At 38.5% G+C, this 65,472-nt stretch overlaps 4 protein-coding genes across 4 annotated transcripts; 2 read left to right on the top strand and 2 right to left on the bottom strand.

Annotated features, from left to right (window-relative positions):
* The first annotated feature begins 6,463 nt into the window (after window positions 1-6,463).
* Window positions 6,464-22,085, top strand: slc35a3b (solute carrier family 35 member A3b). Its single transcript, XM_041804107.1, has 7 exons — window positions 6,464-6,668; window positions 6,801-6,955; window positions 9,932-10,054; window positions 10,207-10,381; window positions 20,313-20,431; window positions 21,289-21,422; window positions 21,765-22,085. Exons 1-7 carry the CDS (start codon window positions 6,464-6,466, stop codon window positions 21,856-21,858), a joined length of 1,005 nt encoding a protein of 334 aa, XP_041660041.1. The 3' UTR covers window positions 21,859-22,085.
* A 6,547-nt stretch (window positions 22,086-28,632) lies between these two features.
* On the bottom strand, window positions 28,633-34,963 carry fam78ba (family with sequence similarity 78 member Ba). Its single transcript, XM_041802310.1, has 3 exons — window positions 33,873-34,963; window positions 33,430-33,709; window positions 28,633-29,418 (listed from the first exon to the last, which is right to left on the bottom strand). Exons 1-3 carry the CDS (start codon window positions 34,202-34,204, stop codon window positions 29,176-29,178), a joined length of 855 nt encoding a protein of 284 aa, XP_041658244.1. The 5' UTR covers window positions 34,205-34,963; the 3' UTR covers window positions 28,633-29,175.
* A 252-nt stretch (window positions 34,964-35,215) lies between these two features.
* cmpk (cytidylate kinase) lies at window positions 35,216-44,622 on the top strand. Its single transcript, XM_041802311.1, has 6 exons — window positions 35,216-35,464; window positions 37,878-38,024; window positions 39,489-39,641; window positions 39,762-39,838; window positions 40,975-41,071; window positions 43,853-44,622. Exons 1-6 carry the CDS (start codon window positions 35,321-35,323, stop codon window positions 43,892-43,894), a joined length of 660 nt encoding a protein of 219 aa, XP_041658245.1. The 5' UTR covers window positions 35,216-35,320; the 3' UTR covers window positions 43,895-44,622.
* A 5,363-nt stretch (window positions 44,623-49,985) lies between these two features.
* bcl6ab (BCL6A transcription repressor b) lies at window positions 49,986-57,938 on the bottom strand. The gene is made up of 9 exons (XM_041803849.1): window positions 57,887-57,938; window positions 54,531-54,702; window positions 54,086-54,307; window positions 53,149-53,967; window positions 52,933-53,060; window positions 51,773-51,940; window positions 51,545-51,675; window positions 51,321-51,458; window positions 49,986-51,149 (listed from the first exon to the last, which is right to left on the bottom strand). The coding sequence occupies exons 1-9, from the start codon at window positions 57,915-57,917 to the stop codon at window positions 51,006-51,008; spliced, it is 1,953 nt and encodes a 650-aa protein (XP_041659783.1). The 5' UTR covers window positions 57,918-57,938; the 3' UTR covers window positions 49,986-51,005.
* Window positions 57,939-65,472: the final 7,534 nt, after the last annotated feature.

The following is a 65,472-nucleotide window of genomic DNA, read 5'->3' as shown; positions in this document are numbered from 1 at the left end:
CAAGGGGTGAGGGAAATGACAAGGCATCAGGAGTGTCAAACAGGAGTATTTTAAGGGATGCACAACTTTTTCAAATATCCAATATGCCTACATTTTTAAATTAATTTTAACCACTTCTATTATTGATACTGGTATGTAAATGTATTTCAAAACTTCAGCCATCAAAGCTCAAGGAAGAGGGATGAATAAAGAATAAAAAAATAAAAGAAAATACTTGAGCTGATGTAGGTCTGTTGGTCTGGCTGCAGACTGTACATTTCTGACGTCCCCTTTTATGCAGACCATTCATCTGAGATGCCATCTCTTTCAGAACGGAAATACAGTGCTTAACAAATTTATAAGCCCACCACCCAAAGTAAGGTTTATGCCACAGCTGCCCTAAATTAACAGCATTGGTAATTACCAAAATCATTTTTTATGGTCCTGCAATGGTTAATAGACCAATATGTAGAAGCTCTTTATTCGAAATGATGTTTTTTAATGCTAAAATATGATTTTTTATTGTTATCCATGAATTTTTTTTTCACTGATTTACAAAAACAACTGAAAAATAGTAAAGGACAATAATATTTCTTGATTAATATGTCAAATTATAGTTATTTACTTGCATTCCTGAACAGAAAAATGAGTTTTAGTGGTTGAATGTTATGCTTGATTCATTTCTGACTTCTCAGAGAAGCCTAGTGAGCCGGCTAAAAATTGGGTATAAAAAGGTGAATTCAGTTTGAAATTCCTCATTCCTGGTTAAAATGGTAAAACGTGGAGAGCTGACTGAAAATGGAAGAGTCTGCATTAAAGCACTTGATGATGCTGGATGGTCTCTGAGACAAATATTACAGGTGGTTTAATAAATTTGTTAAGTACTGTACATGCTAAAACTTGCAAAATAGAATTGGGAACGGAAAGAGCCAGGATTCCAAAAGTTAAAAGTTGACAATCTGACCTGAAAAACCTGATTACAAAACATTTAATAAAGCTGAGTGAACAGTCTGCTTAGAGGGAAAAGCTTGTCCTCTATGAAAACATTCTAACACAGCAGGTGTAACTTATGTAGACCTGTTAGCTGCTTATTCTATGTAGATAACGTAGCTACATAGCTAACATAGCTAAAGCTAAACTCACAAAGCAGCTATGATAGCTACATAGCTACATTATGTTGCTATGTAGCTCTGTTAGCTTAAGCTATGTTTGGTAAAGCTAACACAATTTTTTTTATTTAATTTAATTGAACTGTATTTTGTTTTGTTATGAATACATTTATTTTTTGCGTATTTTATTCACTTTTGTCTGATTTTATTTCATTTTATTGTTTGTTTAATTGTGTTAAATTTTGTTTTTTGTGTATTTTGTTTATTTTGTTTTGTATAGTTTCATTTTGTGCTGTTTTTAAAATTTTACTTTGTTTGATTTAGTTTTGTTTGGTTTTATTTCCTTTTACAAAGCACGCTTGCCAAGTTTATTCTTTTGTATTTAATGTTATTTTGTTTGTTTTGTTTTTTTAATTTGTTTTGTTAATTTTTTGTTTTGTTTTATTTTAGTTTTTACTTCTCTTATTTGGTATTGTTTTATATATTTTGTTTTATTGTATTTTATCTTGCTTTTGAGTGTGTAGTTTGGCAATTACAGATGCATATGGTTGAAAGTTTTAAACCCTGCTTTAATTAAAGGTCACACATTTTAAGACAAGTTTATATTGTTCTCAGAGGGATCCAAAACATGTCTGTGAAGTTTGTTGCTGAAAAAACACTCCAGTATAGGGTTTTTGACTGTCTAAAGGCCCCTCTGCTCCAGCCCTGCTCAGAACAAGCTGTTTCTGTGTCTGTGGCTTTAATTGTTAAGAGCTGTCTGACTCCGCCTCTGACCACGCCCCTCTCAGGAATTGGATGAGGCTTAATGGGTGTGGCTCTCCAAATCCTCCTCTCAGCTGGCAGCTGGATTTTTCTGATTCTTGTGGGGATTGTGGACAGACCAGGGGCACATATTTTTGCTAGAAAAGCCTGAAAAAGTGTATTTTGCGTAATATGTGACCTTTAAAGCTCTTGTGAGTAATTTTGTGTTGACTTTGGCGCCTCCTGTGGACAAATTAGTACTATATAACTCTTTTCAGATGTTGTCCTTCACATGCATGTTGAGGTTTTTTTCTGACGAAATGAAACAAAATTCGGTTATCTTTTTGCACTTTTAGCACTTACTGTAAATATCGGCTGCATGGAGAAACTGTGAAAAAGGCAGATTTTTTTTCTGTGTAATATTAACTTTTCTTTTAATTTCAAGATGACAAAATGATACTTCAGAAAAACAGGGAATGTTTTATTTTCTCAAGTGAATGTGGTAAGCTTCCATTGACCTTATTTCACATATTTTATTTCTACTTTTGCAGCATGTTTTTTTCATTGTCACAATATATAACTGTATTTGTTTTGGCCATTAATATTTATTATCATTTTTGAATGTCCTTCATTTAAAGTTTATCTTAGACTATGGCTTTGTGCTTGCCTCTGTTGGTCACTGTACAATGTAGGCTGTCTTCAATGGAACGAACCAACAGTTATACACTCTTTGCAGCTCAGATATTAAAAACACATTGACATAGATAAATGGACAATCTCCCACAGACAACATTATTTGGATAATCTTTGTCATAGCAGGACCGGTTTGTAATGACTGAGTCAACAGGATGCTGCTTTTAAAACAGATGAGTTCTCTGGCATAGGCTTTTACAAGCATTAAGCAAGCATGAGGATCTCTGCATAGCAACTGAAAATCAAAACCAACGGTTTTATTCAAAAGTGTGCTTTAGTAGAGAAAAAGAGAGTTTGTTTGGCCTCACACACATACACAGAGGGGGATTGTGCAGCCGTGCCCCTCTGCATAAGGAGGTGAGTGTGTTGAGCTCACCACACCCCCTGTTCTGACAGCACTGGGTGGCTCGACATACATCCTGTATTTACCAGAATTACTTACACACTAGAGTAAAGATTTTCATGGCATGGCTCAGTGAAAACAGATTTACACATCCTCTTATTCATACCTGAAGAAAAAAGTTTGAGTGCTTACAACGAGTTAAAAATAGAGCAAGGGTAGCACAGGCATCGGGATCCAAATACATGATTGTTCGAAGTGGCAGTGATTTAATTCACAGTGCATTCAGAAAGTACTCAGACCCCCTTCATTTTTCAGTTTTGTTATGTTGCAGCCTGATGCTGCATACAGAGCAAAATCCAAGCCATGAGGTCAAAGGAACTGCCTGTAGATTTCAGAGACAAGACTGCTGCAAGGCACAGATCTGGGGAAGGCTACAAAAATATCTGCTGCACTGAAGGTTACCAAGAGCTCAGTGGACTCCATAATTCTCAAATGGAAAATGTTTGGCACAACCAGAACTCTTCTAAGAGCTGACTGTCTGGCTAAACTGAGCAATCAGGAGAGATAGGCCTTATTAGAGGGGTGACCAAGAACCTGAAGGTCACTGACTGAGCACCAGAGATCCTGTGTGGAGATGGGGCAAAGTTCTCGAAGGACAGCCATCACTGCAGCCCTCCACTGATCTGGGAATCCACTTCTTTAGGCCTTCATTACACTCCTTTGATGCGGATATTCTCAAACTGCTTAAAGCAGCAGCTTGTAATGTAAACCTTGATATTTCCTGTCACCACTAGGAGGTGCTATGATGTATGATAAAATTGACTGTATGAATGTGTGCAGGCATGGACCCTTCATAAACAGAAAAGTTGAGTCAGATCTGACTATGCACAGCTGAGTTACAAACAATTTCTTGTTTTTCTAAAAATATGCTAATTTGTGAGTTTGTCACAGCTTTAGACTAATGAAAACAACTTTGAACACTTTTCATCATTGTCTCATCTATCTGCAAACTAAAGTACAAGTCAGTCAGATGAAATCCCAAAGAGGAGTTTGTCTAAGGAATTACCCCAGGAAATGGCCAAAAATAGCTACATTATGGCTAATTCATTAAAATTGGAGATTTCCTGTTGCAGTGTGGGCCAGAAAGCTTTTTGTAGGTCTACCCAAGTTGCATGTATTTTTTTTGTTTGTTTGTTTGTTTAAATTCTATATTTTAAGAATTTCACAAGTTTCAGAAAAGTCAAAGAAGGGATACTATTGAGGCAATTCTGAATTAGCAGAGACCCAAAAGTATCACATTTTTGAGGGGGGTCTGACTGCAGAGTACATTCATGTAAGATGCCTTCTCTGTCAGAATGCTAAGATGAATACTAAGACTTTCAAAATGAAATCAGATTCAACTACCATTAACTGTTAGGGTAAGGGGTAAGGCTAATAGGATACCAAAAGTTAAAAGTTCAAAACCTGAAATTTTAACCTAACTACAAAGCATTGAATGAGACTAAGTAAACAGTCTGTTGACAGGGAAAAAGCTCCTCTGTGAAAACATTTTAGCACAGCAAATGTAGCATACATGACTGCTTAAGCTGCATAAATTTTGTAGATTACATAGCTCAAAAAGCAGCTACACTAATTATGTCAATATATTCTCAGCATAGCCTCGTTAGCTTTAGCAATATTTGCTGAAAGCTCACATTGCTTAAGCTAATTAGCTACCCTCATGAAGCTAAAGTGAGCAACAGTTCATGTAACTACTTCTAAAACAAGTTGATACATAATTTAATCCTCTGACCTTTCTTTTTCAGTTTCAGTCATGAAATGTTGCTTAGTCTATAATGTTTGCAATATGTTATTCCATGAATGTAAATGCCAGACTTTGTTTATGAACAAAGCTGAATTATTTTTTTTTTTAATGGAAATTGTGTCCCAGTAAATTATGGGTCGTTTGTTCTGACAGAGACAGTGTCTCACATGAATGCTCTGCTGCGCGGGGGGGGGGGCAGGCATCTGAAATGTGCGGTCTGCAGCCAGACTGTCTTGAAAGTTTTAGCAAAACCAGAATTTCTGAGAATGTTAGGGCCCTTAAAAGTCCATCTGAAATGAAATAAATAAAAATAATAGGGCTGGGTTCATAACAATCCAAAAATTTGGAACATTTATTTAAAATTGTCAATGAAACTTAACTTGCAGAGCGTTACAAATGCTGGCATCCACAGGCCTGTTGTTGGACAACTGGAATATAGTCAGATGTATCTATGTTTTAGAAATGTTTCTACTGCCGTCACATGCATGCCAAACAAGCAAAAAGATTTTTAATAAACTTCAAACGGAAAAGTATCTATTTCTTTCACAGCCCTGTGTTGCACTTGTATTATAAATACACAAATAAGACAAATAACTGTACAACTGATGAATATGCGTCATGGTGGTGAGGGATGGGCAGCAGATGAGTGTCATATTTCATGTCATCAACCCCAGCAGAAGTCAGTATACTAATGTCAAATGCCCCTGAACTTCTATTACATGTGGCTGGCTTTCAGCACATCACTGCTCTGCAAGTAGCATGCCACATGACGCTGCTGCAAAATACAGCAAGGCTTAAAGCTCCTACAGCATGTTCTACTCCTCTTATTGACATGAATCTGTAATAGCAGGTATTTTAAAAGTGTACAAATAAACATAAATATGTGGCGTTTAACATTTAAGGGTGTTGAAAACAAATAGCTGTCTACCAGAACAGCTACGCAATTGTGCAATTCTTGTCCAGTAGATCACTGTGTGCTGCTCTGCCCTGTGGTGTAAAAGCGTATGGCCAGGTGACAAAGAAACAGTAATTGTCTGTGGAGCAAGTCCTCTGCCTGGAGGTGTGGTGCAGAGGTGAATGGGTGTTGTCTAGGATGAAAACCAGTTTTGTTCAGGGTTTATTTAAAATGTTGCAGTGGTTTTAGAAATTAAAAACTACATCAAAATAGTCTTTCATCTTGCTGGTGTTTTTTTTTTTTTTTGCTTTTTGCTTTTGCTTATAAGGAGGCATCAGTATAAATTTCAATCATTTCCAGTTAAAAATCCTCAGGATTCAGAACAAGCATGTACAATGTTATATGGCAGTTGTAAATTGAAGTTGTAGATGAAGAGACAACTGTGGTTATGCTGACAAACTGCTTCTCACAAGGGTCACCAATGATTCACCAAAGCCTCCTTCCTGAATCAGCGGTTTGTGTGTGATGGTGGAGAGCTGACATCCAAACTGAATCAAAAGAAAACGTGACAGTTGTTTTTTTCTGTGTGTGGAAGTCTTCTTTGAAATACATGTCCACCTTACTCCTAATGTTGCTGCAGGAATGCCCATCACTCATTCCACTGCCTCAGGCTGCAGCTTTCTCTTTAACCACCCTTTAATAACCAAACAGTATTCCTCTTCTCTAAAACTCTCTCTGAAGCTAACTCCCCTCTATTTCTTATATTTCTGACTGTTTTAAAAATCTTTTTTATATCAATATTCCTAAAATTCACTCCAGCTCTGTGTCTTTTTGTCTTTTCTCTCTCTTTTGTCCACCTTGAAGACTCATTTTTTGAATCAGCCTGAGCTTTCATCACAATGATCTTGTCCTCTTCACACAACTTGAGACTGAAGTATCTGTCTCTGGGGGTGCTGGTGTTGCAGACCACCTCGCTGGTGCTCACCATGCGCTATTCTCGCACCTTAAAGCAAGACGGCCCCCGCTACCTGGCCTCATCTGCTGTGGTGTCAGCCGAGGTGCTCAAGATCCTGACCTGCACCCTCCTTGTCCTTGTGGAGAACAGTGAGTAACATGGCCGGCTAAGAGGAAGAGTGGGGATACAAGTTCTCATTTAACTGTTAAATTCTTCATCTCTTTACTTCGTGGGTGGTCTCTAGGTTAAATGACTGACAACACACCCTCTGTCTCTGCCAGAATTCAGCGTGCGGGCAATGAACCAGCTATTGAAGGAGGAGATTGTGAACAAGCCAACACAGACCCTGAAGCTGGCCATTCCTGCAGGGATCTACACGCTGCAGAACAATCTGCTCTATGTGGCTCTATCCAACCTGGACGCTGCAACGTATCAGGTGACACATGACTGTGCAGGTCCACCTTGTGTGTGTAATCAAAATGACTGCTTTATAGGCTGCCGTAGTTAAATATGTAAAGGTATTAATCATTTCTACATTGAAATAATAAAATACACTTACGTAGCCTTTATAATTCCCTAAATGTTTAACTTACAGTGACAGTGAAAAATGGAAATGCCAGCATTATATGATGGAAAATAATGTTATTCTATAGTCAAAACTCCCCCTGTAACTCAGAACTTCATTTCCTATCCCTTGAACCCTGTTGCTTTATCATTGTTGCCCAGCCAGACATTTCCAGATTGAGTGAAGACCAGCTCTATCCACCTTAGTGGTACTTCTTGTTTTGAACTGATGACTCTTTTCCATAAAAATCTGAACTCTGTAAGGTTTATTAACTAAACGGTAAACCACTGTTTTCATTTCATTGACAAATTTCACTTAAATAAGGGAAAAAGCTGCTTATTGGGGCTTTCTTGGTTAACACTGCAACCTCTTGCAAATAATTCTGAGATTGCTTGTAACATTCAGGCTTTTCTCACTCTTTATTGTTTAGTAAATACCCATAATGGAAGTGAGTGGAGCAATGGTTCCCACTAGTGAGCTGGTGTGCCTTAAGGCAAGACAAGGTGTGCTGTGGGAATTTGTACAACAATAGGTTACTACAACAACTGTTTAAAACGTGTTAAAGAGGCTGTATTGTATGGATATAATTATGGTGTGCCTTGAGATTTTGACTTGATCAAAGGTGTGCCTTAACCTTGCAAAGCAGATGGACATACCCATTTCCTTGTTTTTCACTGGCAAATCCATCTTGCAAAGCTCCCATCTGAACCGTTTGGGCCCGGTTAGAAAGTGACAGGACCAATCAGCAAAGAGGGGCAGTACTTTCAGGCACAGCAGAGTCGAGACGTAAACAAGCAGCAGCAAGAGCTGGTGCAATTATGGAGGGAGAAGCCGTTTTTACACAGAGATTCCGAAATAAAGGCAAAAAGGAATGCCCGCCTCCGTTCCGCAATGAGCAATTCACACAAAGGTGTAACAGAGCTGTGCACACCTGAGCTTACACACAAACCCCGGCGTCCCGTAATCAGATGGCAGCTGCTGCCCGAGCTGCTGCTTTCAATGAAACTCAAAACTCTGGATTTCTTGGTTCAACGCTTTGTATTTTCTACAGGGAAAATAACATGAACAGTCATTTTGATCGACTAGATCCAATAGACTTTTTTCCTCCATGTTTCTGAGTTGGAGGTCCAACTTTAAGCAGTGTCACAGCGCACATATTAACGTCGGAGGTCGGAAACTTAAGAGTACCGAGCTCACTTGAACACATCATGCACCTTTTCAGACGCTGCTGTGAGCAAAGATGTGTCTGCTCTCTCCTCTCCTGTACAGAGTGTGATCAGCTCTCTAACCTCGCAGTCTCTCCAGTTAATCCACATTATTCTTTGTTTTATCCTGCTGTTGTTTTCTCAGATGAAATGCTGCTCGATTAAACCGCGCTGGTTTTTTAAATCTCCCATTTAATGGAGACAGCAGGGCACACTCGCCGTTGCGAAATGCCGTGACGTCCTTTCACACTCGTTGCGGAAAAGTCTGTTACGGCTCTGATACTACCTCTTGATCCGGATCAGAGGTGGGGCGAGATCGACCCCCCATTGCGGAACGGTCACTTTCATACAGAATGGCGTTGCGGAACGAAGGCGTAGCAGACACGGAAAAGAGAGGCAGTGTGAAAGTAGCTAGTGATTAGCGTGGAAGCTGCTAAAGCGCCAGTTTATCAGAACTTGACAACATTTCTTCGTTAGAGAAGAAAAAAGAACAGCAGTGAGTTGTTTACTTTTCAAAAACGACAAAAGTCGACTACTTACTTGTCTATAGTCGCCATGTTTCACGTTATTCCTCAGTAGCTGCGCATGTGCAGCTCAATAGCGGCTACGTCACGTGTTTTGTTGCTCTGATTGGCCCGTAGAGATGTGACAGACAGAACCTTCACCCAATCACCCTCCGAGTTTTTTCAAAGCCTCTGCCTTTTCTCAAACGTTTCCTATTGAAGCTTTCCCTAACCTGACGCACCAGATGGATGTGTTTCACGCATCCATCTGGCGCGTCAGGTTAGGTGTGCCTTGGATGAAAAATAAAGTAAAGTTTTATAAAACTGAGAATTAAAAAACCATTAGAATGGAGTCCCCAACTTAAAATGGCAAATATGCAGTGGAGGTGGGGTGCGGAGCAGCTAATTTTCATCTTTTGTTATTGTTTTAATTGAGAGCCAACTAGAAATGTAGGGCCCCGTCCAAATGGAGACGAAATCAGGAGTATACGCAGAAGTATTTTGTCGTATCTGCGTTTCGTCCACACGAAAATGGCGTTTTGGGAGGCGCTACTTTTTGAAACTGAGTCCCAGAGTAAACAAATCTTTAAACCCTTTCCATTTCGTCTCTTTGTGGACAGGCAACCGTGTCTTTCTTGAAACAATTACGTCATACATAGAGTAGCCCACTTAAGCTGCCAAAACAACAATGGTGGATTACAGGGTTGTGCTCATGCTGCTGAAGCTACTGAGCTTATTATGGCTTTTACAGTTCCACTTATAGGCATGGCATGGATACTACAGCGTTTTCAGTCATTTCAGTATATTTCCTGAAATGATCTCATGTTTATGGAAAAAATTTTCAAAATGAAATGGAAGTATATAGTTTTGTCTCTGTGTGCAAGGCCTAATTTACATACTGTGCATTTAAATTTTTCAGGTGGCCCTACAGGAGGAACAGGACTTGGTCTTTAGAGACTTTGTAGATAACATTTAGCACAAAGTCAGAACCCTTTGACAATCCTTGTCATTGTGTCTGTCATTGTCTGAAGACAATATAGTACACCTCTGGAAACATTTGTCAATTTCTCAAAAATATTTCATCAAAGGCCAAACAAATAAAGTTATTAGTATTTTTTACCATATTATTTCTCACACAGGTCACATACCAGCTCAAGATCCTCACCACAGCACTGTTTTCTGTTTCCATGCTGGGAAAGAAGTTGGGCCTCAATCAGTGGCTCTCTCTGCTCTTCCTCATGGCTGGAGTCACTCTAGTGCAGGTAAAAAAAATACCCAGACACAACGGCAGCATGATTTTGTGTTTTTCCTGTGGGATTGATTTGATGCTTAGGTATATTACTCTAATTCTAAGGATTTTAAAGGGTTCCACCTGTCCCTTTCCATGTGATTGTCAGTGTTTTAAACTCCACAGTGGCCCACAGACTCTGCAGGAGACAGCGAGCAGAAGATCCTGTCAGCAGGTTCTCAGTTTGTGGGGCTAATGGCTGTGCTGATGGCATGTGTGTCCAGCGGCTTTGCCGGGGTTTACTTTGAAAAAATTCTTAAGGAGACTAAACAGAGTGTGTGGGTCCGAAACATTCAGCTGGGTGAGTAACTGAAGCAAATACCTGTATAAAACAGGTCATCTTAAAGATGTGTATAAGTGCTTTTTACTCTACGATGTCCCTCTTACAACAAAAGACATTTATTTACTGAGATACAAACATGGGCTGATGGTTTTGTTCCTCTACAAATTATGACATATAGTTTCTGAAAATTTAACCCAAATCACATTTTAAAATTCCACCATTTTGCATTTAAATCTGTATTTGTATCATTTGGATTTAATGCTGTCTTAAACTAATGGTAGTTTTGCTTTTCAGGATAGATTGATGATAATGGCATGAACTTGAATACAGAAAAATGAACTTGTTATGGATCTTTAAGGAAATAAGGGAATAGTTAAAAGGTTAATGTTTGATAACACCCCGTTCAGATGACGTTTGACTTGTTCACTAAACTGTCTGTGAGTTATTTAAAGTGAAATGAGACGTTAAAGAGCAGTGGTGGACTTATTTTACATCGATGTGGCCTCAGAGAGACACTGCAGGGGCTTAGCCAAAGTGTGCTGACAGTGCATGCGATTAATTGTGACTTTAGAAAAATGAATGCACTGAATGTGGGTTTTTTAGTCATGATTTATGTGATTAATCTTGACACCCCTGCCTATAACACATCATTCTTCAAACTTGCACTACTGCCTGGTCATTATATACTGTAACTCTATGAGGTATATGTCCCTGGGCAGCAAAAGAACAACTGTAGCCCTAGATTAAGAGGGGATGGGTTGTTATCTGTGGTAATGTGATTCAACATAAACTTATAAGTGAAGGACTAACAGGGCTTAGTGACCTTGACCTTTGACCTCCAAAGTCTAATCAGTTAATCCGTGAGTCAGAATTGATACACTGGTACATCTCAAAAATTAGAATATCATGAAAAAGTTCCTTTTTTTACTTCAAAAAGGGAAACTTCCATATATTCTAGACTTTTTGGTTTTAATGTTGCTGATTACAGCTCATGAAAATCAAAAATCCACTATCCCAAAATATTAGAATATCACAAAAAACCTTTCAAAAAAGTATTAATAATACAGAAATGTTTACCTTCTGGAAAGTCTTGCTCATTTATGCTCTCAGTAATTGGTTAGAGCTCCTTTTGCACAAATTACTACATCTGTGAAATCTGGCATGGAACCAATCAGTCCGTGGCACTGCTGGGGTGTTATGAAGCCCAGCTTGCTTTGATAGCAGCCTTCAGCTAGTCTGTATTGTTGAGTCTGGTGTCTCTTATCTTCCTCTTGACATTTCACCAGAGATTTACTCAGTCAGGCCAGTTGGCTGGCAATCAAAAACAGTAATACCATGGTCAGCAAACCGGTTTCTGGTGGTTTTGTCTTCACTGTGGGAAGGTGCCACAACTGGTAGAAAAGGAAATCAGGATATGGAAGTGCAAAGTTGTTAAAAATCTGCTGGTAGATGGCTGACAGTGTGACTCAAGACTTGATGAAGCACAGTGGACCAGCAGCAGCAGCAGATGATATGGCACCTCAAACCATCGCTGACTGTAGAAACTGAAAACACTGGACTTCAAGCACCTTGGATTCTGTGCCTCTCCGATCTTCCTCCAGACTCGGGAATCTTAATTTCAAAATGAAATTCAAAAGCTAATGTCTTCATGTCCTCTCACTGTATGTGGTGTGAATTTTTTTGTACCACAATCATTTCGATTACATTCTGGAAAAATCTCATTGTGCACTGATTGGCACATCTCATTTGATTGACAGATAGCTCGACAGGCAGAAGCTCCCTTTCTGTAAACCAGTGGGTGGGCTATTGTCTGCCATTAGGTTGATCCACAGTTCGGTTGAGACAGCGATTTCAATATGGAAGCTGCCGCGGATTGGCTTCAAAAGCTGTTTGAGTCCGCCTGTAAGCAGACGGCTGACGTCACACAGGCTTTGTCCATTTCTTTTTACAGTCTATACTTGTAGCCCAATCTCCTCGACCCGTCTGTGTGGTGGCTGCAGTTTCCTACCACACTTTTCCCCTCCAGTCAACTTTCTTTAATATACTGTGATACAGCTTCTGAGAACAACTTGCCCTTTCAGCAGTGACCATGTATGGCTTATCCTCTTTGTGGAGGATGACAATTGTCTAGACGACTGTCAAGTCAGCAGTATTCCCCATGATTGGGGTTGTGTGTACTGAACCAGAGTGAGAGAATGAAGGCTCAGAAAACTTTTGCAAACTGGATTTTTCCACAATATTCTGATATTTTACAATAGTGGATTTTTTAAAAATAATTTTCATGTTCCTCAAAGATATGTGCTCACAAGCAAGGGATGAACATGAGGCTCAATGGCCTTGACCTTTTACCTAAACATCCCAACTATAATAAGTTCATCCTTAAGTCAGAACAGTCTTTTCTGAAAAGTTTGAAGAAAAAAAACAAAAATTGTTCTTTAGATATTGCATTCACGAGCAAGGTGTGACTGTGAGGTCCAATGAACTAATGAGTTTTTAAGTCAAAGTGGTCATTTGTGCAAATTTTGTGCAAAGTCCTTCATAGCGTTTTTGAGTTGTTACGTTCAACAGTAAGGGATGAGACCTTTTAACCTTGATCTGTTGACCTTTGACCTATGACAGCCTCAAACTGATCAGTCATTCTCTGTGTCAGAGTGGACATTTGTACAAAGTCTAAAGAAATTTCCAGATGGATGGACAGCCTGAAAATATTATGCCTCTTATTTCAGCTATTGCTGGAATTGAAGCTAAGAACATTTTCGCAACCTTTTTAACCCAGAACTTGACCTTTCTTTGTGTCAAGAGTCATAAGATAAATTTTGTTATGATTTTGTTTTTGATAAATGAAATAAAATTAAATAAGTCAAATGATAGCTTCAATTCCTAAAACTTCATAAAAGGCAAGAGGATATAGATATTTATATGTCTAGTTTTCAACCCTAAAGATTTAAAGTCTAAACTGTTCCACCTGTAGTGGTTAGCTAGCCTGTCAATTGGAGCACTACTGAGCCTGTAAAACAGGTCTTGATGTTGGATTAAATGACTGTGACAGTGACATCACTGTTTGATCCAATATTTGTAGAGCTGGACTTGAATCGGTCACTACAAATCCACCTATCTTAGCCTCTGTTTTGTTATTTTTGCAGCACTTTTATGAATCCTTCTCTCATGAGCCAGTGATTCTACTGGTATGCATTAATCATTTGTTGGAGTATTGCTTCAAATTCATAGCAGAAAAAAAGTGATAACACTGTCTGCACACAAAAAGGATAAATGTACTTCACCTCTGCTGATAACTGAGGCTAAAACTTAAAGGTTGGAGTCATAAAATGTTTGCTCTTGTGTTTGGAGGTGAAGCAATGCAAACTTTAATGAAGGTCTGACTTTTATACTTAACCACAATCTATTGACAGAGAAAATATGTCATGTTTGTATTAAGTTTTCTCACCCCATGTTGACTCATTCAACTGCTACAAGGTGTCATTAATCACTCATTTAAAGGCAGCAGCTATTGCTGCATAGAAACAAAGATTAACCAATCATAGTTTTCTCAGGAGAGGAACCAACTGTACCTATGTGCATTAATGCACTGTTTGCATAAATAGTAAGGAATTTCCGAGACTTTAAAGGACCAGTAAGCGAATTTTCATGTTGGTCAAATTCATTAACCTGCTAACTTGTCATTTCTACCCTCTGTTATACTTAATCTGCTGTGAGTGATTAACTGCAGCAATATACTAGAGTAGTTCAGCCTCTTATCTGCCAGTGGCAGAAGCAACAGAGGTGTAACGGGTGAAATTGATGCAATCTGTAATGTTGCCAACATAGTGGAACAACCTTCCATAACACAATCTGAAATCGCACACTGGGACACAAGTAGTATGCTGCTGTGGATGTAGTGTGTAAACAGAATAGGTGTTGTGATGGTGGAACTTCATTATAATGCTTTAAAATAACAAATGGGTAACCAACTCCTAGTTAACTCCTAACCAATGATTAACTTGCTACTAGTTACCCATTAACTAAATGAGTACCTAACTACTAGTAAACCATTAATGAATGTTTAACTTACTACTATTTAACCCTTAACAAATCATTAACTAACTCTTAGTTAACCATTAGTTAATCATTACTCAATGTATGGATAAGGTAAACAAGTTTTGCAGTTAGAAGGTAACAAATGTTTTACTCCTCTCTGGTTAATGTTTAACTAAATAAGTTACTAGTTAACAATTACCTAATGAGTAACTACTAGTTAACATTAACTAACTACTATTTAACCCTTGACAAGTAAACAACTAACTACTAGTTAACCATTAAGCAATGTATGAATAACTGTTATTTAACCCTTAATGAATACTTAATGAACTACTAGTCAACGTTAACAAATTATAACTACTATTTTACCCTTGAAGAATGATTAACTTACTATTAGTTAGCTATTAATAAATGAGTAACTAACAACATTTACTTACTCATAATGCAGAATTTTAGGACATTATCTATTTTTTTAATTATTGTTGACAAAGGGTTAACTAGTAGTTAAACATTAATTTATTTTTAACTAGTATTGAGTTACTCATTCAGTTTTGTTAAGTAGTTGCTAGATATACATTCATCAATGGTTAACAAGTAGTTCATTATACATGCTTTAAATGTTTACAAGTAAGTTTCTCCTTTCTCAATTGTTAACTAGTAGTTAGTTACTCATTTGTTAATTGGTAAATAGTTATACATTTGTAAATGGTTGGCTTGTAATTAGTTACTCAGTTGTGAATGATTAACTAGTAGTAAGTTGTACATCTGTTAATTAAAGTGTGCTTATCATGTACTATCTCTGAAGTTGATATACATCTTTAGGGCTTTTCCAATACATGGAGTGGCTTGGCTCTACTTGGTCTGGCTCTACATGGCAGCCAAGCATGGCAGGGGATTTCCTTTTCTACCACAACTGAGCTACCTGTTTGAGGGCAAGTCTGAAATTGATGACACAGCTGCTTGAGCCCTCCTCAATCTCATCCACAGTCACTGCGCCTGAGCAGGGGCAGGGATAAAACGTACCCAGCTTTAATAACAGTAAGATGCACATTATAGTCTTCAACCCCCTATAGGGACAAAGGAGGTCCCCAGTCTTTGGCATTGTTATTATGGAGGTTGTGAGCTAAAAAGTTTGGGAAACCTCAATACCACTTATCCCCTTAAGGGTCACAGGTAGACTGGAGCAAATCCCAGCAGCCCTGGACTCATCACAAGCCAAATACAGGACAGATTATTAAAAAAAATTCATGCTGGCATTCAGACTATAATGACATTTATTGGCTTTATATCATGGCTACTGTATTTGTATTCTGCAAAGTGGAGTGGTCATTAATGTTGGTGCCTCACAACCAGAATATTCCTGATTTGAATCCCCGTCAGAAAGGACCTCTCTTTGTAGAGTTCGCATGTTCTCCCCATGCATGAGTTGGCTCTCTCCAGATGAAGGCATGCTTGTTAGGTTCACCGCTCAAACGGATTACATTTTCCTGAATATTTCCAGCTTTTTTGAATTATCAGTTCACTCTGACGTTTGTGTTCACTCATGCAGCCCATCTACCACGTACACTTTGTAGTAAAATCCTGTTTCTTGCTTACCAAAAAACTCTTTCTTCACATTCAGTTACTTGTAAAACCAATGATCTACCTTTCACTTGCTTCCAATACACTTAAAGGTTGATTTATAATGTTACACAGTTAAAATCTTGAATGGTATGGCTCCATAGAGCAGACCTCCTGACCTACAAACCACCTGAAGCCCGTCAGTTTAGGACCTTGCATTCAAGACCCCCCATCTAGTGACTTTTCTAACCCAGAACTTACAGGATTTTGACATGCTAGTGTTTGATTCCTTCTGTCCTGAATAATCTGTCTTCTGTCTTTGTCTGTTTGTTTGTTTCTTTTGTCTTTTCCTTTTGGTCAAATGAGATGCTTGAATGACTCTTGTAAATAAGTTTGATTGACTGAAATGTGTTGGTATGATTAGTCAGATTAGTGCAGAAGGGTTTTTGAGGAAAAAAGTTGTTTTAAGAATCATACAGCAGGGGCAAATTAACACACATTGGTTATAAGAACATATGTACGCAAAAATATACTGTTCTGAGCAACAACAAAGGGGATCAAATTTTAGCACAGATTAGTCATGCCTATGATTTTTCTTCTGTATAAAATGACAAAATTCATCATTAATTCCCCTTTTATTTTGGTGTCATTGTCTTAGTGCTTGCTGCCTTACAAGCCAGATTAGCAAGTTTTCATTCCAAGAAAGGCCTGGCCATCCTCCCACTGCAACAAAACATGAAATGTTAAGTTACAAAGGTGACCCTGTCAGGCTGTTACAGGACAGCAAATCTAGCGGGGTGCTGCCTGCTTTTCATGCTGGCATATCAGGTTTAGAGGTTGTTTCATGAAACTGGATATTTTTTTTCTGTTACCCTGAATTTGAATGCATGATATGAGAATTATTTCAATAATCATAACACAACACAAATTTATATTTGACAGTTAATATGTAAAGTAGAGAAATATCAAAGATTTTGAATGTCCAGTAGTCCACCATTAACATTTCAGCCTCATTTAGTTTCTTTTGTAAAAACTAAATGTACTTTTTGTCAGTTTTTATTATCAGATCTAGTTTTACTTTGTCACAGTCACATCTTCCTCATGAAAAAAGGTTGTCTATGGACATTGTTAGTCATATTATAATTGGTAAAATTATCACTGTTTCAGTAATAAAAACAATGCAATTATCTGATAAGGGTCTCAAAACTATAAAAGCAGATATGGGCCCCTTTTTTGTAATACAGTATATGCCTTTAATGAATTTAGGATGGCTTTAGATGAAAGTCTGAACAAATCTTAATCCTGAGTTTAAAGGCAGACTTCCTAAAAAAGGTTAAACTATTTCAGAATCCTAAGAATAAAGTTGTTATTCTGGAGAAAAGAAATTTGGCTCAGTTTTAGGGCTGCAACCTTTGAAAAACCCAGCTTCAATAGCCTGGGTAGACTGCAAAGATTGAAAAGAAATGACACAGCATACAGAGGATCCCAGCTTGCATCGCTAGATGCTTCAACAATTACTGTTACATTTCTAAGTTCATCCTCTGTCACATATCGACTGTGCCACGCTATTTGATACTTTTTGTATTGTATTCAAATGCACGCACTTTATTAAAGTGTTAGTCCCCCTTTTATAGCTATAGCAGCCTCCACTCTTCCTGGAAGGCTTTCCACAAGATATTGGAGTGTTTCTGTGGGAATGTGGGCCCATTCTTTCTGGACAAGAAGGCCTGGCCAGCAGTCTTCGTTCCAGATCATCCCAAAGGCTTTACACAGTTGGGGTTAGGGCTCTGTGCTGGTCGGTCAAGTTCTTCCACACTGAAATCATCAAACCATGTCTTTATAGTCTTTGCTTTGTGCACTGGGGCACAGTCATGTTGGAATAGAAAAGGGTCCTTCCACAACTGTTGCCAGCAAAACAAGCAAAGCATTGTCTATAATGGCTTAGTGTGCTGAAGCATTGAGATGGAGGCATTCTCCCAGCATCTGCCAAACCCAGATTTGCCCATCTGACGAAGAAATGTAATTCATCCAGAGTCCAGTGTCGGTGTGCTTTACACAACTCTGTCTGACACCTGGCATTGGTCTTGGTGATATGAGGCTTGCATGCAACTGGTCAGCCATGGTAACTCATTTCATGAAGGCTCCTGCCACACAGTTTTTGTGCTTACATTAATGCCAGTAGAAGTTCAGAACTCTTCAGCAAGGGAATCATTAGAGCGTTGGTGACTTTTACACACCATGCACGTTAGCAGTCACTGACTTCTGCTTTGTGGCTGTTATTCACAAATGCTTCCACTTTCTAATAATATCACTTACAGGTGGCTGTCAAATCCTATCCTGCAGGGATGAAACTTCAACAGGTTGCATCAATCACAGTATCACCCTTAAGGTCTCTGAGCTCTTCAGAATGATCAATTTTGTATCACAAATGTTTGCAAAAAGAGACTGCATGGTTAGTTGCTTGATTTTATACACCTGTGTCAACAGGTATGAAACACTTGAATTCAATAATTAACAGGTGTGGCCAAATACTTTTGTCCATGTGGTGTTAATTACCCTGATAGTCATCACCTAATAATTCATGCACATATATAGATTCATGAAGATTCTCTATTCTTCATGAAAGAGCCTAACTTATAAAAAACTAAAATGTGTTCAAACTAAAGTCTATCTGACTTACAAAGCAATAGACAAATTATCATGATTAGACTTTTTACTCCTTATTTTACTCTTTGATAAGTCATCATATGTCCATGTCATTGTGTTTTTTTCTCTTATTAACTCATGTTTATTCACAGGTGTAATGTCAGATGTATAATTATAATTAAATGTTTACAAAAAAGAAAAATAATCCCGTGCAGTTAATCTTGGTGTATGTTGGGCTATGGAGGATTCCCTGGTTAAATCCTCTGTTGGAAAGGGGAAGAAGATGTGCTGCTGTGACACAATCAGCCTTTAAATGTGCACTGTGTTATCTGCAGCCCCTTGGTTGGTGTAAACCCATCATTAACTTAAAATTGTTAGTTTACAGCCAGATTTGTGACATTAGTCATAGAATTGAAAAAAGTCAGTAATGTCAGCACGGAAAAGAGCCCTTGTTCTCCTCTATAAAAAACAGAGAAGTCAAAGTTAAAGCAGCATTTTCAAGTCAGGAAGCAGATATGATGAAATTACAAGTTTCACAAGTGTATCCCAGAGTATCTTCAGATGTACAATACATGTGTCACTCTCAGTAAGGACAGGAATCTGGTTCTAGTAAACATCTGGTTCTGGTCTGATTCTAGTAAACATCCATTTTCCCTTTCCCTCTTCCTGCTAACCTTTCTCTTTAGATGACCTGCAGTTTGGTCCATCTGGTTTAATAATTTACAACACTCTCCACTGAGTTTTAAAGGAGAACTGTGATGAGAAGATGAAGCGGCAGAAGAAGAGAAGTGAATAGTCTCACTCACTAATGAGAGGGCTGTCTGAATGAGATTGTCTTTTTTACGATGGGGCAGAGGTCAAAGGCCAGAGGGGTTTAAGTGTTAACTTCAGCCCTGACACTAACAACCATAAACACTACAACCATTTTAAACTAAGCAATGTGGTGTACAGTCATGGACGAACGTATTGGCACCCCTGGAATTTTTCCAGAAAATGCACTATTTCTCCTAGAAATTGTTGCAATTACAAATGTTTTTGGTATACATGTTTTTATTGCCTTTATGTGCATTGCAACAACACAAAATAATTGGAAGGAAAAAGACAAAATTGACATAATTTTGCACAAAACTCAAAAAATGGGCCAGACAAAATTATTGACACCCTCAACTTAATATTTGGTTGCACACCCTCGGAAAAAAATAACTGAAACCAATCACTTCCTACAACTATCAACAAGCCTCTTACACCTCTCAACTGGATTTTTGGACCACTCTTTTTTTGCAAACTGCTTCAGGTCTCTCAGATTTGAAGGGTGCTTCTCGCAACAGCAGTTTTAAGATCTCTTCATAGGTGTTCAATGGTATTTAGATCCAGGGGTGCCAATACTTTTGTCCATGACTGTAGGTTGACCGTGTGTATCATAGAGTGGGTTTTTATGTGCATGTTATATGTGCAAAAACATGAGTGATTAGTTTACATCACTTTAGGATTATCTTTGACATCTCCTCAGTATATGCCATCTTATTCCAAACTTTAGACTGATAAACTTTATTTGAAGAGGCTCAAACCATAACTTATATTAAAGGGACCTCTAGTGGCAGGAGGGTGAAGCTGCTCTTTTCTTTCACCAAACACAATTGAAAAAAAAGTCATTATACTAGCCTGTATTAATACACTCTACTGCTCTGTTTCTTTTTGTCTCCTTCAGGTTTGTTCGGCTTTGTGTTCAGCTTTGGAGGAATGATGGTGTATGATGGCCAGAGAGTGAGAGAGTCAGGAATATTTCAGGGCTACAATACCATCACCAACATCGTTGTTGTCTTACAGGTTTGAAGATTGTCATGCGGTTATTCCAATAATATCTTAGAGGCCTGTTTGTTAAAGTATGGGTCTGTATTGACCAAGAGGCAAAGAGCAGGTTTGTGTGGGACAGTTAGATCGGTAGGTATGCTGAGTATCATCAGTGTTATCATCGGGTATCAGCAGACGATGGCTAAAAAAGTTTATTATCAGTATTATTAGCATAAGGAGAATTCATTTGAATTTGAAGGAACAGGTGCATCTAAAAAAATAGAATATTATCTAAAAGTCCATTTTTTCCAGTGAATTACTTCAGAAAGTTACATTTCCATAGATTCTAGATTCATCACATGCAAAGTGAAACATTTCAAGACTTTTTTGTTTTAATCTGATTTATTATGGTTTACAGCTCATGAAAATCAAAAATCCACTATCTCAAAATATCAGAATATTTTGAAAAAGTCCAGTTTGCAAAGATTTCCTGAGCTGTCATTCTCTCGCTCTGGTTTGGTACACATAGGAAGATGACATTTTACCCTGATGGTGTTAAAGGGCATTTAATGTGTAGACTGTGTGTTCAAGACGCATTAAAAAAAATCTGAATTTTAAATTCCATGTGGTAGTTTTGTTTTGCTTTCTGCACAGCCATTTGATAAAAGCCAGGTTTTAAAAAGTTTACTTTCATGCAATTAGGAAAAAGAAAACCAATCAAAGGCAGGACAAGTGATACAAATCCCCATAGAGAGCATGACACCTGTTCAGCCTAGGTGTCAAGCATACAATAGAGTATATTTGTTTGGAGATGCTCATTTTTGTGCACCCTTTTATCCTTTGTGTGTGTTTGTGTCTGTGAGATTCTATAACACGTTATTCTCTGTCTGCAGGCTCTGGGCGGACTGGTGGTAGCAGTGGTCATTAAATATGCGGACAACATCCTCAAAGGATTTGCCACCTCTCTTTCCATCATTTTGTCTGCAGTCATTTCATATCTCATGTTAGAGGACTTTAGTCCTACTAGGTAAGCACATAAATGCTCATGAACACTACATACAGCTTAGTTTTTAAAATATATCAGGAAAAATCAAACTAGTAAATCAAATTCAAGAGGACTCACATGTTAAACTGATAAAATTTAAACATTAAATTATCACATGCTGGCATTGTGAGCTTTTAGCATTGCTGATGTTAGCGATAAGCTCAAAGCACCGCTGTGGTCAAACACAGCCACATGTTACTAGCATGACTGCAGAGTGTTATCTTTTTGACATGGCATTAGCTAAGAACTAAATTGTTTGTTTACTAAATAAATGTATCTCTCATTTTTCTTTTTTTCTGTTTCTTCCATCCTTCCCTCTCTCAGTTTATTTTTCTCAGGGGCGGTGCTGGTCATTGCTGCCACTTTTCTTTATGGCTATGAGCAAAAGCCTGTAAGCAGCACAACCATCAAAGTGTAAACTGAGACTTCTGTGAATGGTGCTACCTGACTGAAGCGATGACAGCAGGACTTTATGAACTGTGACAAGTAGTTTGCTAAACAGAAATTACCATATCGGGAGAAGTTACTGCCAAACTTTCACTGGAGACTGTTGAGCCTGTGTGTGCCCTAGATTCTCCTCAGAAAACATGCTGCTTTGCACCAAAGATGGAGGACAAGATTGTGAAATAAAATTGCTTTCAGTGATTTTTTTTCTTAAAATGTACTGTCAGGAGTGCATTGAAGTGACCTTGGTATGCAGACAGACATACCATTAAATTATATGTTGACTATTGTTAATAGTAGTTGTGGAGCTGTTACAGATTAGAAGTTATAGGTGTTTGAAATGATATAATACTTTGTAACAGATGATATATTGCCAAAAATAATGCTTTGATTGATGAAGAAACTATTTCATTACCTTGTTTAATGTGCAGAGTAGTCCTTGATGAAGCACTCAGAATGTTTACATGATGTAAAAAATTGTCATTTTATTATCAGTTCATCTAAAACTGGGCCTTTTGAATACAGTGTCCATAAAAGTATTCACCCTTGGATCTTTTACACTTTTATTGATTTTATAAATCAATCACGGTTAATTTGCTTTTTTGAAAAAATAATCAAAACTTTTTCATGTCAACATGAAAGCAGATTTCTACAAAGTTATGCAAATCAAATAAAAGAATGTGAAAAGCTCTTTTCAAGTCCAGCCACAAATTCTCTGTTGGACTGAGGCCTGGGCTTTGACTTGACCCCCACAGAACATTCACCTTGTTGTCTTGTCTGCCCTGTTGTCTGTGTAGCTGTCGCTGTATCCTTTGGTCATGGTCTTGCTGGAAAATAACTCTTCTCCCAGGCTGTGGTTTAGACTGAATAAGATGCAAACTGAAAAAGATTGCCATCCAGAATTTTCCTGTAATTTGCCGCATTAAATTTACCCTCTACCTTGACAATCCTTTAGGGCCAAAAAGCATCCCCACAGCATGATGCTGCCATTTATTCACAGTGGGGATGGTATGTTAGTGAGGATGTTCAGTGTTTGGTATCTTGTGTGACTGCCAAAAAGCACCATTTTGGTTTCATCAGACCACAGACCTTTCTTCCATTTACCATGGAGTGTCCGGCGTGCCTTTTGACAAACTCTAGTTGAAATTTAATCTGAGTTTCCTTCAACAGTGGTTTTCTCTTTGCCACTCTCCTTTAAAGCTTTGACTGATGAAAAACCTCGGCAACACTTGTATGCAGAGTCTCTCCCATCTCAACTGCTGAAGCTTGTAACTCTTCAGAGTAGTTAAAGGTGTCTTCATGGCCTCTCTCACTAGTCTCCTTCTTGCACGGCCACTCCATTTTTGAGGATGTCCATATTCCCTCTATCTCTTGATCTCTTGGATGGACATTTTTTGTATCTGTCCCCTGACTCAATATCATTTTAATAACCTTTCTCTGTGTTGCTTGGGGCATTCTTTTGTCTTCATGATGTAATGGTAGCCAGGAATACTGATTAACCAGTAACTGGACCTTCCAGGCATAGGTGTCTTTGTAATACAATCACTTGGAAGTAGTCCCTCATTAATTGTGAGACTACTTGCACCAATTGGCTGTACCTCTATTTAATTAGGTTAGTCGTTTAAAGGGTGTGGATATTTATGCAGCTACTTATTTTACCTTACATATTTTATTTAATTGGCATTACTTTGTAGAAATCTGTTTTCACGTTGACATTAAAGAGCTGTTTAGATTTTTTAAGAGCCAAATTATATGAACTGTGATTGATTTATAAAAAAACAAAGGGTAAAACACTCAAGGTGATGAATCCTTTATATAGACGCTGTATATGCAAACATGTTTGTCTGACTTAAATCATACATGGCTGAAACACTTGTATAATGGGAGTAGTTGGGAGTACATTTACTCTTGAACACATCAATCAGCCTCAAACTGGCCAAAGCATTCTGCACATGCTCCAGTTTCTCTTTCTGGCTTTTACCTCAATGTTTACGAGAAATAGGAGGTGCCAACAATATAGTGTGCATCTCGTTTGTACCAAAACTATGTGGTAGAGAATTGTCCAGAGCTTTAAGGTTGTTCATAATTTCACAACCAGCTTGCTGTGTGCTACCCTGTTAGTTGATTGTTTGGTGTGTGACATTAAAGGTCAATTCAATAGTAACTAGCTGAAAGGGGGCACATTGCCACCTACTGTAGCAGAGTCAGACAACGGTCAATACATTGATTTTCCCCTGGTGCTTTCATAATGTTTTCAACATGTATGCTTCGTGTATCTGCAAAAATGAGAAAGCATAACCAGTATGCTTTTGTGAGAGTTCAAAGATTTACCACATTAGAGAGTTTTCCTTTTAGTTCAGCTGCTTAATTTTCCAATTGGTCAGTCAACTTTATTATACTAATTTCATTTGAAGAAACCTGAAGATCACACTGATAATGTCACTCTAGATGTTTACAGTCTTGAATTTTGTACTTAGGTGTTTCAGACCTGTATTTATTTTTAATATGATATGGGAAACGGGTGTATTTATAAAATATAAAGGGTATTAAATTTGCTGGGATCTCCTGCCTCAAAAGAAAGGAAAATCCTTTCCAGAGCTCCCATCTAGCATTGAAATCAGGAGCAAAGATGCTGCAAAGAGGAGGGGTTACCTCTGTTCAAATATGCTGAATGTCCTTTTTTTTATATGAGCTGAGATCAGATGGGATATGACTGCTTTGACCTTGCAGCTCACAATCTGTGTGTATATATGAAAGAGCTCATTCCTCTGTTATTTAAATACAAAACTAAGGTTTTTATGTAAGAACAAATGAATAAATTATGGCATCTTTTATGCTGAAACAACCAGCTCTGCCTTGATCTTTTTTCTTACTTCAAAGTGAATTGAATGGCTAAATTGGAGCTGAATGTGTGTATGTGCACACTCTCTTTTACACACTAACACAGACACACAGAGCAAGGCACACCCATGAATATTTTGAACTGTTTTTTTCAGCTCCAGTTGCAGTGCACTCAGTAAAACCAAAGCAGTCTCTATAGCAACAGATGGCTGAGTGAGCTGCTGTGCAGCGACGACAGTAGACACACTGAATAAATATAACCTATTTTAACCTCTTTGAGTGTTTTTCGCGATAGAAACAGACGTTTTTAGTCTACACGGACCCTGACTCATAAAATCAGAATTGAGGTTTATCTGTTGTATTTATTTTCTTTCCACAGCCGCGTTAAGTGGTTGCATAGATTTCGGTGTGTTTGGATTGAGACATGTGTTTGATGAGGTGGACAGACATGGGAGAGAAGAAGCAGGCAGATGGGAAGGTGAGGCATGAACCTGGGGAGAAGCACAGATGGAAGATGAGTCATGTGACTCGTGCGTGGAGTGGCAGGCAGGGACTTGGACGGAGTCACTGGACAGACCACAGGAATGACACAGGAAGGCCTCCATGTGTGATAATCCTGCAGAAATCTAGAGCTATATAATATAGGCTAATTTAGGAATGTATCAATTTACTGAGCTCATGATACTGGGTACATGAAATTATATTATTGTGACATGTTAAAGACTGTTCAAAATATCTGTAGTTTGGGATATAATTCCCATCAGCCAGCATTTGGGAAGGACAAGACCTTCCAAACCAAAACTCTGAGGGTGACTGAACGATGCTCTGCAGAGTAAACTTCATAACCCAAGCTCGACAGGCAGCTGTTGTCATGTCAAAACACAATTCTTCACAGTTTACTGTAAGAGGAGCCTGGTGGTAAGTTGTTAATATGTTTGGGGAATTTGTTGTATGTTGAAAATGTATTTTTATTATTTATTTTTCAGGGAATTTTATTAAAAATTTTGTGTAGGAGTTTTCATTGAAATTTTGGGGTATTTGCTTAAAAAGTTTTAGGAATTTTGTGGTAAAGTTTTATGTAAATCTTTAAGCTTTCTCAGAAAAGTTTACTGACACATTTGGGGAATATATGAAGACATTTTGGACTTACTTTAAGAGATTTTTAAAAATTTTCAAGAAATTTCATAGATACATTTGGAAATGTCTTGGGAATTTTAGGGAATTTATTTGGAAATACAAAAATTTGAAAGGAAATTTTCAAAACCTCCAAAACTTTTAGTTGAAATTTAATTAGTACTTTTTGTATGTTGTACTGTAAGATATGCCTATCCTTTTTCGGGGAAAACAACTTCACGTTCAAAAAGAAGGCTTTGGTTTTATACCTATTCTGTCTCATTTATCCCAAATAAGTGGGAGAAACTAAAAATGAATTCTAAACACTATCTCAGGTCTCAGGAGGTTAAACTCCTGCTGAAGTTGGTTTTCCACCAAGAAAGCTTTCAGTGATTTTTTTTTTTCTCTCGTTAAGAAAAAATGTTGATCAATTCTGATTAAGCTGTCACTATAGCAGCATCCATGCCATCGCTTTGCTGGCCGCCATTGTTTACACACTTTTGGCTGCTTCAACTAAACCACGCCCAGAGCTACCGTCTCTTCTCTTCAAATGACGCTGACTTTTCTGTTCATTACCTGATCGGGAAAACGTGAATCAGCTTGAAACTTTGTAAGTTGGGTCTGCCTGACATGGAATCTGGCCGGTCCATGTCCTTTGCAAGGTCAGTGATGGGCCACAATGCAATCCAAATTCTGTGCTCAAACTGTAACACAGTCAGCTGACATTAGTCGGTGCTGTGGCCTTTTTCGTCACTCTACTGCCTAAGTGTAAACAAGAACAATGGACAGAATAAAGGATAGAGTTACACATGTGGCAGGATTTTGTCAAAGAAAGTGAGATAAAATTGTACATAGGTCGTATCGGGATAAACAGGCAGAGCAATGCTTACCCATTTAACACAGGAATGTGAATGCCAACCAGCAAGGTATAGCAGATGTAGCATGATGGCTTATGGGCATAAGAAATTACATCACTTATCTTCTGATAATCTGAGGGGGTCTGGCTGCAGACTGTAGCTCTCAGATGCCCCCTCTTGTAGACCCTTACTGCGAGGTGCAGTATGGGGTAGCAAACCAAAAGTTGAAAGTTAACCACCTAATTACAAAATGTGAGTCTGCTTACAGGAAAAAAGCTTGGCCTTTCATGAAAACACTGTAACGTAGCATATGTAGTTGCGTTAGCTACATATTCAACATAGTTATGTAGCTAAAGTCAAGCTGGTATTAGGTATATTAGCTACTAGCTATGTAACAATGCTATCTACATAGCTTATGTGGCTATGTTAGCTTTAGCTCAAGTTGCTAAAGCTCCTGTTGCTAAAGCTAACTTAGATACATTGGCTTATGTAGTAAGATGAACTCTGTAGCTAGCATAGCTATGTTAGCTTTAGCAAAAGCTAACGTAGTTAAAGCGAGCCACCGTAAGCGTATCTACGTCTAAGATGGGTCTTTACATAATTTACCTCTGACCTATTTCCTCTGTTTTATTTAGGAAATGTTGTTCAGTCTGTAATGTCTGCATTGTGGTTATTGCATGAATGTGACTGCCAGACTTCTTATATGAATACATTTGCATTAAAAAAATCTAAAATTGGAATTACCCTGTGTTGGCAAATTAAGACTCTTCCAAATTTCTGTTCTGACAGAATTTGCATCTCACATGAACCGCCTGCAAGGGGTTTGCTTTAGACAATCTGAAAATAAAGTGCTCAGTTTTGATTGTTTCCTCATTTTTTTCTTATACTAAGACTAGTCTGTCAGTTATGCAAGTTGACCGAAAAAAATATTTGGTGAGGAACATCCCTATTTCAAATGTGCTTCTCAGATTATGGTTTCATGAAGTTTTGCTGACCTGAGCCTTGCAGAATGGCACCGTTTTACAGGCTGCGTCATGTTGGATGTGCTATTTGTGTCACTCACCACTCTCCTCAAACACTGTCCCTGCTTTTGTCCGTTTTCTGTTCATTTAACACTCTTTAACACTCTTGCAACAAGATGTATCATAAACCTCAAAATTTTCCCTCTTTTCTTCAGCTACAGAGTAAGAGAGGTCAAGCAGAGAGTACCCTCCACTGGTGACAAAGGATTACTATCAATTTTTATCAAATCATTATCAGTTGTCAATATTTGTTCAAAGATGTTCAATTGCATTGTGAGGCATAATTAAATCCCTGCTTATAAAATGCTATGCACCTTACCTCATGTAGCCCATGATGATTATGTGTGGCACTAATTCAGTTAGATCCTTTCTTAAATGCAGCTTTATTTAATACCATGTGAAGGATAGTGTAAAGAGTGCATCCAGCAGCTCTGATTGTTGTTATATTTGTGTAACAGGGTAGTACAGCATGGCCTGATTACTGCCAAATCGACCTTGTGTCTGAGTACAGTTCGGCCCCATTCCAGCACTGATCAATTGCCTGCGATCACACTCTTGTTTTAAATCTGTTGTATGGCACTATTCCAAGTCATTTACACTGCACTTATGTAGAGTATAGCTCACATTATTCATTCACTGTGGTGGCACGTTCAGCTTATCTCTGATAGTTTGTACCCCATCTGAATACAATATCAACTTCACCAGTGAGTGGAAAATGTCAGTGCAAAATTATGGCGTTTTACTAAAGGAAAACTCCAGCAAATTTTTCTTTTCCAGACTTTTATGCAAGGTGGGTGCTCGTAATACAATCTGACTGATGCATGAGTTCATCTTAAACTAAAAAGGTTCATATAATACTTTGTCTCTTTAAAATGTTCAGAATAAATCCTTAAATAATTACTGAGTGTGCTGAGGAAGGCCTTTGTTGGCACTGATGAGGTTTAACCAGCCTGCTTTTTTTTCTTTTGGTGGTTTTTGTTGGCTGGTTTTCAATCAAAATTTCTTCAGGTATCAAGTTATACAAAAAATGCTATTCTTAAACTTCTCAAGGGCAGTTTGTTGTGTCTCTCTCACTGGCTCATGCAATAACTTCTACATAAGGATGCAGGATGCAGTTCTTGTTGGGGTCTGATACCTCTGTGGTTCGTCCCAAAAACATTGTTCCTTCTTCACTAAAAATCAGGCAGAACTCTTTGAAGTCGTCAAGAACTGATCACAAGCCAAACAAGCCTTAATGAAACCCCGGCCCTGACACTACGTCGTGCCAAATCCAAGATTTAATATCCACTCCAGCTCTTTATAATGGTTCTCTTAAATCTTCCAGGACTAATGAGCCACCGGCATCCTGGTCTCAGGGAAACCATCAGTCCTCTCCTCCCTGGCGGCATCATGACTTTATCACCCTCATGACGCAAGAGGGAACGATTATACTTTTGTCTGTGCCAGCATTTCAGTCTCTTATTTTGGCGGTATGACCACAAGTGGTGCCCCCCTCCTCGGCCTCCACATGAGCACTTGGGCATCGTTGGCGTTGGGCCTCCCAAGTGCATTGGGAGGGATGGGCTCCTGGTAGTTGAGGATGTGCGGCTGCTCCTGATAGGGTCGACCCATCAATGAAGCTCGGGATCCTAGAGGCATGTCAGGGTCCACGGCGATGTCCACACGCATCCGCCACCGCACCGTCTGCAAGACGATACGCTCCTAGAGGAGAGCAGTCAACATTTATATATATAAATGCATGGTGTGGTCGATTCTAAGTACACTAGGGTATTTGTTTGCTAATGTGCAATCTAACTGATAGTATATTACAAAGGCTTGGTTTATCTTATCTGACAAAATTAAAGACAAGATGCAGAGCTTAGACCCCACTGTTCCCACTGTCTGCTGTGTCTGAACTACAAACTAATCATAAAGAAAATCAGCCTGATAAAACCTTAAAGAATAACATACTTACAAAGACAATCAATCAATCAGTTTGATTTAATCAAAACAGAAGTCCCCCCATGTCACTTTACATTTAGAGTAAAGCTACAAGGTCTGTCTCATTATTCATACTTTCACCACAGCTGTGAAATAAGAATTCACAATTAACACATCACAAATGTTTGAATTTATGGAATGAATTGTGAAAAATTATTATATATGAACAAGTTCGACGCTCTTACTAGGCAGGGATACATTTATTTGTTCAATGCAATACCGTTGCTATAAGCTGAGACCTTTTCAGTTGTGAAAAGAACTTATTTTGTGTATATTTTATCTACAGGTTTAACATGTTAAAATATAAATCTTTCTTAAATCATGAAGAACAAGAGATAGACGTAAAAACTGCATTAGTTTTGTTTATTAATTGCACATCATACTTTTATCACAACCCAAATGGAATCACACGTTGCAAAATATTCTAATTTCCTACAGATTCAGCCTACCTTAGATCATGCTTAATATTATGTTGTACTATTTTATTTTCTTATATTATTAACAAAGAAAGGCTGTCACAATATCCGTTCTTTAAACTTCCATACAACTCTATAAAAAATCTAACATCTACACCTGTTCTGATACCACAGCATTAAAAAAGACGTCCTATAGGCACCTAATATTGAGTAATCTCTACTGCACACTGTCTAAATTGCACAAATACACTGGCATTATTTTGGTACCACTGTTTTTTTTTATTTCTTTTCGTTCCACTGCTAATGTTGCATATAAAAAATGTTGAATAGTCTCAGTAATGGGACTATTCTAAATATACAGTCCCATTACTGAGATTATATATCAGATATATTGTGGAAAAGCTTGTGCTTTGCTCTTAATCCTGCAGGGTAAAAAGGTAAAATACATTTTTAAATACCATACCTATTAAAAAAAGTATTCCCCCCTGAATGTTTTACACTTTTGTTGCTTTTATAAATCAATCATGGTCAATATAATTTTGCTTTTTTGCCAAAAAATGTTCAAAAAATATTTTTAATGTCCAAGTTTAAACAGATTTCTACAAAGTAATGTCAATTAAATAAAAATAAGTAAAAAAAAATGATTGCATAAATATTGACCTCCTTTAAAGTGACAGACCTAATTCAACAGAGGTCCCGCCACTTGGTGCTACTAGTCTCACAATAATTGTAATGAGGATCACCTGAGCGCAGTGAATTTGTCTCAAGTAGAAACAACAGTATAAAGAAACCTGTGTCTGGAAGGTCCAGTCACTGCTAATTCAGTAGCCCTGGCTACCATTACACCATGAGGACAAAAGAACACCCTAAAAAACTTAGAAAAACAATTATTGGAAAGTACAAGTTAGGGGATGATACAAAAAATGTCTGAGGCACTGAACATGTCTGAGGCACTCCCCCGGAGTTCAGTTAAATCTGTCACTGAGAAATGAAGGAATATGCCCATCCTCAGGATAAGGCCGTCCTCACAAACCTAGTGACTGTGTAAGAAGGAGACTAGTGAGGGAGGCACCTAAGACACCTATGACTACTCTGAAGGAGTTAAAAACTTCAGAAGCTACGATGAGAGAGACTCTGTATACAAAAATTGTTCCCCGGGTTCTTCACCAGTCAAAACTTTATGGGAGAGTGGCAAAGAGAAAGACACTGTTAAAGAAAACTCAGATTTAATCTGGACTACAGTTCACCAAAAGGCATTTGCGTGACATGGTCAATGGAAGAAAGTCCTTTGGTCAAATGATGCCAAAATGGTGCTTGTTGGCCATCAGACCAGACGCTGTTTGATAGACACCAAACGCTGCACATCACCACAAACACACCATCCCCACTGTGAAGCACAGTGGTGGCAGCATCATGCTGTGGGAATGCTTCTCAGTAGCTGGCCCTGGAAGGCTTGTAAAGATAGAGGGTAAAACTAATGTTGCAAAATATAGAATAATCCTGAAGCAAAACCTTTTTCAGTCTGCAAGAGAACTGTGGCTTGGGAGAATATTTATTTTTCAACAGGAAAATGACCTGAAGCATACAGAAAAAGCTACAAAGAAATTGTTAAGACACAACAACGTGAATGTTCTGGAGTGGCCGCGTCAAAGCCCAGACCTCAATCCAATAGAGAATTTGTGGCTGGACTTGAAAAAATTAATCCTCATGCCCAATCCTGCGCATCATGACAGAGCTTGAGTAGTTTTGAAATACAATGGAGTAAAATTGCAGTGTCTGATATGCAAGCCTGATTGAGACCTATCCACACAGACTCAGCGCTGTGATTGCAGCAGGTGCATAATACTATACTGACTTGAAAGGGTTGAATATTCAAGAAGTCACTTATTTTACTTTACATATTTTTGTTTAATTGTCATTACTTTGTAGAAATGTGTTTTCATTTTATATTGACCATGACTGATTTCTAAAATCAATGAAAAGGTAAAACATCCAAGGGGGTGAATACTTTTTTATAGGCACTGTATATATGAAAGACATTGAATATGTTATAGAATTCTGCTAATGCTGTTGTTGAATATTGATGAATGTCAGTCTGTGATGAATTTGTAACAAAACTTTTCATGCACATTTAAAATTGAGTACCTAATGTCTCACGTCCATCAGGTACTGATGGTAGCTGCTGTAACAGTTAGGCAGCTCAGCTGATTTCATTGAGATTTCAAGTGAAGACTTCCTCTCAAACTTATGTTTATATGCCATGCCTTTAACAATTATCATAAAAGAGATCACCCCATGAGTATCACAAGACTTTGATGAAGCAGTCATAAAAATTTATTTTAAATTGAGCCAGAATTATGGCCAGGGCAGCAATATAAAAAGTCCTCTCTTCTGGTGTCTGCTAACATTTAACATTGGAGTAAATGAGCGACTTGGTGATTTTTCTGTGACAGTTGACCGTCAACCAGAAACATGTTTAGATGATTTTGCTTTGACAGCTGTTTTAACACAAGCAGCACAAGATTACCTACATCTTGATGCCTTTTTTATTTTCTCTATTATGTATGTCAAGTGCAGTATGTGCTTTTGGTAGCAGAAATCCATGCCATTGAAATAAGTGTCAGATACCTTGAAGGGCTGAGAAAGCGAGTTGACTTTGAAAGTTCAAAAAAAGAATGGTACAAAAAGCTGCATCATACTTAAATAGCTTAATGTGTTGGGACTATTTCAAAGGTTGAATTGACTTTTTAAGTGAATGTATGAATGAGTTTTAAGGGTTTGAGGTGGGCAGAAGAAAAGTAGAACATATAGTGATTGCTGAGTAAACATTCACAGCAATAATGGAGACGCTAACAGGTTAAGATGTGGAATCCAAACGTTTTAGAGTATTAGAATTTTGAACAGCCTTATTGTTGCTTACATTTTATTCACCGATGAGTAAGAAATAGTTGACATTAGCCTTTTAAAAGGCAGAAACTTTGAGAAAAACAGCCATTTGCCAAGAAAGTGTAAAGAACACAGACATGCTGATGCTGATTTTGAGCTGGTCTATCTCCTCATGGACATTGCAGATTTTTTTCCCTGCAGAAGGCAATGATGAGGTACTTTGTAACTTTACACCAGGAAGGAAAAGAGCAGGGGGGAGATGATTACATCACAGTCAGTCTGTGTGCAGTGTGTGTGTTTCTAGATGTAAAGCCAGCAGTTTAACTAGATAAACAGTGAATACAAAACACAGACTATTTTTAAGATATGGATTCAAAAACTGTTTACTTTTCAGTGTAAGACCCCCTTCTATTTGTGTTTTTGTCCTCACCTTTGTGACGGAGTTCATCGCCACCAGCCAGGTGATGAAGCTCTGGTCCCGGGTGATGTGGGTGAGCATGGGTGTGTTGCTGTTGCTGATGGGCACTGCCCAGGTCACACTGGGGTAGAAGTTGTCGTTCATGCTGACTGTCAGACGGGACGGTTTGGATGTGGGCCCAGTCAGGGTGACTGTCTCTGTGGTGTTGCCATACCAGGGATAGCTGACGCCGTCTGAGTCGCTGATAGCCTTGACCCTACCCTCTCGAAGCTCTGGTAGCTCCCAGCTGGACCTGCAGATGAAGGGTGAAGAGGACAGAGTCAGAGGGGGACAGGCTGTTCTTATTTGCAGCGTCTAGATGTTTGTTAGTACTTTGCAGAAGTAGAACACACAACACAAGCTGAGCTCATTTGGAGACTGGAAGTTCATATATCATGGTACTACTGTTTACTTACATTCCAATATCCCCATATGTGTTGTAGAACTCCATCTGAGTGCAAGCCTGGATCCAGCCCACCACCCAGGTCTCGTTGCGGGGCACGGGTGGCATCACAACCCCCGCTGAGGCCCTGAAGTAAGGCGTCTTGTAGCGGAGCACAATCGGTGAGTTCTCCTCGATGATGGTGGGACACTGGTCAATGGAGGCTGACACCTCATACACCACTATGTTCTCCCGTCTGATGCGGGGCTTGCATGCGATGCTCTGAATACAGCCCATAGTGCAGGCGGCGAGCAAAATAAGCAAAACCAGAGGAGGGAGCAAATGTTTCCTGGCCAGTATGCACATCAGTCCCCTCCTGATTCCACCCTTGCTGGAAGAGCAGATCTATTCCTTTAATTGCCCATCATCAATGATTGGTTTGGGTGGAAAACAGAGGAGGATAAAAAAGATGGGGAGTGTCCCAGTCACCATTGATGAAACATAAGAACATCCACAAGCATATTTTCAGGATGGTATGGAGGTGAGAGAGAGAAAGTGGGGCCTGGGGGGGAAGTATCACAGATCTCTGGTGCCTCCTCCCCCCGGTCTGCCTGCTGACTGCCGCACTGCCCTTGGCGCTCGTCCCCAGAAACTGCAATCCGGCCTCCCCTGGGCTGCTGCTGCTGCTCCTCCGCCGTGCGTCCGGAGGCTCCTCTGCTCCTCGTCGAGTCCACACGTCCGGCTGCACGTCGGTGCCCCTTGATCCTGCTGATGCTCTGCGCCTGGCTCTGCGCTGTCATGTCAAGCAGCGACAGGGCAGCCAGGTGCGTCAGAGGAGGGGGTGCTGGATGCCTTTGTTTGCTTGGCTTTTTCCTGTATTAGCCCTACATTCGCGCGGTGCCCTAAAAAGAATAAATCGGGCTCTTCATCACCTTGACCTACATGAAAAGAAGCTACATCAAATGAGCGCCAATGTGTCAAATAAAGGCCAGCCAGCAGGGCTAATGCAGGCTATTATAATGTTTTCCTCGCTGTGTGCTTCCATTCTTAGGGATGCATGAATGGTGCATCATGAATGGAGGCAGCGAGGCAGCATAAACGTGCCGAAAACAGAGACTAAACCGAGCCACTCGAGCGCCTCTCAGTTCTCACCGTACAGCGTCCTCGCGCTGTTGAGCATCACGGACCGGGGAGCATCCTCTCCACGCCGCGGGATCTTCTCGTTCGGTTTGGAGGTGCTGATGCTGGAGAGGCAGGGGAGGGGCGTCACCCGACCTCTGCATTGAAAAAAATAACAAGTGCAACGAGGTGTGGCTACACGGACTGCGTCGCTCCTACGTGGAACGCCATTGGTCAGTGAAGTCAACAGCGGAAGTGGTGTCGTTTGACTCATCGACTTCCTACTCTGGTACTGACACGCATTCAGCCCGACTTATTATATTTGTCCACACCCCGCAGGTCCACTCCTATAGCTGCTGGTTTATGATCGGCGGTTTGTTCGGTTACGTGTCACAAAGGGTGCCGAGCTTGTTGTACCGGGTATCCGCGATCATGAAGCCGCAGGTTGTGTTCGTGCTGGGCGGGCCCGGCGCCGGCAAAGGGACCCAGTGCTCCAAGATTGTGGAGGTACGAGAGGAAGGACAATAAGAAGTACTGTCATTGTATGAGGATGTAGCCTGTAGTGATGGAAATTGTGTTAAGTTTTTGTTCATAACCCCTCTTTTATCAGCAGGACTTCGCTTTAAGCTAATGCTTTGATGATAATGACTTCTGGTTGTCCTCTAAAATGAACCTGTGTGGGTTAGCCGGTCAGCTAGCTAGCTAATTAGCCGCACAGGATATTCAGTTTATATGCTAACATGAATAGACACTGTGGCATTAAGGAGTTGAGAGGCATGCTTCACATATTCTACATTGTTTAGAATCTCGTCAGTAGCTGTTTCTGACATTTATGTCCTTTATTCTATATATTTTAGCCCTGTGATGAATGTTATTCAGTCAAACGCCTGCATGCATACAATAAATGAACGCCTGCTAATTATCTTTACATGGAGCAAACAAAGCTAACAGGAGATACACTATTGCCATTTACTCTACTTTGTAACCTTATCATTGGCTTATCTAAAGGTGAGGTTATGCAATTGTAATTCTGGAGTGCACTTGTCCATTCAACAGTCGGCAAACAGTGACTGTGTAAGGGTTATAACTAGGGCTGTCAAAAGATTAAAACTTTAAATCGCTATTAATCTCAGGATTTCTGTAGTTAATCGTGATTAATTGCATCCATTATGCCCCCTTCTTAAAAACAATGATACTTTTTGGAACCAAAACTGCTTTTGTGTCACTTTGGATGTAGAGTAATTGACTTAATGTTTGGATACAGACCTACTTTTACAGGTTGATCTAAGATTTTAACATGAGCTCAACTACAGAAAAAGTATGGATTGTAAAGGAAATATGAAGTCCAGATGACTGTTGACTTGTCCACTGAGGTGTGCAAGTTTTTTTTTAAAGTAAAATGGGACAATAAGGGGCAGTGATTGTCTTATTTTGCATCTCTGTTGTTTCAGGGAGGCAATGTCATGGCTGAACAAAGTGTGCTAAATGGCCCAATAAAGCAAGGGATTAATCGTGATTAAAATAATATAGTGCCCGTATTGTGGACATTAATTAATCTTCACAACACAAAGAATCTTGACAGCCCTAGTTTTAACAATACCATTAGCATTAAACCTAGCTATGATACTAGCACAAATTGGTCAATGCTGACTAGGAGTCTTCAGCACGCTCTATTAGAGAATTTCTTGTATCCACGTCAAAAAACTGCAGGCAATCTTATTATATAGTTTGTCAATGTTTCGTTATGGAAAAAGTTTTGTGCAATTCTGACAGTGTTTGCCTGCAATACCCAATGGATTCATTCCTCTCTGAAGTACCTGCTGTATAAGATGTAGTTTTTAAAAATGCCAGTACTTCTTGAAACAGTCCATCATTAAAGTAAAACAGAATTTGTAATGTTTTAAAACATGATGTAGAAAAAGTATTGCAAATTTACATCATTGAATATTCAGTTATTCTCTTTAGTAACACATCTTAAATCTTTTCTACCTTGAAAAATGAAAATATGTCTACAAAATGATGGACATCAAAGTGAGGCTGGTGCAAAGAAGTTAGCTTTAAAAATGTGTGTATTGTTGAGTTCAGTTTTAAATTCATATTCTGCGCTTAGTAGCTTTATTTTTGGATTAAATATTAAAGTAAAACAAAGCTGTTGCACTATTCTGAGTAGAAATTTGATTATAAGTGTTTTGCAGCAATGCCACCTGCACTAAGTTACGTGGAATAAGCACATCTAGTAGTTAATCTGTTTACTGAAGTTATTTTTGTCAACAAAAACATTGAAACTTTAATCTTGGTAAATACGAGTGTCGGACTGGGTAGATATTCAATATTAAAAAATCGTATCAGAAGTCAAAAGTGCTGATTGGGACATCCCTAATTGTAACAATCCTTTTCTCACACTTAAGTCATATACCGGTTGGAGAATCGGTATGGATTTGGAAAGACCTTATCTCTAATAAGCCACCCAAAAAGTTTGAAAAGCAAGAAGTCTTCTTGAGGATTCTGCTTTGAAGTTTTTCTGAAAGTCAGATTCATGAAAGCTCATGAAGCTGCAGCTCCGCTGGGCGCCCCTGTGGATTCTTTGAAGTGTAAGTTTGTCTGAGAAAGAGCTTCTTTAAGAAAGACTTTAAAACTTCATCTGCTCACGGATGTTACGGGGTGTTGGCTGCGTTGCCTCACATGCTGGTTTAGCTTGAATGACAGCTATGCATAGAGGCTCCTTTCATTCAGAGCATAAAGACTGACCTTTCCCTGGACTATGAATGAAATGTCCTCAACCTTTAAGGGCTGTTTTAAAATGTAGATTTACAGCTTGAGAAGGAATCTGCAAACTGGTAAAAGTGTCTGACTGTCACAGAAAATTTCTATCCCAAAAGATCACCTTTTCACATAAAATCTAAATGTTTCTGTCTCTCAGAACTACAACTACACCCATCTGTCAGCTGGGGACTTGCTGAGGGCGGAGCGAGCCAGGGAAGGGTCTGAGTTCGGACAGCTCATTGCAAACTACATCAAAGAAGGCAAAATTGTCCCTGTGGAAATCACTATCAACTTACTCAGGAAGGTATGCACAACATAAATGAGAGGCTGAAAATCAGATTTGTGTTTTCATAGCAGGAGGCAGATCCTGATCAGTATGCCAGGAGGTAGATGCTTGTAACTGAGATCTATTAATAGCTGCACTAATGTATTTTTGTGTTAAAACTTAAAAGAAACATTTCCTACACGTCCCCTAAGCCCTTTCCACACTTGCATTTTCTGCATAAGTTCAGGACATTGAGGCCATGATCTTTTCAGGAACTTAGCTTTCTAACATGCATTTTATAGAGGGGGGTAATCAGTGTTGAATTCACTCTTATGATCCAAAATACTCAAATTAGGGTTGGATGAAGGGGTGGTGGCTTTGTAGCCCATTAGGAAGGGGAGGCAAGAAGTAAAGAGCAAAAAGAAGGGAAAACTCTTCAATGGCTGACGTCATCATCTGCCCATTTATTAGTGGTAGTACGTTGTTCATGCCACCTTCCATGTTCACATATTCACACATGGGCTCACTCCTGCTTCTTGCAAAAGTTTTAGTAGTAGGCTTGCAGAAAAAGTTAAGATTAAGTTCCTCTGAAAATGTGTGGGTTTGGGTGCAGGCATGCTGCCCACTGAATAATGTTGGGACATTGTCAAAAGTGCAGTACATACATGAAAAAGCCTCTTGTGTCCACACCACTCTGCTGTCTATAAACTCCCTAAAAGCAGAAACTTTTGAGAATGTTTGTGTCTTCTTGTCTTGTGTTCCTGTAAAGCGTCCTTGGGTTTCTTGAAAGGCGCTATATTAATTTAAGATATTATTATTATTATTAGTATTACAAGAGATAATCCTCTGTGTGTGTTTTGTGGAAAAAAAAATATTTTTTTGTCAGTAACATAGGCACCAACATTAACTTCCTGATTGTATTTTACCCTTGCAAGAAAAAAGTAATATGTCTTGACCACCAGCAGATAACTTAGCATGGATAACAGTAATAGAATCATCAGTAAAAGAAAAAGCAGTTTATCTCTTGTTTTGCTTTCTTGATTTTTTATTGAAGTTTTTTCAACTAAGCCAACATCAGCAGAATAGATGTTTGGCTACCTGTTTACAATGGCAGCCATATACCAGTTGTGCTGCAGGTATAGCCATGTTTTGTGTATTTTCAGGGATTATAGTATGAACAGGGATTATTCCAGGATAGAAACTTAAATGTATATCAGATTGTTGTCAAAAAGTGTTTCTGAAATTCTGGCATTATCAGTAGAAATCAAGGCCTCACCTGCTGTGTATTATTGCTGATGACTGACACTGTTGTAGTGTTGGTGCTGGAAATATGTAAGCACAGAGGTGACGGGTTGTTTTTAATATGTATTTTCAGAATTAGTGTGTTACTGTATTTTACGATCTTCCTGTCTGGTCTCGAGTTCTGATCTCTCACTCATATAAACAGCTCTTTAAAGAATACATTTAAGCACGAGTATTTGATCTGTATTTCCTGTTTCCAAGGCAATGGAAGAAACCATGCAGAAAGATGAGAAAAAGTTCCGTTTCCTCATAGACGGTTTCCCCCGTAACGAGGACAACCTGGAGGGCTGGAACACCGTCATGGATGGCAAAGCAGACGTCAAGTTTGTGCTTTTCTTTGACTGCAGTAATGCGGTACGTCATGGAAACCTAAGAGCTCTAATCCCTCTTGCTGTAAAAACATGAATACAGAGAACTGAAAATCCTCTGAGAGATTTTAAACTGAGCTTGTAATTATTTTTCTTTTTTCCTTAGGTATGCATTGACCGATGTCTAGAAAGAGGGAAGAGCAGTGGGCGCACAGATGACAACAGAGAAAGTTTGGAGAAAAGGTGAACACACAAAATAAAACATTCAACTTAAGCAGTAATTTAACACAGATTTTTAATGTACTGAGTGTTGGCCCTTCAGGTATTATCTGTAGTCTTTGACTATTACTGAAAAAAACTTGTGCCTAGATAAATTGATAATACTTGAACTTAAAATATCTTATTAAACTTAATGTAAGGCATGTTTATCCTACAAGTCGTTGAAAGCACTTTATTCCAAGAAACTACTAGCAAAAACAAAACCTTAATTGTTTGTAATAAGTGAAATAAAACTACCTGTGCAGAAAGAAAATTCATCTGAAAAGTTTATTGAATAAAGAGTTTCAGTCTCATTCAAAAAGCGTAACAGATGAAGCTTAGCATTAGTTCATGCAGGACATGGAAGTTGTACACCTAGTCTTGATTAGCTGGTGGCCAGCTGATCCTAATTATCGCCTCGCAGCTCCCACAGCCAATCACAGCTTTTTCTCAACACAGGGGCTCGTTTAAATTTGACGTACTTCTCACTAATCCCTGCTTGCATTAATGCTGCTGCGCCATGCTGCTGCTGCTGGCAAAGCTTAACCTCCTCCACCCCAGCCCCCTCCTTTATAGTATAAAGCTTGTTGCACTCACATATTCAGATTCTTGCTACCATAGGTTTACTTATTTAATTGTATACAGTACACAGTGTCATAAATGTATCTATCCATCTGGGGGTTTGTGCTCCCTGGAACGTCAAAGCATGCTGCTTGGCTAACCCAGGGAGCATCTTTTGAGCAGAGCCTTCTTCACCAAGTAAAACATTTTGCAGTAAAGCAGTTAAATGTAGGGCAAGAGTGTTCCTGAATGAAAAAATATGATGAAAAATAAGATGTTTATCTGAACTTGCTGGTTGATTGTGGCTTATGTTAAGTGTCATGACATATATTTAACTTGAAATTCAGTAAATAAACCTGGTAAGATGTACATTTTGCTCATTTGGTGTACTGAATCGATCCACTCTGCCTTATCAAGCATATCTGATCAGTATAGATCTGTGTGACCCATTTATCTGACTGTTTTATACCTGCATGTGTGCTTTTGACCTAATTTATGTCTCCTTCAAGTCCCCTGCGTCATCTGACCCTGTTAACAAGGCATATTTTTCTTCAATGCAGAATCCAAACCTACCTGCAGTCCACGCGACCAATCATTGAACTGTACGACAGAATTGGCAAGGTGCGCACTGTAGACGCGTCTCGCTCCATGGAAGAGGTGAGTGAATGTCAATAATGAAGTGACAAGTACAGTGCCATGAAAAAGTATTTGCCCCCTTTCTGATTCCTGATTTTTTTTTGCATATTTATCAAACTTAAATGTTTCAGGTCATCAATCCAATTTTAATATCTCACAGAGACATATAGCCGTGTTTCCACTGTAAAAGGTATGGTTTGGTACACTAAACACCAAAATAGTCTGCATTTCCACAGACATTTGGTGGTTGGTATGTAAAGGCATGAATGTGAAGTCACATGCAGCGCGAGTCTGCTGGTCCAGCTGCAGAGTTGTAGAAGGGATGAGTGAAAGAAATCAGTAGGGAATAAGCGGTAAACAGCTTTATTTCAACTCAAAGTGCTTCTTAAAAAAACAACATCTTAATTTTGTTAACCACAGTTAATAAAGATCCTCAGCTGATGAAATACGTGGACAGAAATGTTCTGAATCGTGTCGGTACGTTAATATGCAAATATAAAGAGTCTATAACAGCTTATACAACATAATATAAAATCTTAGAGCTGTACCATGAGAATTCAACACATTAAAAAAATAAAGTAAAAGTTTAACTGGTGTTAAAATCAAACTAGATTAACTCAGAAATCCTGGGTGTGCTGATCTCATTTTAAAATAGTTTGCAGCCCAGAGTTTTACAAAAAAATGTTTAGCAGCCACAGAGGTATGTTTTCACAACTTAACTAAAGTAAGAAGTAGATGAATAACTAGTTACAGTACAGAGTATCAACTGAGCTAAAGCTTCGTATTCACAAAACTTCAGCATTAATTTAGTTTCACATCAAGCGATAGACCAAGGTTATTTGTGCCTTCAGGCTCTGCTTTGTGTACTTAAAATCAGGTCCAGATAAACATCAGGAAATTTGATTTCTGGCCAAATATCAGTATCCACTAACTAGGAGACAGTGTGGATCTCTTTTGAGTCCAAATATCCCCGATTTAAGCAGATATTAGTCTGTTTTTCTCCTGTTTTCGCTGCTCCTCACAGACACTTGTGTATTTTGCAGCCCAGTGCTGAGCGGTCTTGTCATGCGCTGACGTGACCAGTGCAAACCCCTTTTGTTGTGTGTGTGGCTCCACCTTTTTGGGAGGGATGGGTAAGATTGGTACCCCTATAAAAGGGTGCCAAAAAGTGGGACCCTACCTGTCTTTTTTTTTTTTTTGGGACCCTTTCCAACTTTTGCTCTGTGGAAAAGTGAAAAAAGCGTACCGTGCCGTACCAAACTGAACTGGACCGCTCGACCAGACCTATAACAGTCTGGAAAAGGTTACAAAGCCATTTCCAAGGCTTTGGGACTCCAGCAAACCACTGTCAGAGCCATTATCCACAAATGCCAAAAACTGTGAACAGAGGTGAAGCGTCCCAGGAGCGGTCAGCCAACTAAAATTACTTAAAGAGTGCACTGACGACTCATCCAGGAGGTCACAAAAGAACCCAGAACAACATCCAAAGAACTGTAGGCCTTACTGGCCTCAGCTAAGGTCAGAGTTCATGGCTGAACCATAAGAAAGACACTGGGCAAAAATGGCATCCATGGGAGAGTTCCAAGGCCAAAACCACTGCTGACAAAAAAAGAAAAAAAAAAGAACACAAAGGCTCATCTCACATTTGCCAAAAAATATCTTGATGATCCCCAAGACTTTTGGAGAAATATTCTGTGGACTGATGAGGCAAAAGTTGAACTTTCTGGAAGGTGTGCGGCCTGTTACATCTGACATAAAAATAACACAGCATTTGATAAAAACAACATTATGCCAACAGTCAAATATGGTGATGGTAGTGTGATGGTCTGGGGCTGCTTTGCTGCTTCAGGACCTGGACCACTTGCTGTGATTGATGGATCAATGAATTCTGCTGTCTACCAGAAAATACTGAAGGCGAACGTCCCGGCATCAGTTCATGCCCTTATGCTCAAGCGCTCTTGGGTTTTGCAGCAGGACAACAACCCAAAACATACCAACAAGTCCACCTCTGAATGTCTACAAAAAAAAAAAATTAAGGTTTGGATTGGCTAAGTCAAAGCCTGTACTTAAATCCAACTGAGATGCTGTGGTGTGACCTCAAACGGGCTGTTCATTCTGAAAAAGCCTCCAATATGACTGAGTTTAAACAATTCTGTGAAGCAGAGTGGGCCAAAATTCCTCCATAGAGATGTGAAAGACTCATCCCCACTTATCGCAAACACTTGATTTCAGTTATTGCATTTTTCCCCCTTTAATAAATCAAAAGGTTACTTCGCACATCTATTTCTCGGGACAGGTGCGTCGGAGAGCAGGGTATCCAGCAAACAGTTCAGAGGTAAAACCTGCACACTATCCAACTTGCAAAAAAGGATGTATTTATTTACAATGCTTCGGTACTAGACCTTCATTAGGCAAACCTGATGCCTGATGAAGGTCTAGTACTGAAGCGTTGTAAATAAGTACAACCTTTTTTGCAAGTTGGACAGTGTGTGGGTGTTACCTTTGAGCCCCCTTTAATAAATAAAATCATCATTTAGAAACTGCATTTTGTATTTACTTGGGTTGTCTTTGTGATGTATTAAAATTGGTTTGATGATCTAAAACATTTAAGTGTGATAAATATGCAAAAAAAATCAGGAATCAGAAAGGGGGCAAATACTTGTCCCTAATGATTCAATTGCCTTTTTATATATTAAGAGGCATCTTAAGTTTGATGCTATATTTTGTATTTGTATTGCCAAGTTTTCGACTGTTGTAAACCGATGAAATCCTAATAAAACTCTTCTATATTCTACCTTTTAGGTGTTTACTGATGTGAAATCCATCCTGGACAAAGAGGGTTGAGGTTCTCCAACTGCCATAAACATTCATTGACCTTTTTAGTTTTTAATTTTATCAACTGCAAGTACTCTAAAATAAGTTTATATGTCCATTCATATGACTTTTTACTTTGATTACTTTTTTGTTTATTTTTTCATCTATGTTGTAAATGCTACTGTGTGTTAGTGAGTGTTCGAAATGTGTCAGTATGAATGAGAGGTAGAGATACCTAGCAGCTACACGTGATCATAAGATCACCATCTTTCACCATAGTCTGAGGCCTTCACATAGGAACAAAGTGGATCATCAGCTTAGAGCAACTCTTTTTTTCCAATCAAAGGCACTTCTTAAAAGAATATTTCACTCATGTCTTCGAGGATCATGTCAACAGAAGCAGAATGCTTCAGACCAAATAATTAGGCTATTCGACCTGATAATGACAGACTTGGATCAGTTTAAGACTTTATGGATCAGAAATTACCTTTAAAATGAAATAAAGAAAACATTTGTCTGTTCTTTTATGGAAGGATCTGCTGAAGCGGGACGAGGTACTTTTGTGACATGTAGTCATCAGGTCTATGCCTGCGTAATTGACTCTTGAACACCTGTATGTGCTTCACAGCTTCAAATTGTTGAACTACTTTAGAACAAACATGAAGATAAGAGATTTGTTGAATCTGTTGTACTGTATCTGCCTGAAGGAGGAAGGATAAAACAGAAAAATTAAAGACTGACTTTTCTCTTGTGCTTTATTAATTCTTGAAGAGTCTTCATTATATGTATGCTTGCCAGTCACTATTAGGTACATCTGTTCAACTGCTCATTAACAAAAATATCAAATTACATGGCAGCTACAAAGGCAAGTAGACATGGTCAAGACAGTCTGATAAACCGAGCATTGGAATGGGGAAGAAAGGTGATTTAAGAAGTAATCTGGTTTTTGACACACAGCCATTTCCAGGGTTTACAGAGAATGGTGGGAAAAGAAAACATCGGAAGACTACACCAGGTGTCACTCCTGTCAGGATAGAACAGGAAACTTAGCAGGAAAAATAGAGAACAAAAGCCTTAAAATCGTTGCTTGGTTCTTGGTTCAAGTCTGCTTCGACACTCAGGGTAAGAATTTAGTGTTAACAACATGAAATCCTACCAGACTGCCAACAACCATGGCATGTTTGAAGCCACTTAAACCATTTTTGTACCTCACCCAGATGCCCTGTTTCAACTTCAGGACATCTCCCTGTTCACGTCTACATGCCTAAATATATAGTTGCTAGTGTTGTCTTCAAGACCACACTATCCGAGATCAAGACTTGCCAAAGACCAAGACCATAAAAATCAATTTTAAAAAACCATGACAAGGTTGAACAGCTAAAGAGCATTCTCTCTTTAATTTTAGTTTTCTTTTTAAGAAATTTTGACAGATAAAAACAAGGTGTCTGCAACTCTTTCAAAGCACAACATGCAAAAATCTCTAATCTTAACAAATTTGTTCAACTAACTTCTTGTATGTATTTAAGAGCCACAGACAAGTCCAGAAATATTTTAAATATCTGAAAATGAGATGTCTATCTAGATTTGTCAGGTAAACGAGGCCTAAAGTAAGTGTTCAGAGGTATTTTTGACTATAAATAAGATGGACGAGTCTTTGCCTGAGTCTTTGCAGGTGGAGCTATTTGTTGTTTTAGCAAATGCTTCTCTTTATTATCACATTAATTGAATTATTAATTGAAGTTGAAGAATAGCAATCAGTGCTGGTCTCGACCGGTCTTGATGGAAATACTGAGTCCGGCAAGCCCGAGACAAGACCAAGACTGTTTTCAAGTACTACAACACTATTAGTTGCTGCCATGTGATTGGCTGATTTGCACTGAGCAGTTCAATAAGTGGACTTAGTGATCAGTGCATGAAACTTTTTCAATTTTTGTAGCATAAACCATGGGGATTCCATTAGATATACTATATCTATACTTTTGCACAAGGAAGGGGAACCCTTCCTTGTGCAAAAGTACAGAAAACAACACAGCTCTGAGCAACTTATTACAATAGAAAAACAATACAACACAAAACAGCTTACCATACAAACACAAGTTATGCTTAAAATACAATAGGTTCCCAAATTGAAACTACTGGGTAGTCTATTGAACAGGTTTGTGAGATAAAGTGTCTTAGTCATCTGTCACAGTGGTTCCCAACTGTTCTCCTTGGAGCCCCCCTTCTTAAAATTAAAGCTTGTGTTTGTATTGAAATTCTCTGTTTTTGAAACAAAAGTATGATGAATGAAAGGTCAATATTTAAGTCTTGTGTTATGGTTGTACAAGGGTTTTTTGGCGGACTCTAGAAGATTTTCAGATTTCACATTGGCAAGCTTGTGAAAATGGTAAGAAGGACTGCTCAATTAAACTTGCGCACTTTAAGGCTTATTTACCATTTCATGCTGCAAATGCTTTTATGCTCTGTATGATTCTTTCCTGCATAATTTACTGGACCTCTTGTCCACAAGGTCTACAATGACCAAACTTCTGATGATGATTTACAACAAAGTAATTAAAGCGTGGAGAGTGAGGGAAAGATGGTTCAATTCTGGCTTTACTTGCAGAGGGATACAGTGAGGGTCAGGTTGCTTCCATCCTTAAAATTTCTGCAGTTAAGATGGTTCATGAGAACAAGGTCAGGCAGCAGACCCTGGAGACAACAAAGCTATAGACTGGCAGAGGGCGAAAACTACTCTCTAGTAACCAGGATGACTGTCAGCTCATTCGAATGTCACTCAGCAACTGTAGGATGACATCAAGTGACCTACATAAAGAATGGGGACTGGGGTGAAGTGCACCGCGAGAACGGTTTGGAACAGACTCCTAGGGACAGGGCTCAGGCTGTGTACAGCTAGAAAAAAGCCCTTCATCAATGTAAAGCAAAGAAGAGCCAGACTGATGTTTGCAGAAGAGCATAAGGACTGGACCACAGAGTTCTAGAGTAAGGTCATCTTCTCTGATGAGTCCAATTTTTAGCTTTGCCCAACACCTGGTTGTCTTATGGTTACATGGAGACCTGGAGAAATTTGGTGGAGGGTCGGTGATGATCTGGGGATGCTTCAGCAAGGCTGGAATTGGGCAGATTTGTCTTTGTGAAGGGCGCATAAATCAAGTCATGTACAAGGTTATCCTGGAAGAAAACGTGCTTCCTTCTGCTCTGACAATGTTCCCCAACTCTGAGGACTGGTTGTTCCAGCAGGACAATGTTCCACACCACACAGCAAAGTCAATCAAGGCGTGAATGAAGGACAGCCAGATCAAGACCCTGTCATGGCCAGACCAAACTCCAGTGGTCTCTTATTTTTTTCCAGAGCTAAATATATATATATATATATATATATATATATATATATATATATATATATATATATATATATATTTCCCCCCTAAGGTTTTAATTATCTTTTTATTATTTTTCAATAAAATCCTCCAAGAGAGGGAGCAAGGTGTATGGCGGTATATCACAGTTCCTAGTTTCATTGTGCATTATTTGGCTCCTGGGTAGAAAACAATTTATTTATCAATAAGTCAGCCTGTCAGCATAGGAACATTATGTTCCAATGCTGAATAAACAATTATTGGTCAGCATTGAGACGCCTATTATTGTAATGTATTACTACTTATTACGTTATCTTAATGCCCCATAAAACCATGTTTTTTCAGTGTTTTAGGTTCATTGTGCATTTACTTCACAGGCAACGTCCAGTTTAATGTTAATATACAACAGTTAGCTAGCTAGCTTCTTGATTAGTCGACGCCTCTGAGAGAAATCACACGAAGCAACGTGTTTGATAAACGTTACTAAGATTTCAATTAAATGACTTAAATGTGAGTTATTGTAAGTTTTGTTTTATTCCTTTGTGATAATTTATCATCTTTTCCCCCTTTTTTTACAGTTGCATGTATTTTCTTATTAATGGTTACAATGTTAATTATAAAATAATAAACATATTTATCCCTTTAAAACTAAAGGTGGACGTAAATTAGCTCACAAAAACCGTTTGTCACCAAATGAATGCTCACCTTTACTTCCTGCTTCAGTCAATTCTTTTTCATGTGTAGTTATTCACCAGAGTATACACCAGGGGGAGCCAGAGAAAAGTTCCAGTCAGTTTATGCTTATTGTAGCAGCAAACTTTTAGTGTGTGCTGAGACCTGACTTTTGGTTGCGGTACAACTTTATTTTCTTCCACATGTTTGGAATAAGTAGTGCCTGATAAGGGTGTTGAAGCCATTTTGCTGCTTTTTTGTCATCTTTTTTGTTTTCTTTTTTAAATTATTTTGCCATAGAATTTTAAATTTTGATATCAGAACCTGTAACAAATCTATTATAAGCTCTGCACAGTTTTTTGTGTACACTCAGTGTGTTTGCGACCAAATATACTCAACTGAAACCCATTAAAACCACGATTTTTACTCTTTAGCTATCACAGAAAAACCGCGAATTTTATGATATAAAGCTTTCATTCTAAAGTTATTGCTTTTAATTTTCAGTTTTCCCTGTTTTTCATCAAATGTCAGCCAATTTCCTTTTTTGCACAAAGGGAATTGCAATGTTTTTTTCCTGGTTTCCTAGGGGTTACTACTGTACTGATTCATTAAAATCTTAAAAATCTTATTATAATGAAGGCTTTGATAATTCCCATCAAGGATATCCAATTTGCACGTAGTATAAAGAACTATTTCCTTTTTGTCTTTTTTTTACATGGTAAAAAATTAGATTTTTTATGCACTTAAATTTGCACCAAAGGGGTTAAATTCCTAATAATTGATAAATGTTTAATACTTATGATTAGGTCTGATCTTGATTTAAAAAAATCAAGGCCTTAAAAGGGGGATTTTTTTTATGTGTTCTATTTATATTGCTATTTATGTTTGGCATCCTATTTGACCACTTTCATCCTTAGTGTAACATCAGTCAGAATCTTAAGATTAAAAAAAAAATGCATGAAAAATAGAGTTGTTGCTCACTATTAACATAATCAAGACTTCAATAATCCCCATCAAGGAAATTCAATCTGCATGTAGTATATAAGAAATATTTCTTTTTTTCATTGCAAACATCAGTGTTTGCACTTAAACTGTAATTTAAAGGGTAATGTTTCTTAAAATTTATTTATTTATTTGGATTATGATATTGAAAATTGAATAAACAAAAGTTGAAAAAAAATAAATGTATATCATTTTTATCTTTTTTTTTTGTATGCTGCCATTTTTGGTCACCCTGAGTGTTACAATTTACTTTAAATCATCTGTGGCTTATTGATATCCAGGACGGGGTTTATGACACAGTAAAACTTCCTTTCTGTATATTTGTAAGGAGTTTTCACAAATGTGAGTTTCTTGTAATAACTGTAGATTGCTCTTCAAAACAAACTTTTTTAACAATAAATTTCTTTACCATCTACTGTCTGCAACACAAAGAATTTTTAGGGCAAAGCATGAGCAAAAATTTCCAATGTAATAGTGATAATGTTTTCCCCCAAATATTCCTAAACTTTTCAATGAACCTTTCAGTAAAATCCCAGTCATTTTAATTAAAACTCCCCCAAATTTCTCTGAAAACTCCCCAAAAGTTCCCAATCAAGTTCCCCAAAAGCTTCACCAAGAAATCAGAAGTTCTCACAAAAAACTTCATGTTTGACTGTTTTAAAGAAGTTTCTATTGACATCAGAAGTCTCTTTTAGATGCTATATGGAGCAAAAAAAATTAATTAGTATAAAAAAAAACTTTCATTCATACAATCTGAGGTTTTGTCCCCGCTCTGGACTTTCTTTTTAAGTAAAGTGTGCTGTGATCTTGAATGTACATTGATCAGTGAAATTTGCTTTTATGAGCACAGAATGAAGAAAAAGTATCAACAATAAGGTCAGCAAGTTTAAGTTTGGTAGAATGAATAGAAAACGTTTACTAAAATTACTAGAAGTAGATCAGTAGGGCTGATTACAGTGGTGTAAGAAAGCCAAAAGATAAAGTCCTAATTCAGACATGCAAGATCTCTAGAGGATATGAAAGTCTCTCCAATATAATTAAGTCTTTGTATAAATGATTTCACACAAAAAAAAACATAAAACAACTGCTCCATAATGTATATTTTATTTTCATGTAATTTATATATTTCATATATCATTCTCTGCAGTTACAAAGACATTTGCTGACATATTTTCCTGAGCATTTTTTAGCTTGGGGCCTGGTGCATCTGCATTTTAAGAGCTACACAAAACAATCAGCTACAAGATAACAGTACCTGATGTGACTGCACATGACAAAAGGGCAATGTACCAAATGAGAAATACATCACGATGACTGTGACATTTAACATGATGGGGAAGATAGCAAATAGAGAAGTTTAAATGTGTAAGGCACTGTGAATATACTGGTTCGTACAAGCGTGCTATAATACATATGGTTATTTAAAATACAATCAAATTTTAATGATCCTGTGAATGGATCATTACAGCACCAAATGTGTTAGAATACAGCAAAGGAAAGAACATAAATAAGAATATAACAAGTGAAACGGTTGAAAAAAGAAAATATTTACAAAGCATTTTAAACAGATGAAAATGTACCACAAACTATGACATGGCAAAATAACAAGCCCTTGTGTTATCAACTGCATGTAAGAAAAACAAACTCTGCGTAAATATATCTGTACTCTGCCAGCAGATGGCAATCTGAAAAATATATATTATCTTATTTACAAAAATAAACTAATGAAACATGAACAATGAGCACATTACTGGGCTAATTCTCACCAGTAGCTGAAGCAAAAGTGTAACAGTGATTCTCAATCCGAGCAAGAGAGGACTGTCCTTCAATGCTGCCATACTGATGCGTGATTGGCCAAACAGAGAAATACCTGCTCATGTTCGCATTCACAATGTGCACTCTGTTGTTAGACATTCACAGCCAAAGCATTAACTTCTACAATCTTTGAAATACCAAAGAGCTTACATAAAGTAACGTCTGCGCATCATATACAAATGCATAAAAGGCATGTACTACATACATATAATATTTATGTTTTCTGTTTGTAAAAAATAAAAATCTTTTGACAAAATGGTGGCTGACGCAAAAGGAAAATGCACAGAAGGACTTCAGCATGAGCTTATCAGGTTGGTAAGGACGTTAGTGGGCGTCCTGCGATACTGCGCCTTGGTGTTGGTGACGGCGCCATGCTTCTGCCGAAGATGAAGCCTCAGCTGACTCTTGTGTCTGAAGTGGAGGTCGCATTTTTCACACTGAGGGAAAGAAAGAAATTTTTAGGATAATATCTTAAAATAGAAGGTTTTATCAAGCACAGATAGCTCAATGCTCTCCAGGATTACCACTCAGGATTTATAACTATTGATAGGTGCAGAGGGGATTACTCTCTGTGCCAGCAGACAGAGGATAAAGAGCAGGAAGCTTACATGATAAGGCTTTTCTCCTGTATGAATGCGCATGTGGCTCTTGAGCGTCTGAAGGTGGCGAAAGTGTGTGCCGCAGATCTCGCACGGGTACGGCTTCTCTCCAGTGTGGATCAACACATGAGCGCGGAGATGGGCCACCTGGAGAGGAAATTAGATTAGACTCCACACTCACACAGGCAGTGGGTTTACTTTTAATAGGATTTTCTTGTTTCTTTTGTTCCTACCTGGACAAATCTGGAGCCGCAGGTTTCACACTTGTATGGCTTCTCTCCAGAGTGAATGCGCGTGTGCGTCTTGAGGTTGGCTGGTCGGTTGAACTGAGCCCCACAGATGTTGCAGTGGTACGGCTTTGCACCTGGATGTTAAGAGCAACAGAATGAGGAATGACTGAGTCTGAAGTACTATGTAATAGTACTTTTTAAAAAAAACAAAGCAGGATTAATGAGTCTTACCAGTGTGAACGGTCTTGTGGCTGGCCAGGTTGCCTTTGTAGCGAAAGGCAGCCTGGCAGCAGTCACACTTGTATGGCTTGTCACTGTGGACCTGGACCATGTGGTCTCTGAGGGAATCCTCCTCTAAGAACTTCGAGTCACAGCCGTTGCAGAAGTAGGTGTTGTTTTCTGGAGGAACAGCAAGGCATAAATTTATCTCTGAATTTATCTAATGTGAGGGACTTTTGATTAGTGTTTTGGTGCTCCCTGTAGAGAAACTAGTAATAACTGATCTTGTCCTGTACATGTTTGAGAAGTGTTTCTTGAGAGGGGGGTCTGGCTGCAGACCGTTCACCTGGGACGGCATCTATCTCAGAAAAGGCCATAATTTTCCAGTACAACATTTAGTTTCAGTTTTAAATTTTTTTTTTATTTAATTTAACTCTTGAAGTCTGGCAGTTACAGTCATGAAATAACCTATAGCTTAAACTAACTTAGCAACATAGATAACTTAGATATGTATCTTGCGTAGCTGCTTTGTGAGGTTAGCTTTAGCTTGTCTTTATCTATAGGTAAGTTAGGTTTGGCAATGTAAGCTTTAGAAAACAGCTACGTAGCTAACTTAGATGCCAAGATAACTTAGATATATAGCTTGCATAGCTTCTTTGTAGGCTTAGCTTTAACTATGTTAACTGTGTTGGCTACATAGCTCTGTTTTCTATTGCTAAGTTAGCTTTTGCAATGTGAGCTTCAGCAAATGTAGTTAGGCTAACTTAGCTACGTAGATAACTTAGATATGCATCTTGTGTAGCTGCTATGTAAGCTTAGCCTCAGCTACATTATCTACACGGCTTGAGCAGCAAATCTAGCTATGTAAACTACACTTGCTGCGTTAAAATGTTTTCATGAAGGATGAGCTTTTTTTGTCTTGTGTTTCTTAATCTTTGCCATGGCACATATGAGAAAAGGTGTTTTGAAAGCATCTAATCGACTTTGTCACACCTATCCTTTAACAGCAGTCTAATACATCAAAACTCTGCTGATTTAGTCATAGTCATGGTCTAGTTTGCTTTGGGCTGTCATAAAAAGGAATAATTATTTCAGTCTGTTTCGTAATCAACTTAAATAATGATCCTTATATCCTTTTATTTTTTTGTCCTGTACATGTTCAGTTGACTTACCACAGGTGGAGGGGGAATTCTCTGAGTGTAGTTTGGTGGTTTCATCTCTGCTGTACGAGTCAGGAGAGAGGTGACCCATCTCCATGCAGCGGGGGCTGTCACAACCACAAGAGGAGCATCTGCGCTGGCTGCACACAGAAAGATGATGACAAAGTTAGTATTCAGTAAAGTTTTTTCTCTTACAGATATGGACTGAGCTAAAATTTCTGTCCTCACCTGATGCTGCTGCAGGTGCTGCTGCCACAGCTGTCCACACTCTGAGAGGTCAACGTTTCCTCTCTGTGCTCGGTAGCTCCCTCTTCCATCTGAACATTGCTGTGTCCCCCCGCATCTCCACTCCTGTACGGGCTCAGCATGGGGGACATAGCTGCAGCTTCGGCACTGCCTCCCTGAACCTCCTTCTCGTTCTCATCGGGCGTTTGGTTCATAACAATCAGCTTGTACTTCTTCCAGTTGCGGGCCTTGGTGTCATTAGGGCAGTCTGACAGCTGTTTGAGGCTGAGGGAGGCGCTTCTGCTGCTGTTAGACTCTGTGGGCGAATTGGGCTGGCAGTCAGATCTCAGAGGGCTTTGAGGGCTACAGATCACACCTTTTAGAAAACTGGGAGACAATCTGAGGCAGCTGCTTTGTGGGTGCTGAACACTGTCTTCCTCTGTGGGTGTGGCAGGCCTTTGAAGACCCTCTTGAATTCCTGCCTGTCTCATGATGGTGGTAGTGGGGAAACTTGGGTGGGGTGGCACTGGGTGGGAGATGATCCTGTTGGATTCACTGTGAGTCGACTGGGACAAAACCCCTCTTCTGGTAAGGTTGGTGGACTTTTGGGGACTTTCCAGTTGGCCAACAGGGACATGGGGGTCACCATAGACGTGATAGGAGCCGGAGGTGTTGATCCCCCTGAAGACATTGGGGATGTAGGAGGAGTTTGATGTGTGGATTTTTGTAAAGTCTGGTTCTTTTTCAGCAGCAGGTCTTTCCTCAGACAGACATAAAGAGTTAACTTGTACCTCTTCAGCTGTCATGTTCAGAGACTGATTCCTATGGAAACAGATCGAACACAAAGTTTTAACTTTATCTCCTCTGAATTCATCTTAAACAAAGGTTTATTTTGTCATGTTTTTTGTCATATTTAGTTATGTTTCATGTTTTGCTCTACCTGGACTTGATGAACCTGTGGCAGGTGTCAGCCACATGCTCCATCTGGAGGTAGACAGCTGTGTTCATGGTGGCAACCACAAGACTGTCCTTCAGGTTGAGACAGGACGTGTACATAAAGTCCAGCAGGATTGAGAAACCCTTGGGGTCCACTTTGGGATCTAAGCTGATGGCACTGAGGTTTGCATTCTCGGGGTCCATGAACACAGAATAAAAGAAGCCACTGAAAAAGAAGAGATAAGATTAATGAGCATATGCACAGATGAGATTCACTAACTCCTGGAAATTAATTTATTGGGCATAAGGTGTGAAAGGAGGTGGCAGGGGCAGTGAGCCACTATGTTAAGAAAAAGTATGAAATATGCTCCCAGAAATAGCTGACATTTAATATGCACTGTGAAATGAAAATGTCAGGTAGCTGTGTAAAATATTATGCTTTTACATACCTGCAGGCCACCAGAACAGCCTTGTGAGCACGAAATTGCTGCCCGTCCACCTGTATGGTGACATCAGTCAGGATGTTTCTGCTGCGGAGGCGGTTGAAGTTGAGCAGGACGTCGCCTGCATGGCGGGTGAACTGAATGCAGCCATCTGGGGTCGTGGCCATGCTGTCGAAATCTGGGCAAGGGCGGAAATAGTAACAAAAGTTGTTTTATAATGGCGCTGTCAGTAAAATAAAAATGTATCACATTAGTCATAGGCTTTGGAAAGAATTAATTGCAATTAATCGCAAATGTTGATGGTTTGAGAAAGACTGCAAAACAATCAGAAACGACATGCTTCTGAATGGCACCTAAATTTGCTACTAGCTTTTGAAGCCAAGGGCAGATTTTCCACTCACTGGTCAATCTAGGATGGTGCTAATGTGGAGGAGGAACCAAAAGCCTGATTTGAACCTGGGCACATGGGGGGGCGCCCTAACCACTAGGTCATCTGTGCCCCCTCATACATTTTTTTAATTGCATTTTTCCCCTCAGGATTAATCAATAGAGATGGGCCAGATCCAATCCAATATTGGTATCAGGTTCAATATTAACATTATTTTTATATTGGACTGACGTCTAATCTATGTTACCGATCCAAATCTGCACTTTCACTGGGCGGTGAATGCAGCACATGCGCACTAGAAGACTACCCGTTTTTATTTGAAGCCAGCACAAAGTGTAAATATATTACTGGGAATAATATTAAGTTTACATTTCAAAATATGTATTGGTCTTTGAATAACAATTACACTTACAAATTCATAAGAGCTTTATGTAACCCTAACCTTAACCTTATAATACCATCAAAAAAATAACATTTATTACCAGGACTGTCAAGATTAATCTGCTTTATTGTGATTATTTAAAGCCCACAATTACTGCATCAATGTAACTTTAATCACAATTAATCTCATGTTTTATCATACCTTCCAACACACTTTGTTTAAGGCAATGACAGCATCTCCCTGCAGCCAAAGTAATGTAAAATAAGTCCACCACTGCTCCTTAATGTCTCATTTCACTTTTAAAATCTCAGACAGCTCAGTGGGCAAGCCAGAAGTCATCTGTGCCTTTTAAATGATACATATGCCATTTTAAATCCATAGCAAGTTCCTTTTTCTGTGGTTACGTCTGTGTTTTAATCTTCCTCTTAAAGTGGGTCTGTATCCAAAGAGGAAGTCTATCACCCTTAGTTTAAGACAGTTTAAAAAAACTCCAAAATGACATGTAAACAATATAAAACGCAAAATAGTAGAATGATAAAATTCCAATAAAAATAGTGCAATTAATCATGATTAAGTACAGAAATTCTGGGATTAGTCGTGATTAAAAATGTCAGCTTTTTGACAGCCTTATTTATCATGAAAATCAGATTCTACATTGTCATCATAATAAATCAAAATTAATCAAACATTTTGATTAAATGTTAAATAAATGTTAAATAAATTCAACATTTAATTTATATATGACTACAGTGGCAAAAAGATACAGGACAGAAAGATAATAACATATGAAATATGCATGGATGAGCATAAGCAGACCACATTTGAAAAAAATGAAGTTCACTAGTTAAAAGGTTTGTAGCAGTAGAGATTAGTTTGATTTGCAGACTAGGTGGGATTTTCTGCATTCTGGTACACTTAAGAAATCAGCTTAAAATACCAAAATCTAGCCAAAATCAAGCACTTAAGTTTTAACAAACCATAAATGACTCAAATAAAGCCCCTCTAAGGAAAAAATCCCTATGCTTATTTTAAAGGTCACTTATCAAGAATATTTGCAGTGGAAAGGCTAGCTCTGCAAAGTGCTTTGCTGTTTCATTGGTTCCAGGTTTTAGAATAATAGTCTAAGGAATCAGTCTCTATGCTGGTGGTCTTAAAGAGGCTTCAGTTTTCATCTCAGTCCATGCTACAAGCCCCTCACATGAGCTTTAAACAGGTTAACAAACAGCATTTCTCCACCTCTGACTTTCACCCTCACTATGAGCAGCAACATGCCAGCTGCCCTCAGGGTTCAGGATCAAAACAAGCTTGAAACGGAACAAGTGTCCTGCCAGAGTTTCATCAGGAGGAGGCGTCATTGCAAAGAGAAAAGTAAAAGGTATGTTTTCTCGACCTCCTGAGCTCACAACTCAAAGCCTTTACTTGCCACAGTGTTATTTAATAGAATAAAATACATCATTTAAATAGTTTCAGTCATAATTCAAAACTGCGGGAGTGGGTTAGCACATGGATAAGTTGTGATTAAGTTTTTTCAGAATTTTGAAAAGTTTGTAAAACTTACAAAAAAACACTAAATATCAATGCAAACGCAGCCAGTGATGTTAAAAAGTTAAATCGAGAGTGTTTGTGTGAGTGCTGGCGCTGTCTATAGTAGATGTACATAATGTAACAGACAGCTCGCTGCTGGCAGCCTGCAGCTTGTAAACGTGTTTGACGTTGAGCACATTCCGTCCTGACTGCTCAGATTAGGTTGCCAGTACACAGAGAGGTTTCCTGTTCCCCGATATAAGTAGAACTCAACTCATTTAACCCATTAGTATTTACTCCCATCCTGCTAAACTAATCGCTCCACTTACTTCTAAACCAATTACACTAAATCGAGATGATACAATTTCGTCGGATGTGATTTTTAAGGAGTGGTTATTTATTTGTAGCTCGCCCAGTAGGCCAGCTTAACTCCGTCTAAGTTCAGAAATGATGTTAAAATGTCATGTGTTGGGATAACTGTGTACACTAAATATGCCGTTTATGTTTTTTAGCAGGAAAAGGGGATAGCAAAAACGTAGATAGCTCTGCATTTGAGACTCTCGGTGAACTAAAAAGACTATCGACAAGAGAAATGCGCAAGGAAGAAAACAAGAAAATGTGACTGAAGCAGACCGACCAATCTATAGTTGCGCAACTACTGCCCTTCTCACTGGTTTCCCAAACTTTCAAAATAGTGTTTTAAACATTAATAATAAAGACATCAATAGAAACAGCATTTCCTAAATGAGTTCTAACAAGGAGTACTGCATTAGATAAACGTTTAAGCCGCCAGTGCTGTTTGTTTTCAGTCGACTTCAAGTACAAGTGTTGAGATTGAATCCGCACACATACTGAAGTCACACTTCCGTCAAAAACACAACCAGACACAGCACATCTCTCTATAAACTTTCACCGTTCAAACGCTAAGTTCTCTTCTTGCTTAAGAAAACACTAAATTTTGTCAAATAAAGCGATAAAAATCCATCCCAGGAGCAGCAGAGGAAGCCCTTACTGCTTCAGCCTCACTTCTGACCTAATGCTGAGAAAATAGGAAGGAAAAAAAGTCACCTTGTAAAAGTTTCCTCGAAACTCCGAGCATCACCAGTTCTGAGAATCCAGTTCTAAGAAACAGAGCAGCTCAATTCTCGGAATTTCAACACAGGGCTGTACCATTATGTGTAGGGCGGGGGAGCTACTCACCCTCATCTGCTTTATTTCAACTCACTACCGTCAATACTGAGCAGTTTTACTCATAACACTAAACCATTACTCCAAATTAAACGTATTTATGAGATGAATGTGCTTTATTTTAAAGACTTTAACAGTTAGAAAGTTTACTTCAAAGTGAATTTATCTCCCTGTGTAGTGGATGAGCCCAAGTGCAAGGTCAGCTGACCAAGTTATAAATACTGTGGGGAATATGAGAGCTTGTGCTGGAAGTAAACCTGCCGGAGGTGCCGCTAAGAATTGAAGAAGTCAGTCAGTTTATCTCGTATTTGTTAAAGGAAAATTGCTCTATTTAGAAAGATTTTTCCACGAAAATTTGCCTACCACGAGGTTCGGTCATGCCTTGGTTTTCAGAAAGTGCTTTCTCTTAAAAATGTGCTTTACCGTGTAATTAAATTGCTGTGTTGGTTAAAGCATTTTGGCTGGGAGCCATCAGAAAAATTTCAGCTTTCTTTTTTCTTCAAATGATTTACTTTTCAAACGTTTTATTTTGTATATTATGGATTTTTTTAAATAGTGGTCTATAGTTTTAAGTGTGTTTAAGGTAATTTTGCTGTGAAAATTGAGTGGAATTTTTGGGAAATTATACTTTCATTATACATCTTGTTACATCTCAGCAAGTGAGTAGGATTTCTTTTTTAAATGCTGGAACTGCCTCTAAGTTTTCTAATACCAAACAAACACTTACAGGGATGTTTATTAAGCATACAAACATGGAGTTAGTCTAAGTGATGCCACCCATTATTTTCTGAATCAGCCTTTTAAAGCTTTCCTGTATGATGGCAGGAGATGTGGTCTCAAACTGCCTTTCTGTCAGCCTAGTAACACACATAGAGATGGAGATGAGTTGGTCCTCAAGCCTCCCGGCCAACAGCCACTAGGCACTTCTTTGTGAGTTCACTCAGCTCTTCCTCCCATAATAAAAATATATGCATAAAACTTATGCCTTAAAACTTTGAGATATGAAAATATTCACCCAAATTGTGTGCAAATAAAGACATCAGCTGATGATGGCAAAATCCTTTTTGACACAACACTTGGTATAATCCCTAACTTTCTTGGGCTTTTGTTACACAGAAATTATCGACTGAAAATGGAATTGTTTTTCAGTTTCAATTTCAAAAAAGTTGCACATTCAGACAACATTTTGATAACAATCAGTATGCACACAGATTTGCAAAAATGCTGTTGTAGCCTATGCTACCAGTGGTTTGCTGTGTGAATTTTAGTAACATGCCACACACATGCACACAAACTTCAAATGTGTCTTAGTTACTCCTGTCCTGCAATCACAGCTGTACATTAATGCAAACTTGTTGGATCTCACCAATAAACCAGACAATAAATAATCAGGTTCTTACTGCACTTTCATCACATAATATGAAGTTAAGTAGCTGCTGTTTGTCGTAAATCAGAATTAGCTTTAATGGCCAAGGATGCTTACACATCAAGTAATATGACTGGTTAGCTTTGCATTCAACGTACAAAATTATACATTACATATGAAAAAATAAATCAGACTGAAAAAGTATTGAAAAAATTAAGATTTAAGTTTGAAGAGGCTCTTTTCAGGTATTTTTTTTTCTAGTGTACAAGTTTGTGTGCATTGATGGTGTGGTTGCAAGATGTGCATACTGTGCAAAAATGCAACCTAGACATGATCAAAAGTGTAAAATATGCCAGGATGTGAGCAGATTTACATGAGGTATACAGGATAACTAAGATAGCTTACATCAAAGGTGTCAAACTCAAGGCCTGGGGGCCAAATCCGGCCCATGTAGCGATTATATCTGGCATCATATTTGTATTATAACTGGCCCACCACTATGAGGTCTGCAGATTTCCTCCAGTATAATAATGTAAACTTCAACTTGATGATTTAAAATATACTTGTTAAGCCATAAAAATCTGGAAAATTAAAGAGTAAAGTCAAGAATGTGGGGGAAAAAAATATTTCGTGTTTTATTTCATATTTTCAATTTTGCAACTCAAGATTACAACTCAGACTTATAATTTTGACTAATCATTTCATGCTTTGCCCTTTGGACTTTATGTCACATTTTTATCTGTTAGATTGCCAATTTCAAATTTTAAGTCATATTTTGACCTTTTGGACTCATTACTTTGGCTTTTTAATCGCATATTTTGACTTTTAAACAAATAATTTTAATTTTTTCTCATATTTTGACATTTGAAATTCATAATTTTTAATTTTTATATTATATTTTGACCTTTTACACTCCCAATTTTGAATTGAAATCATATTTTTAACTTTTAAAGTCATCATTTTGAATTCTAGCTCATATTTTGACATTTTCAACTCTTAATTTTGGCTTATTAATCCCACATTTTGACCTATCAAATTCACAATTTAAAATTTTGAGACATAATTGACTTTTAAACTCATGATTTTTAAATTTGATCTCATATTTTGACCTTTCAAACTTATGATTTCAACTTTCCTCTCATATATTTGCTCTTTAAAAACATTATTTTTCTATTTTTAATATCATGTTCTGATCTTTTGAACTAATGGATTGGAATTTTATCTCAGATTTGAGCCTTCAAACTTATCATTTTTACTTTTTTTGAATTTCCAAATGATTTATTGTCAATGCTGGGTTTTATTCATATTTCATCACTGGCGAAAATGAGGTTTACAGTCATGGTTAAATGTTGACCCTGTTCAGCTCTCAGGTTAGACCTAAATCCAGGATTCGGCCCCTGCGGTGATTGAGTTTGACACCCCTGGCTTACATGAACTAGTGCAAATATGCATATGAGGTAAGGCAAAAAATAGAACAGACAGTGTCCTCGGGAAGTATTCAGAAGATCTTCACTTTTTTTAAAAAATTTTGTTATGTAGCAGCCTGATGCTATAGGTGAAAATAACAGTTTTCCCCCCATTAATCTACACTCAGTACACCATAATGACAAAGTGAAAACATAATTTTTAACATTTTTGCAGATTTGTTAAAGATAAAAAACTGAAATATCACGTTTATATTGCTGATATGTTTTTATACCTTGTTTGGAGTCCACCTGTGTTAAGTGGAATTGATTGAATGTAATATAGAAAGCCACACACCTCTCTATGGAAGGCCTCACAGCTGATGTGAGACCATGTGGTCAAAGGAACTGCCTGCAGAGCTCAGAGACAGGATTGTTGACAAACACAGATCTGGGTAAGGCTATGAAAATGTTCAGCAACACTTAAACTTCCAAAGAGCATGAAGGAGCACAGAAGTACCCTAGTAAGAGAGAACCCGATGGCCACTCTGACTGAGCTACAGAGATCCTGTGTGGAGATAGGACAGCAGAAGGACAACCTGCACTGCAGTCCTTCTCTGATCTGGGCTTTGTGGCACATGAAAGCCTGCTTGGATTTCACATGGTGATGGTTGTCCTTCTGTAACTTTGGGAGTCTGAATACTTTCTGAATGCACTGTATGAGTACATGATGGTATGGTTGCAAGATATGCAAAGGGTGCACGAAAGGTAGATAGCATAATTAGGATATTTTACATTAATTACTGCAAAAGTGCATATGAGGTGAGGCCAAATGAAACTTACTGGTATAACATATAGGCTCAACTGCAGGTTCTAGTTTGCCTTGCATAAACTCTATTTTGCAAACATGCACAAAACATCAGAGTAAGAGCAATATTTATAGCTGTCTATGACTTTGAAATGCAGTGAGCTCATCAGCACACAGACTGATGTTGGAGCTAAAGTCAGCTCAAACATGGTACGCTTGGTTTCAGTTACCATGGCTTCCTGTATACAAACAAGCAGAGAGCGTGATGGGACCGGAAACTGGCAGTAGAACAAGCACAGAAATCGTTTAACACTGCAGAGTGACCCAAACACAGGACTCATGGTGGCATCAGTCAATATTGCAAGGCTCCAGCAATGAAAGTATAAACCAGGCTTTACTTGTATCAGAAATTAGATGAACCATTTTATGCACAGGGTGCCAAATTCAACATTAATCCAAAGTTCCAAAGCAGGAGCTTTGAAAAGCGAGAAAACTATTTGATAGCATTGTCTGCCTTTACTAAAGGTAGGTTGAAGTGCTGTTTAAAAAAAACCTTCCAGCAGATTTAAACACACACAAAATGAACATCATTTGCAAATCTATAGAGTAAGTTTTATCTGTAAACTTTATATTGTTTTTTTTTAAGCCGCAGTTATGTTCACATTGCAAACATCTTTGTCTTTCACTGCTTGTAAACGGATGTCAAATATCTAAGAAAAATCAGAATCTAGCAGAGACAGTCATTCTGGTCAAAACCCATTTTAGGTTTCCAGAAGCCAATATTAGACTACCACTCTGAAACACAGCAATAAACGATACATTGCTATTCTTTTTCTCGCTGTGTGTGTTGCAGAGACTTTCAACCACATCTCACCTCAAGAAACTAAAAGTGCAGCTCAACAGGTCTAAATTACAGCTGCTCAGGTGCTATGGCAACAAAGAGATCTATTTCTAGTTAAGGTGTTTTAGTCTTCGTGTTTTTCCCCTGTGGTTATCTTTAGGGGCCAAACTTTCTGTGGGTTTTTTTCGCCTTCACATCCTCTGAAAGAAGTCATTTTTTTTCTGCTCTGAATGAGAAGAGACAGCTTGTTCAAGAGCTCCTTCAGTCATGAGCAGAGCCACTGCAGAGAATGAATGTCTGGTTTCCTGTTTTCTTGTTTATTCATGTGCTATGGGATGTATAGATTTGATCAAAGAACAGTTCCTTGCATTTATCTGTGCAGCATCTTTAATGTTATGGGGTTTTGCTGGAGTGCAAGTGCAGATAAGCTAAAGCAGATGTGAAACTTCACATACTGCTGTGTTATGAAAATGATCTCATAAACATGCTGCTTCTGATATGTTTAGCAAAAATTGAACGCCTTATCAGTTATCGTTCCTTTATTTTTTTAAAAAGGCTGATTTTTTTGCACAGGCAATGCTTTATTTCAGTGGGCCCTAATAAATACCTCCGCCAAGGAGGTTATGTGATCGGGTGGGCTTGTTCGTTCGTTTGTTTGGTTGCAACACAACTCAAAAAGTGATGGATGGATTTTCAGGAAATTTTCAGGAAATGTCAGAAATGGCATAAGGAAAAACTGATTAGATTTTGGGACTGATCCAGATCACCATCTGGATCCAGGGATTTTTTAAAGGATTCTGTACTACTGGGAGATAGGGCTAATGGCGGAGGTCTGCGCTCTCTGAGTGTTTTTCTAGTATATTTTATAGTCATTAGTGGCTATTTCATAGTAATTTCTCAAGAAGACGACAAGAAAAGTCAGAGGGCATAGTGAGGTGTAAACTTATAAAACTACTTTTACGCACAGTCTGTTGGAGATTTTAAAGTAAGGATAACTGATTTCCAGAGATTCTTTTATTTTGAAAGAAAACAGAGAATTTGTGGTATTTCAAAGATTATTACATTAACTTTACTATTACAAAGGGAACTTGTTATGGATAGAGAAAGACAGTAAAACGAGCTTTTTTTATATGACTCATGGTAATGAATGTCCACTGAATTGTCTGTGAGTTTTTCAAAGTAAAATAAATTGATTAATTGGACTTATTTCTCGTTGATGTGGCCACATCAATGTCTTGCAGTGGTTTAACTAAAGTAGGCTACTTAGAAAATAAAGCATGTGATTAATCATGTTTCAAAATAAAATTAAACTTACACTGGACCTTAATTAATCCTGATTAATGCTTTAATGCTGATGCTGCTTAATTCATCTATTTTGTCTCTCTGTTGGGGGTCAATAATAATTTATGCAGTGTTGCAGAGCTTTCAAAAGACTGACCTGAAAGTAGTAGTCAGAATGAAAGCAGAAGAGGCTGGGATCTTTTGGCATTACTATGTGTCAAGTTAGAAATCCTACATTTCCCATAATGCAACCTGATAATTCTTGTCCCAGAAACCTCTTGGCAAACGCCTGCTTCTTTCACACTTCAAGTTTCTTGTGAATTCGCCATCTACAAGCTGCTCAAAATAACCCTGTTGATGACATCACTGTGACATCACCAGGGCTGTTTTCTAACATTACAAAGCTCCTACAAAGCCACATTATCGAACTGTTTGCACTGGTTGGGAAGTAAAATCTATAACTGAAACCACAGAAAGATTAAAAAAAAAAAAAACACAAGAGCAGCAGATGAAGAAATGATTAATTGTTCTGAATGTGTATGTCTGTTTCCTATAATTCAAACTTTTTTTCTCGATATGCAGAGCCTGAAGAATGCACGTCTTCAGCACTGCTTGGGATTTTGCCAGCCAACCCTGGAACAAATTTGTTGCTGTTCCTCTTGTTCTCCCCTTCCCCCTCATGAACTCCTCTAACCCCTGGGACTTAGACACAGACGGATATCAACGTGCTGGTCCAAAAACATGACCCAGGCACATGGTTGCCTGACAGGGGGCCAGAGGTCACGTCAGTAAAATATGACGAAAACGGGCTCAGCCTTTGCACACACATGTAGCCTGGGGGGAGGGGGGTGTATGTTTCTGTTAAGCAAGGAACGAGCTCTTGACTTTGAACAGCAGCAAGATAAAGCAAACCCTGATTTTATGTTTCTTTGTTTACCTGCCAGAATAACTACCACAAAAGGTGATAAATGTACTCTTTTTAGTTCTCCAGGAAAGAGGAGCTTCAACATTTATAGATAACTTTGAGTTAGGTTTCACTTTCAGCAGCTGTTGGTGCACACACTCCATAAAGCTCTATGAAGCATGCACGCGTTAAACAAGGCAATCTTTGAGCTGCTTCTGTGCAGTCAGTGCCGGACTTTCTGAGAAGTATAGATTCAAACTGCAGCTGTTTTGCCATCTTTATATAAGAATGGCAAACTGCAAATAATGTTTTGTTCAGCAAATAAAACAGGATGGGCATTTTCAGTAACCTGACATGCCAGATGGATTTGTTTCACACATCCATCCAGGAAAGCTTCAATAGGAAACATTTAAGAAAAGGCAGAGGCTTTGAAAAAAACTTGGAGGGTGATTGGGTGAAGGTTCTGTCTGTCACATCTCTATGGGCCAATCAGAGCAACAAAACACGTGACGTAGCCTCTATCAAGCTGCGTGTGCGCAGCTACTGATGAATAACGCGAAACATGGCGACAACAGACATGCAAGTACATGACTTTCGTCATTTTTGAAAAGAAAACAACTCACTGCTGTTCTTTGTTCTTCTTTTAACGAAGAAATGTTGTCAAGATCTGATAAAACTGGCGCTTTAGCAGCATCCACGCTAAGCCCTTCCTCCATAACTGCACCAGCTCTTGCTGCGGCTTGTTTATGTCACGACTCTGCTGCGCCTGAAAGTACTGCCCCTCGTCGCTGATTTTGGTCCTGTCACTTTCTAACCAGGCCCAAACGGTTCAGATGGGAGCTTTACAAGATAGATTTGCCAGT

Source organism: Cheilinus undulatus, linkage group 13 (assembly GCF_018320785.1).
Source record: "Cheilinus undulatus linkage group 13, ASM1832078v1, whole genome shotgun sequence".
NCBI lineage: Eukaryota > Metazoa > Chordata > Actinopteri > Labriformes > Labridae > Cheilinus > Cheilinus undulatus.
Note: the sequence above shows the minus strand (reverse complement) of the source record. Positions and strands in the feature narration are given on the sequence as shown.

Coding starts and splice junctions, on each gene's coding strand:
- cmpk (XM_041802311.1), top strand. CDS start 35,321: ATGATCGGCGGTTTGTTCGGTTACGTGTCACAAAGGGTGCCGAGCTTG. Junction 35,465..37,877: donor AGTGCTCCAAGATTGTGGAG/GTACGAGAGGAA, acceptor TCTGTCTCTCAG/AACTACAACTACACCCATCT. Junction 39,839..40,974: donor AGAGAAAGTTTGGAGAAAAG/GTGAACACACAA, acceptor TCTTCAATGCAG/AATCCAAACCTACCTGCAGT.
- fam78ba (XM_041802310.1), bottom strand. CDS start 34,204: ATGTGCATACTGGCCAGGAAACATTTGCTCCCTCCTCTGGTTTTGCTT. Junction 33,710..33,872: donor ACATATGGGGATATTGGAAT/GTAAGTAAACAG, acceptor CTTCATCTGCAG/GTCCAGCTGGGAGCTACCAG. Junction 29,419..33,429: donor CGATGAACTCCGTCACAAAG/GTGAGGACAAAA, acceptor GCTCTCCTCTAG/GAGCGTATCGTCTTGCAGAC.
- bcl6ab (XM_041803849.1), bottom strand. CDS start 57,917: ATGCTCGGAGTTTCGAGGAAACTTTTACAAG. Junction 54,703..57,886: donor TTCGAGGAAACTTTTACAAG/GTGACTTTTTTT, acceptor GCCCTTGCCCAG/ATTTCGACAGCATGGCCACG. Junction 51,459..51,544: donor GCGGCTCCAGATTTGTCCAG/GTAGGAACAAAA, acceptor TTTCCTCTCCAG/GTGGCCCATCTCCGCGCTCA.
- slc35a3b (XM_041804107.1), top strand. CDS start 6,464: ATGATCTTGTCCTCTTCACACAACTTGAGACTGAAGTATCTGTCTCTG. Junction 6,669..6,800: donor CCTTGTCCTTGTGGAGAACA/GTGAGTAACATG, acceptor TGTCTCTGCCAG/AATTCAGCGTGCGGGCAATG. Junction 10,055..10,206: donor CTGGAGTCACTCTAGTGCAG/GTAAAAAAAATA, acceptor TAAACTCCACAG/TGGCCCACAGACTCTGCAGG.